The sequence below is a fragment of the Myotis daubentonii genome, chromosome 11, assembly GCF_963259705.1.
Source record: "Myotis daubentonii chromosome 11, mMyoDau2.1, whole genome shotgun sequence".
NCBI classification, from domain to species: Eukaryota; Metazoa; Chordata; class Mammalia; order Chiroptera; family Vespertilionidae; genus Myotis; species Myotis daubentonii.
The window spans coordinates 76899480-76968109 of NC_081850.1; the positions used below are offsets into that span (position 1 = coordinate 76899480).

At 52.2% G+C, this 68630-nt stretch overlaps 3 protein-coding genes across 13 annotated transcripts in view; all 3 read left to right on the top strand.

The window, feature by feature from the left end:
- Positions 1–5906: 5906 nt before the first annotated feature.
- Positions 5907–15779, top strand: CERCAM (cerebral endothelial cell adhesion molecule). 2 transcript variants are annotated; one of them, XM_059658214.1, is made up of 13 exons: positions 5907–6575; positions 7896–8006; positions 8160–8277; positions 9145–9279; positions 9421–9625; positions 10942–11061; positions 11382–11458; positions 11568–11674; positions 12441–12573; positions 13831–13958; positions 14126–14329; positions 14676–14924; positions 15311–15779. In XM_059658214.1, exons 1-13 carry the CDS (start codon positions 6382–6384, stop codon positions 15324–15326), a joined length of 1797 nt encoding a protein of 598 aa, XP_059514197.1. In that variant the 5' UTR covers positions 5907–6381; the 3' UTR covers positions 15327–15779. The 2 variants fall into 2 exon arrangements, with proteins under 2 accessions (XP_059514197.1, XP_059514198.1); XM_059658215.1 differs by having other exon boundaries at positions 5909–6575; positions 14676–14928; positions 15314–15779.
- An 8392-nt stretch (positions 15780–24171) lies between these two features.
- On the top strand, positions 24172–60477 carry ODF2 (outer dense fiber of sperm tails 2). Of its 10 annotated transcripts, XM_059658206.1 has the most exons (22): positions 24211–24350; positions 25332–25568; positions 27162–27252; positions 28128–28244; positions 28508–28633; positions 34390–34560; positions 35386–35546; positions 36128–36257; positions 36814–36945; positions 42731–42802; positions 45301–45372; positions 45491–45607; positions 46486–46671; positions 47168–47277; positions 49844–49979; positions 53541–53651; positions 53811–53915; positions 55248–55406; positions 56694–56794; positions 58164–58326; positions 58759–58884; positions 59330–60477. In XM_059658206.1, exons 2-22 carry the CDS (start codon positions 25537–25539, stop codon positions 59516–59518), a joined length of 2607 nt encoding a protein of 868 aa, XP_059514189.1. In that variant the 5' UTR covers positions 24211–24350; positions 25332–25536; the 3' UTR covers positions 59519–60477. The 10 variants fall into 10 exon arrangements, with proteins under 10 accessions (XP_059514186.1, XP_059514187.1, XP_059514188.1 ...); XM_059658203.1 differs by lacking the exon at positions 25332–25568 and having other exon boundaries at positions 24172–24350; XM_059658204.1 differs by lacking the exon at positions 25332–25568 and having other exon boundaries at positions 24172–24350; positions 28508–28576.
- Positions 60478–62538: 2061 nt separating this feature from the next.
- Positions 62539–68630, top strand: part of GLE1 (GLE1 RNA export mediator) — a 19506-nt gene continuing 13414 nt past the window's right edge. The window contains exons 1-4 of the mRNA XM_059658213.1: positions 62539–62737; positions 63956–64186; positions 67578–67688; positions 68491–68630. The exon at positions 68491–68630 is cut by the window's right edge and continues 9 nt beyond it. Of these exons, the coding sequence (XP_059514196.1) occupies positions 62639–62737; positions 63956–64186; positions 67578–67688; positions 68491–68630 (581 nt within the window). The 5' untranslated portion in view covers positions 62539–62638. The remainder of the gene's footprint in view (positions 62738–63955; positions 64187–67577; positions 67689–68490) is intronic.

The window sequence follows — 68630 nt, forward strand, 5'->3', positions numbered from 1 at the left end:
GGAAGGCCCTGGGGGTGCAGGAGTTAGGAGCAGGGCGCCTTGGGATCCCCATTTGTCCACCTGGTAGCTATGCTCTTGGGCAAGCTGTGCCCCTCTCTCAGCCTGCTGTCCCATGTGGGTGCCATTGTGCCAGGATTCATTCACTCACAAGGTAACCACAGAGCCCTCCTGGACGCCAGCTCCGTGCTGGGCTCAGTGGTGGGTGGGCCACTCTGATCCTTGCCCGTTGTGGTTAACGGACGTAATAGTAAGGGGTTAACACCGTGCTGACAACCACTGGACCTGCGTTATCTCATTCTTTTCACAACAAAATTGAGGAGGCAGTAGGTACGGTTCTTGGTTCTTATATCTGTTTTCCAGCTTTGGACACGGAGAGGTGAAGTCTCTTGCCCAAAGTCAGGCTGCCAGGAAGCAGCAGAGCCGGGATCTGAGCCCAGGCTGACCGCCGCCACGAGAGGAATGATCTGCTAATAAATACTTGGAAGGTGTTGAAGGCAGAGCCTGGCAGAGCTGCAGGCTCAGCCTGTGCGAACTGCGGACGGTGTCCATGCCATCCCTCAGTGATCCCATTCCACAGATGGTGCTACTGAGACCCAGGCCGGGGAAAATAGTCTGGCGTGAGGAGCCTGGGGAAACTTAAATGGCAACACCTACAGTGATTCTGCCGCCGCCAGGGGCAGCCCGAGAGAGGCAGGCAGCCCGGTTTCAAACCCCAACTCTGTGTGGGCTTGGCTAACTGACGTAGAGTCCCACACTTCGGTGTCCTCATCCGCAAAATGAAAATATCCCCGACTCCACGGATGAAAATTCAATCAGATGATACATTTAAATGCTTAGCACCGTGCCTGGCACACAGCAGTCATTTAATGGTAGCTGTTCCTACTGTTGTTCCAAACGGGGTAACATTTATCCTTTTGAACCTTCCTCTCACCTGGGGTCACCTGAGGACAAGGCTCTGTTGGGGGGGGCGGGCGGGAGCTAGCGGTTGTTGATGGGGGTGGGGATAGCAATGCTTGGTTTTCTTGGGGTCTCTACAAGTCATGTGACTGGATACTCCTGCAGGTCGGGGTGGGGGGGCGGGCAGAGGGATGGGCCGGGAGGGGAAGGGGCTGCCTGGGCCCAGAGGAGTTAACAGCTCCAGGCCCTGGCCCAGCCAGGCTGCCACGCTGCAGCCCGGCCACAGCAACGGTTTTAGCAGGAGCCAGGGCTGCTTCCTGATGGGCAAAACAGCTGGCGGCCGGGGAAAACAGCTGGCCTGGCCCCAGCCCCCTGAGGACAGCTCCACATCTCGGGGCCTGGGAGAGGCAGGCCTGGCCAAGAGGGAGTCCTTTGGAGTGGGTGTGGGTGTTGGGTGGGACTAGGGGATGAGGGCGCGCAGGCAGATTCCTGGAGCAGAGGCCGAGGTATGCTAGGTCTAAGCCGGAGTGGACAGGGTGACTCCAGCAGGATTGGGGGCTCTGGTCTCCCCTCAAACAGGAAAGATGAGGGGCAGGGGAGCAGATGGGGGGCAAGCCTGTGCTCAGCCCTGGGTCCTCTGGGAACCGAGCTAGGAACCTGAGTGGGAGGGAGCCCACACGGGGCTCCGAGACTCCTATCTGCTGAGCTGCACCCAGAACCAGAAGTGGGGTGTGGGCTCCTCCTCTGGCCACAAAGCAGGACAGGGGCCCAGAGAGCCCCCAACCCAGGCGGCATGAAGCTGGCAGCTGGTAAGAGAGAGCTCCATCCCAGCATCCCTCAGCTGGGCCCTATTCCCAGCCTGCTTGGGACCCCCAGCCCTTGAGCTCTGGGCACTGGAGTACCTCCAGGCTGCCCCCACCCACGGGCAGGGGAGCGGCACCTGAGGCCTCACATGAGGTCGGGCAGGGTAGGCAGAGGGTTAATGGGAGTGTGGCCAGAGTCCACTGGACCGGAGTCGCCTGCCTGGGCTCTTGACCCCCGAGTCCCACAGGCTAGACACCCCTAATTTCTCTCTGACCAAGGGGTGTCCTCTAGCCCACCTTCCTAACCTCCAGGAAGAGGGGGTTGGTCCCCACTTGTGTGTGCCAACCTCTGCGCTCCTCTTCCTGTGAAGGCCAGCCTGCAGGGCCTGGGCCAGCGGGCAGGCCTGGGAGCTGAGGCGGCCAGCGGGAGAAGGCCCTGGGGAGGGGGCAGCCCTGGGGTCTCTAGTCCCTGATGCCACAGGGAAGCCTAAGGCTCTGGCGCCACCAGCTGGCCGTGGGCGGCACTGCAGTGGCTGAGGGATGGGAGAGAAGACGCTGTGGTGGGAGAAACACAGAGCTCAGCCAGGTGTTGGTCCAGGGGGCCTCTGTCCTATTCAGACAGATGGGCCCAGTCTTTCTCCAGGTGTGTATCCTGCCCGACCTGGAGAACGAGGCCTGAGGCCCCACAGAACAGCAGCCTCAAACGTTAGCCGGCTTCAAGTCACCAGGAAGCTCACTGGTTAAACCTCCAGTCCCGAGCTTGTGATCCAATAGGTATGGGGAGGGACTTAGGAATTTGCATTTCTAGCAGTTTCCAGGTGAGGCTGCTGCTGGCTGATCCGGGGACCATAGATTGAGAACCGCTGCTTTAGTAACGCCGTGAATTTGGCCCAATGCTACCTTTCTAGAGTGTGTCTTATTATTCTGTTCCGGAGGGCGGGGAGAAAAGATTGGGAGTGGGATTACAGGTGCTTGATCAGCTACCTATACAGTGTCCTCCTCCTCTTTCTATTGCCCAGCGGGCCTTGCTCTGGGGCTGGGGATAAAATGGTGCTGAAGGCGGACAGGTCCTGCCTCAGAACTCACAGCCAGGCAGGTCTGGTGTTGGATCTTTCCACCCGCAAGTCTAAAAGTCCGTTCAAAACAAGGCCTCAAACAGAACCTAATATATATTCCCCTTCTCGGGTCTTCCCCTTTCAGGAACTAGTCCAGCCCAGTCGCAAACCCTGCGGCTCATCCTGATTCCTCGCTCCATCTCCACATCTGATCCGGTTACACACCTCAGCCCCGCCCGCCCACCGCAGCTCTCCCTGTGCCAGGGTCTCCCGGCTTCCATCCCTGCCCCCATTGGCCACCCTCTGAGCTGCAGCCAGAGCAATCTTTTGTTTTTTTCTTCCTTAATCCTCACCCGAGGATACTTTTTCCATTGATTTTGTTAGAGAGAGTGAAGGGGAGGGAGGAGGGAGAAAGAGAGAAAGAGAAACACTGATGTGAGAGAGACACATCGATTGGTTGCCTCCCACATGCACCCCAGCCAGGATGGGATGAGCCTGCAACTGAGGTCCATGCCCTTGACAGGGAATTGACGCTCTGACCACTGAGCAGCTGGCCAGGGTGAGGACAATCTTTGAAAAGACAAGTCATCTCACTCCTCTGGTTTTCCCCTCCAATGTCTTTTCATTGCACTTTTTTTGTTGTTGTTGTGCTTTTTTAAAAAGGCCCTGGGTGGTCCACTCCTCTCACCACACTCCCCTGGCTCACTGCTCTCCAACCACCCCTGCCTCCTGGCTTGTTCCCACCACAGGACAATGACCCCACCTGCTCCCTCCACATGGAACACTGTCCCCCCAGAACCCCTAGCTCCCCTTATGCTCTGCGATGTCTTCACTGACACCTCGACTCAGCGTTACCTCCCAGCCCAGCTGCTCTCTGTTCTTAGCAACCTGTCTCACTTTGTTCACAGCGTCACTGTTTTTTGAAACGATCCACTAATCTATCAGCTGTTTCCTGTCTATCTCCTCTCAGCAGAATGTCTTGCGTGCCCCAGTACCTCTGCTTGCACCTAGCATGGGTTCCACAAATACTTGCTGAATGCATGGGGTTATATAGGATGCCATGTAGGCTATGTCCCTCAGACACTACCTGGGGGAAGACTTTCCGGAGGAGGGAAGTTTAAGCTGAGGCTGGAGGGCCTGTAGGAGTTGGCCAGAAAGACCAGTTCAAGCAGAGGAACAACCAAAAAGGATGTGGGAAGGTCCTAAAGCATGGAGTGTTCTGGAAACTGCACATGGGCCAGTGTGGCTGGAGCAGTTGGAGAAGTCAGGATGCCATGCAGGGCCTCGTTGCCCCTTGAGGGGTTTGAGCTCTTTGCGGAGGGCAATGGGCAGCCCCTCTTCTCCATCAAGCATGTTAATGTCAGGCATTTTAGAAAGGGCTGTTGGGTGCAGAGTATCTTCCAGGGAGAAAGCCAGGGGGTGGGGGGCGCTGGGAGGTGCAGGGGCCCAGGTGAGTGGTGCTGATGCCCTGCGCCCGGCAAGTGGCCACGTGCAGGAGACACTGAGGAGGTGGTCTTCCCAGGATGAATGGGGTGAGGGATTGGGCTGAGAGAGGGGGCTTGTGATCAGTGGCACCAGGGCTGCAGCTTGCGGGACTGGGAGGGTGGAGGTGCCATTCGCTAGCGTTGGGAGGCCACCAGAGAGGGAGCAGGTTTGGGGAAAACGGCTGAGGTTCTGTTTTGGACAGATGGGATTTGGGTCTAAGTGGGCAGTTTTCCAGCAACAGGGAGTGAGTAGCTGCTCCATGTGATCAGCTGCTGAAGAGCGCCCTCTTGGGTGAGGAAGAAGGGCCCATTGGGGGCAGTGGCCAGGAGGATGCTGGACTCAGGAGCCCTTTGGCTGGAGCAGCCTTGGCCTGTTCTGAATGGGGATGAGGAGGCAGGACAGGGAGCAAAGCAGCGATTCCCCTCCGAGAAGTTTGGGAGGAGAGAGAGGTAGGGCTGAGGCTGGGGCCAGCAGGCAGCTTGGTGTTTTGTATTTTACGTTGGGGAAGATTGAAGTCCTTTGGAAAGTCGGAGGAAGGATCCAGAAGAGAGGGAGGTTCTCGATCCAGGAAGGGCAAGGGGGTGGCATTGGGAGCCCAGGGGTGGTCTGTCATGAGGAAAGGGTGCCTATTCCATTGTACCAGGCGGTGAGAGCAGAGGCTGGCTTAGGGGCAGGAGGTGGAAGGTTTGGAGGCTGGAAATGAGAGTTCCCAGGTGATGGCTTCTCTTCTCTCCAAAAAGGAGGAGGAGGGAGAGGCCTTATGCCTTCCATTGCAGGGCCATGGGCTGGGAGTGGCCCCACCTGGAAGGAAGGTGAAGGCTTTGCAGCGAGGCTGAGACCTGGGCTCCAGGGTTCAGGGCCCCCACATCCTGCCCCATCACTAGGCAAGCCCATTCCTTGCCGGGCCCCCACCCCTTCGCCTCTGGGTGGACATAGTGTGCACAGGCTTAGCCCTCCTCCCTGACCCTGGGAAGCAGGCTTTCCTGGTGGGTGGGCGGGGTGGTGAATGGAAGGGAAACCTGGCTTCCTCCCCAATCCTGTCTTCCACCTCATCTTAAAAGAGCCTGGAGCCCTCGCTAGTTTGGCTCAGTGGATAGAGCCTCAGCCTGTGGACTGAAGAGTCCCAGGTTCAATTCCGGTCAAGGGCACATGCCCGGGTTGCAGGTTCAATCCCCAGTAGGAGGCGTGCAGGAGGCAGCCGATCAATGATTCTCTCTCATCATTGATGTTTCTATCTCTCTCCCCCTCCCCCTTCCTCTCTGAAACCAATAAAAATATTTTTAAAAGAGAGAGAGAGAACCTGGAGACCCCTTTCCATCTCAGCGGGGCCTGGACCCCAACTCTGCCCCCGGAAGGCTGTATCCCCAGGGGCTGTGCGGTGCCTCCTAGCTCTGCACTCAGCCTAAGAGTGGACTTTGCTCTCTTAAAGGATCGAAGCAGCGCCGGTGCCGCGACAGAGGCGAGGGCGATGACGCGCGGGAGACGCCAGGCTCCGACCGCCGCGGGACGGCGCGCCCAGGTCAGGAGGACCCTTGGCGCCGCGGGAGCGGGACGCGCCCCGGGCCCACGCGCCGCCTCGGGCTCCGCGGAGTTCCGCCTGCGCCCGCCAGAGGGCGCCCGGGCGCGCAGCGGGGCGGGGGCGGGGCCGGAGCCGGGGGGGGGGGGCCGCGAGGAGTTGGTCCTGTCCCGCGGGTGGGTGGCTGAGGTCCGTGGGTCGGACGTTGGGCCAAGGAATCCGGGTTCAGGGGCGTGGGGAACTCGGCGAAGCCGGATTCCGGGGTTGCATCTCAGGGATCCGGAGAGGAGCGTTCGCAGACGCCGGGAAGGCTCGGGTGCCGTCCCCTGACCCGCCCCCCCCCCCCCCCGGGCGCCCAGCCGGGAGGGGGCTGCTCCCCGGGCGCGTCTGCGGCGGCCCCCCGGCCCTGGCCCTTCGTCCCCCTGCGAGGAGAGGACACTTGAAAATCCCCGCATAGGGGTGGGGAGTGGGACCCCACTTTGGGGGGGTACGCCACCCCCATTCCCTTCTGGGCCGCCACGGCCCCTCCCCGGCCCCGGGCCCCGCCCCAGCCCAGCCGCGCCGCCCACTCCCCTCGGCCGGGCCCGGAGCCCTGGGGGCCGCCGCCGCCGCCGGAGCGCTCGCCATGCGCGCCGCCCGCGCCGCCCCGCTGCTCCCGCTGCTGCTCCTGCTGGGGCCGCGGCTCCCGGTCACGGGCCTCGCGGAGCCGCCGCCCGCCGTGGTCCTCGCCATCCTGGCCCGCAATGCCGAGCACTCGCTACCCCACTACCTGGGCGCGCTGGAGCGGCTGGACTACCCCCGGGCCCGGCTGACCCTCTGGTGAGAGACCCGGGCCTTGGCACCCACTGGCCATCGCCCCCCAGCTCCAGATGAGGCCATCTGCGCCCAGTCCGGACACCGCCCCGGCCGGCTCCTCCCCGGGCAGACAGGCCCTCTTCAGCCCCTAGCCCCAGGCGGGACCCCGACCCCCTGGCCCTGCCGACTGACCTCTGAGGCGTGGGTGGGCCCTAGGACACCCGCCCTGGCCCCTGCTCCCCCTCTCACCACCTCCTCCGGGTGTAAGTTGGGCCGGGCCCCTCTTGCTGTCAGTGCCCACACTCAACCCCAGGGGACCTGTGGCTGCTTGACGTGGGGCGAGCAGCAGGAATAGCAGACATCCCCTGGGGCCTGTGTGTCCGGCATCAGCAGGACTGGGGGTTCCTGGGGAGCAGTGGGGGTGCAGTCAGCCCTGGGCTCCAGACTGCCTGCAGGGGAGTCAGACCTGCTCCCCCGCCCGCCGGGCTGGTCCTGCCGGCGGATGGCAGAGCCGCCTCTGCTATGCCACCCCCAGGTATCCCCACAAGGCACCGGACTCAGAGGCCACGGCCTGTGGCAGCCAGAACAGGGAGGAGTCCCAAGCTGAGGTTGGGGATAAATGGAGGGAAAGGACAAACTCCCCCTCACAACACACCACACTTGGGCTGGGGTGGAGCCGTGGCCTGGGGAGGCCGCCCACAATTACCACATTTTGGGAGCTCAGAGTTCCCACCCCCTACGGGACTTGACACGTAGTTAGTCTTCATTTCTGGGGAATTGGCTTAAAGGGACAGTGTCACCTAAAACCTGGCTTTTCTCTGAGCCCCCTCCCCCCACTCGGTCATGGGGGCCCCTTCCACAGGAGAGGGGGAGCGTGTTCTGGGTCAGCCGAGCTCGGGCCCGTCCGCCCTTCTCAGGACACTCGGTGTGGTGGGAGCCTTATCCCAACTTCCCAGCAGAGAGAAGCAGCGGCCCTCCGTCCAGCCCCGACTCGGGGAGGCGGACTGTGGTCACACAGCAAGGGAGGTACTGTCCATCTTCCGAAATGCACTCCAGCTCTGCCCCTCGGCCTGCTGGGTCCTCGGCTGCTGGGTCCTCGTAGAGTCAGAGAAGCCCTGAGAGGGCGGGACTTGCCCGAGGTCCCACCGTGGGTCACAGACCTGTGATGGGCACCTGGCTGCCTGCTTGCAGCCCCTCCTCTGCAGCATACCCACCGCCAGGCTCCTAGGAGAAGCCCGCCTCGCAGGTGTTGTTGCTGGGGGGGGAGGGGGGGGGAAGGCTGCCTCGGGGTTTGGTTCTTCTGTGGCTGCACCCCCCTCACCCTCCTTCCTCCTGTGTCCCCAGGTGTGCCACGGACCACAACGTGGACAACACCACGGAGATGCTGCAGGAGTGGCTGGCCGCTGTGGGCAATGACTATGCAGCCGTGGTCTGGAGGCCTGAGGGGGAGCCCAGGTGGTGAACTAGGGCGGGGGGGATAGGCAAGAGCTGCAGCCCAGAGAGAAAAAGGGACAGCCCACGCCACAGGCTCCCGGCCAGGGCTCTGTCCACTGCCCTGCAGAGAGAAGGCACCTACCCCACAGGACATCTCATCTCTTTACCCCTCAGGCCCTACCCAGACGAAGAGGGTCCCAAGCACTGGACCAAAGAAAGGCACCAGTTTCTGATGGAGCTGAAGCAGGAAGCCCTGACCTTTGCCAGGGACTTGAGGGCAGACTATATCCTGGTAAGAAAGCCTGGCCTACGATTGGGATCTGTTTCTGACAGAAGTTCTGGTGTGACAACTCCTGTAGGCTAGCGACCTGGGTCAGACCAGATATTGAGCTGGGATCCCTATGCTTGAACTCAGACTAGATATTAAGCCTGGATTCCTGAGACAGATTCAGGTATATACTGAGTCTAGTTCCCCGAACTAGGGCTCAGAATAGGTCTTTGGATCTACTCCCAAGTCAGATCTCTGATAAAGTTCTTAGATCAGCAACTCAATTCTTTCTTTCTTTATTTTATACTAGAGGCCCAATGCACGAAATTTGTGCAAGCGTAGGCCCTCACAGCCCCAGCTGCCTTGCAGCCCTGCCCCCTGCCCACTGATCATTCTGGAAGGTCATTCAGAAGGTCATTCTGCTTTCTGTTCTAATTAGCATATTATCTCTTCATTATATAGGATTTGTATTATTTTCAGAGAGAGAAGGGAGGGAGGGATAGAAACATCAATGAGAGAGAATCATCAATCGGCTGCCTCCTGCACGCCCCCTACTGGGGAATCTAGCAGGCAACCCAGGTGTGTGCCCTGACCTGAAATGAAACTGTGACCTCTTGGTTCATGGTGGACACTCAACCCACTGAGCCACACTGGCTGGGCGAGCAGCTCAGTTCTTACCTCTGGACCCAGACTCTGAGCCAGTGCTCCAGGCTAGATCCTTGGTCCCGAAAGAGATCTACTAGTCTGTGGGGCAGACCTCTCTAAGGGAACCCCACTGGATTCTGAGAGCCACTTCTGGGAGTCTGGCCATCGGGAGGGAACCCACTCAGTGAATCGCTGGGGGCTGCAGCCCAGGCAAGGCTGGGGTCTGAGACATCCCCCTCCTCACAGTTTGCAGATACAGACAACATTCTGACCAACAGCCAGACGCTGCGGCTTCTGATTGAGCAGGGGCTGCCCGTGGCGGCCCCAATGCTGGACTCGCAGACCTACTACTCCAATTTCTGGTGCGGGATTACGCCGCAGGTGAGGCAGGGGATGGACCTCGGGAAGCTGGAGGTTCTGGGAGGAGGGGCCCCGAGAGCAGAGGGCCTGAGGCCTCGGGGTCTGCGCGCCGTGGCGGGGAGCGAGGGTCCCTCTCACTGCCCAGAGCACCCCCTTCCCCAGGGCTACTACCGCCGCACAGCCGAGTACTTCCCCACAAAGAACCGCCAGCGCCGGGGCTGCTTCCGGGTCCCCATGGTCCACTCCACCTTCCTGGTGTCCCTGCGGGCGGCGGGGGCAGCCCAGCTCGCCTTCTACCCCCCCCACCCCAACTACACCTGGCCCTTTGACGACATCATCGTCTTCGCCTACTCCTGCCAGGCTGCGGGTGAGGACAGCTCTCCTTGATCCTTCCTCGGAAGCCTCTGGGCCTTCGCACATGCTGTTCCCTCTGCTTTGCATGCCCTTCCCGCTCCGCCATTCAGAGAGGGGGGCGTGGTCACGGGTTTTCATGTGCAGGAGATATTGGCTGCGTCTGTGGTGCAGACACGCAGGAAGAAAAATAGTCACATGTAAAAAGTGAGAGACAGCCCTAACCAGTTTGGCTCAGTGGATAGAGCGTCAGCCTGAGGACTCAAGGGTCCCAGGTTTGATTCCGGTCAAGGGCATGTACCTTGGTTTTGGGCACATCCCCAGTAGGGGGTATGCAGGAGGCAGCTGATCGATGTTTCTCTCTCGCTGATGTTTCTAACTCTCTATTTCTCCCCCTTCCTCTCTGTAAAAAATCAATAAAATATAGTAAAAAAAAAAAGTGAGAGACAACTGTATGGAGAAACAATGAGAAGCAGCAAATGTCTTTTTTTCATTGCTGCTACTACTTTGATTATGAGCCACGGTTCATTGGCCAGCAGTTTGAAGGAGTTTAGTGAACAGTGGTTTTGTTTGTTTATTTATTTTTATATATATTTTTTGACTTCAGAGAGGAAGGGAGAGGGAGAAAGAGATAGAAACATCAGTGATGAGAGAGAATCATTGATTGGCTGTCTCTTGCCCGCCCCACGCTGGGGATCGAGCCTGCAACCTAGGCATGTGCCCTTGACCAGGAATCGAACCGTGACCACCTGGTTCATGGGTTGATGCTCAACCACCGAGCCACAGGATACCGCGCACCTGCCCCTGACGGGTTCACGTCTGTAGAGGATAAAGAGTAAATAGTAATTGTAATAAAGGTGACAAATCTTGAAGAAATGAAAAGGTGCCAGTGGAGGACAGCTTGAAGGGAGCAAGAGAGGGTGTGGGTTTAAGTGCAGGGACCTGGGTCAAAGGCGATGGGTGGTGCTGGATCAGGGCTGGATCTGGGCAGGGGCAGAGGCAGAGTTAGGGCACGAAGCCGTGGCTCCCCCACGTGTATTACTGGACGTGGGCACGGAGTGGGCCTGCTCCTGGCCCCTGAAGGTACAGACGCTGTCTTGCTCACCACCATTGCCCTGGGAACCAGCAGGTGGTCCAGAAACATCATTTAAATGCATAAACCACCTCAGCAGAAACCTCCCTCAGATTTTTTATTTTTTTATTTTTTGAGCCAAGCCCTTTCCAATCCCACAGGTGGGGACACAGAGTCCCAGGGAGGACGCACACTGGGACTCTGGCAGGACTGGGTTCTGAGAGCCCGGCCCCTGGCACTCACCCGGCCTCTCTCTGCAGGGGTCTCGGTCCACGTGTGCAACGAGCACCGCTATGGCTACATGAACGTCCCTGTGAAATCCCACCAGGAGCTGGAGGACGAGAGGGTCAACTTCGTCCACCTGATCCTGGAAGCGCTCGGTGAGGCTGGGAGCCGGGGGCCCGCCTGCTGCCACCACTCCCGGCCTCCCCTGTGCCCCTTCTCCTAGGCCCCAGACCTGACTGGGCACCGGGCTCGGCGTCCCAGCCTCACCCCTAACTTATTCCCTGACTCTGGGCAAGTCCCTTTCTCACTGGGCCTCAGTCTCCCCATCTGTGCAGTGGAGGCAGGTGGGTTCTGTGATCCCTGAGGGCCCTTTCTGCTGGGCGTTCTGCCGAAGGGCAGGAATGGGGCGGGGGGGGGGCTAGGACTCCAGGGTCACCGCCAAAGGGGCTCATGATTGGGGTGCTTCCCTCTGCAGTGGACGGGCCCCCTATGTGGGCCTCGGCTCATGTGTCCCGGCCCCCAAAGAGTCCCACCAAGATGGGATTTGATGAGGTAAGTTCCCTCAGCTTGCAGGCCTGGGGTCAGGAGATGGGTGGGCCCCTCCCCTGGGTGGGCCCTTCCCCTGTCCTGCACCCACTCCCCACTCCCCTGCCTCCTCCAGGTCTTTGTCATCAGCCTGGCCCGCAGGCCCGACAGGCGTGAGCGCATGCTGAGCTCGCTCTGGGAAATGGAGATCTCTGGGCGGGTGGTGGACGCTGTGGATGGCCGGTGAGGCTCCTGGGTGGGGCCCTGGGCAGCTGGGGGGCGGTGTGGGCCTCTGGAGCTCCCTGGGGTGGGAAAAGCAGATGAATGAATTGAGTGAGTTTCCTGTTCCAGGCTTTCAGTAGGGCCTGAGGAACTCTGTCTCAGGGGGTCTCGGGCAGACAGAACCAGGAGGGGGAGGTTCAGTGGTTAAGGCCCAGGAGCTCCTGGGCTTGGGTTTGAGCTCTGCTACTTAGCAGCTGTGTGACTTGGCCCAGTCACCCCATCTCTCAGCCCTGGGGTATAAATGGGGAGCATGGTGCCTTTCTCTCAGGGGCTTGCGAGGGTCTGGGGCCCGACACCGACAGTGGTATCTTCATGGTTATTCCCAGCCCTGTTCTTCTCCAGCCTGGACTCGGACGTGTGGGTGCGAGCAGGGACCCGGGGTTACCCAACCCCACGTGCCCGCTGCTGTTTGTGCAGGCGCCCCAGCCCTTCTGGTCACCCGATGTCCATCCTGTGCTTGGGCCTCTGCCATGTTCCCCCACATTCACCCTGGGGTGCACCCCCTCACGCCACCGCCCACCTCCCGTGCTGCCACCCCTCCCCTGTGGGTCACTTGGCCCGGGTGGCTAGTTTCCCCTCCAATCCCTGATGGCTTCAGGCCACACGGAGCAGGAACAAGGCTGGGGCCTCCTTGGAGCCAGACGCCAGGGTGACCGACCCAGCCTGCACCAGGCGCCCGGACGAGTCCCTGGCGGCCACCCTCAGCCCTCACACCCGTCTTCCTCAGGACCCTCAACAGCAGCGTCATGAGGCGCCTCGGAGTGGACCTGCTCCCTGGCTACCAGGACCCCTACTCCGGCCGCACGCTGACCAAGGGCGAGGTGGGCTGCTTCCTGAGCCACTACGCCATCTGGGAGGAGGTGAGGACCCGCCGCTCTGCCCAACCTCAGGGACAGCAGGGCCTGCCATCCCTGCCCTCTGCCCAGCCTGGAGTGAGTGGTGGGTGATTGAATACATTAGCAAAGACGCCCAGCAGCTTTCACCCTGGGTCCAACCCTACACCGTGGTCATTCTACAGTCTCTGCTGAGCACCTACTGTGTGCCAGGAGATACCCTCTCTGAGAATACGGAGAATGTGCAGCCCTGGCCCTCCTGGGGCTCCGGGACCAGAGGGGGCACTGAAATCAAGGGAAAATCCTCTAGCCTCTGAAGGGAGGGACACAGGCTGCCCTACTGTGCGGACTGCCTGGGCTTCTGGCTCAGTATGGGGCCCGCCTGCGCCTCACCATTGACAGGCGAAGAGAAGAGCCTCCTTAGCAAAAAGCACACAGTAGGAGCAAAGGCCTAGGGCAGGAAGGAGTTGGTTGTGTCCAGGGGTGGGAAGAAGAAGGGCCTCAATCCAGGGCCAGGGGTGCGAGTGACACCGAGGCCACTGCTGGGACTCTGGCCCAAGGGACGCCCCTCCTGGGGGCAGTGCAGACTCACTCCTTGTTTTGATTCTTTGCTGTAGCCACAATGTGTGTGAGCTTCGATGTCGTTGTTTCCCACTGTCTCTGAACGGATGGACACCTCATGTACATTTCACCATCTGCGAGCTGATTCCATGTTCTTTTCACATTTCCAAAAGTTTCGGAAAGTGCTTTTTCTTAGAGCTGTTGGGGGCTAGGGTCTCCCCCACCCCAGCCCAGCCTCCTTTAGGAGAGAAAGCTCAGGAGGCCCAAGTGAGCACCTGGGCCCTGCGGTCCAGCAGGTGCAGGTTCAGATCCTGGCTCTGCCATGCGGTCTGCGCGTCCTTGGGCGCGTGGCTTCACCTCCCTGTCTGTCTCCTGGCCGCAGTCCGGGGCCGTCGTGCCGCTGCCGCTGTGGGTCCCTGGAGGCGGGCGGTGGCACCATGGCCCCTGGGATGTGGCGGCACTCAGCGAATGCAGCACGGGTTCCGATCGCCAGCACGAGCCTACTTGGAGCGCTAGGAGGGGTGGGGGGGGCTTGCAAGCCAGAGCGAGGCGCGGATTTCAGGCCCCTGGCAGTGCGAGCCTAGCGGGCTCTGGAGCAGCGGAGTCACGTGGCCAGGACTGAGTAGCTGGCATGTACATGAGGCCAGGGAGGGGGTGGGTGTTAGCCAGGCGGAAGGGGACAGCCCGAATCTAAAGACACCCCCCCCCCCCCGCTTACCGCAGGTGGTTGCCAGGGGCCTGGCCCGGGTCGTGGTGTTCGAGGATGACGTGCGCTTTGAGAGCAACTTCAAGGGGCGTTTGGAGAGGCTGATGGAGGAGGTGGAGGCAGAGAAACTTCCCTGGGACCTGATGTAGGCAGTCTGCACCCCCAGGGCAAGGGAGAGGGGCGGGCCTGGGGGGTGGGGTCTGCCTCCTGCTTGGAGCCTTCCTTCCCCCAACCTGGTCCCGGAGGACGGAGGTGGGTCCTATGACACACCAGGTCCTACAATGACTCCTGGGACCCTAATGTCGCCTGCAGCTACCTCGGCCGGAAGCAGGTGAACCCTGAGGAGGAGGTGGCCGTGGAGGGGCTGCCGCGCCTGGTGGTGGCCGGGTACTCCTACTGGACGCTGGCGTACGTCCTGAGCCTGGCCGGCGCCCGCAAGCTGCTGGCCTCCCAGCCGCTGCGCCGGATGCTGCCGGTGGACGAGTTCTTGCCCATCATGTTTGATCGGCACCCCAAGTGAGTCTCGGGTGGGGGCAGGGCAGGCCCACCTCCGCAAGCTGTACACCCCCCCGCTGGGCAGGTGGGGAGACTGAGGCTGGCAAGGCTGAGGCACCAAGGAGTAGCAGGGGAGCCCGCCTCCCCCTGGAGGCAGGCTAACGAGGTGTGGACTCTCTGCTGGCCACGTGGCTTTTAGTGAAGCGACTTCCCAGTTCTGGGCCTCAGTTTCCTCATCTGGAAAGTGGTGCTAAGGGAAAGCATGCCTCTCGTGTTTGCGGTGAGGTCTCGCTGGGGAGGGAGGGAGGTGCGTGAGGCCTGCACGCAGGGGCTACCTCAGCCGTCCGACGCCATCTCCCACCCGCAGTGAGCAGTACAAGGCACACTTCTGGCCTCGGGACCTGCAGGCCTTCTCCGCCCGACCCCTGCTCGCGGAGCCCACTCACTACGCGGGGGATGCGGAGTGGCTCAGCGACACGGAGACATCCTCACTCTGGGACGACGACAGCGGCCGCCTCATCAGCTGGAGCGGCTCTCACAAGACCCTTCGTGACCCCCGCCTGGACCTGGCTGGCAGCAGTGGGCACAGCCTCCGTCCCCACCCGAGGGACGAGCTCTAGGTGAGGGCTGGGCCTGGAGCGTCCTCTCCCCTTCCACGGCCAACTCTGCGTCTCGGTCTGTCTCCCCCCTTCTCAGCCTGTCTCTCTCCCTCTCTCTCTCTCTCCCTCTCTCTCTCTCTCTCTCTCTCGCTCACTCTCGCTCTCGCTCTCTCTCTCTCTCCCTCTTTCTCTCTGGCTGCATTTCTGTCTCTGTGTCTTGGGCTGTCTCTGCATTTCTCCGTCCACCTCTAGCTCTCTCTCTCTGTATCTGTCTCTGGCTCTCTTTGTTTCTCTGTATCCTGGTGTCTCTCTCTGCTCACCTCTGATTGTCTGTGTCTCTCTCTGATTCTGTCTGCCTCTCACTGTCTGACTCCAGTTCTGTTTCTCTCCTCTTGCCTCCCACCAGGTCCTGGTGGTGACTCCAGGGGGTGCCCAGGAGAGGCCAGAGCTGTCCAGGGATCAGAGTTGGAGATTGCTGGCAGGAGCCGCCACCGGCAACCACAGACCCAGTGGAAACCAGCAGCCATGGCCACTCTGCCCTCTGGCCCCGTCTGACATCGGGAGAAATCAGAGATGCCCTTGCCCGAGGTCATAGCCTGGAAGGGCAGGGCTCACAGGCCCTCTTACCCGCCTGCCTGCCTCACGGCCTGGGGTGGAGGGAAGTAGGGAGGCTCAAGCTGGGCAGACGCAGGGGCCCTGCCCTCCCTGAGGACCCAGCTGCTGGGGCCCCTCCACCCCTTCTACCTCCACCTCAGCTACCCCCACCCCCCAGCTCAAAGCCTGGGTCCCTAGCCAGTGGGAAGAGCAAGGTGGTGGGAGGAGGACCCAGCGACCAGTAGGCCCTCAATAAAACTCAGCTGGTGTTTGCACTTTACATTTTTTAACTCATGGCTGAGCCTCTGTGCTTGTCAGGAGGTCTAAAATCGATGGGTGAGCAGTTGGAGGGACAGAGGGGAGTGCAGCCTGGAGGTGGAGTCAGGCCCCCCTGGCTTGTCTACTGGCTGGTAAAGTGGGGGTGGGAGGAGAAGCAGCCCAGCCCACAGTGAGCGCTCACCCAGTGGGACTGTCAAGGGCATCACAGGCCTCACCTTGCAGGTCAAGGTGGGACTAGGCCAGACCCAGGGCTGTTGATGCCTCCTGCCTTTGGATCTTCAGTTGTGCGGCTGGGACCCTCTGGTGGAAGTGGCTCCAGTGTGGCCGCCAGAGGGTGCTAGGTGACCGAGCCTGGACCTCGTGGGCCAGGGCGCCCTCTGCTGGTAGGGGAAGGGAGCCTGGAGCATTTGAAATCTCCCTGTGCTGTGGGTTAGCAGCAGCAGCTGTGTTCTGCTCTTCTGCTTGGGAGCTGCAGGCCTTCCACCCGCCCCACCCGTCACCCTCAGAGTCAGGCATCTGGGCCCAGCAACTGTCTCCAGTGCCTGCACTCAGGCAGCGGGAGTGGGTGCGGAGGTGGCTGTCTCGGCCTCCACCAGCCCAGGACTGAGGCACAGGCAGCTCTAAGTTTCTTTCTTCAGAGGAGCCCCTCTCCCATGGCAGCCCTTGCCTTGGTCTTGTAAGCACCTGGGTCCTGGCAGAGTCAGACAGGCACCCCCAGAGGCTGGGCTGTCCTTCCTTTTGTCCTGGCGATGAGGCCCCGCTGGTCCAGCTTTGGATCCAGGACCTGGCATGGCTGTGAGAAGGACTTTGGGCCAAAGCTGTGGGATTGATGATTTGTTTGTTCTAAGAGTGAAAGCCATTGATTCTGCATGGCTATGACCTTGAGCTAGTCACTTCTCTCCAGGCTTCTTTTAAATATATATATATATAATTTGATTTCAGAGAGGAAGGGAGAGGGAGAGAGAGAGAGAAACATCAATGATGAGAGAGAACCATTGATTGGCTGCCTCCTGCACAGCCCACACTGGGGATCAAGCCCACAACTCAGGTATGTGCCCCAACTGGGAATCGAACCATGACCTCCTGAGCCACACCAGCCAGGCTCCCCTTCATTCTTAAAAATAAACATTTATTGAGCACCTCCCATGGGCCAGGTTTAGGCAGTAGAGATACAGCAGTAAATAAAACACACTAATGTCAGCTCCATGAGGTTGGGAACTGACAGTCTAGTGAGGGAGACAGACAAAACAAGTAAATATTAGAGGGTAAGGTCTATAGGAAAAAATGAGGAAGGAGATGTCAAGATGATCAGAGAAGTTAACATCTGAACAAAGACTTGAAGGAGGTGAGGGGGCCAGTGATGGGGAAATCTGAAGGAAGACCATTCCAGGCTGAGGGAGCAGCATGTGCAAAGGTCCTGAGGCAGGAGGGGCAGGGCTGGCAGGTTCAAAAGACAGCAAGGCAGCCAGTGTGGCTGGAGCAGAGGGAGCAAGGAGGAGCCAAGGTCTGGAGATGATGGATCTAAGGTCAGGGCCATGGAGGCCACTTTAGCTTTTACTCTGAGATAAGGAGCCCCCAGAGGGTTTCAGACAGAGAAATGACTTATAACATCATCACTCTGGCTACTGTACTGAGAATGAACTGTAGGGCAGTGCAGGGCAGAAATAGGGACACAGGTTAGGAACCCATTCAAGTAATCTAGGCTGGACACAATGATGGTGCCTAACACCACACTGTTGCCAGGGTGGGGGCGGGGAGGTGATGAGAAGGTAAAGCCTACAGAATTTCAAGAGAAGACACTGCCCCAGGAGCCGCCCTAGCCCAGGCCAAGCCCATGGCGTTCTTCAACATTGCCAGCAAGCCCTTGGGCCTCATCTCCTTCAAGCTCTTTGCAGACAAAGTTCCAAAGACAGCAGAAAGCTTTCCTGCTCTGAGCACCGGGAGAAAGAATGTGACTATGAAGATTCCTGCTTTCACAGAATTATTCTGGGATTTGTGTGCCAGGGCGGTGACTTCACACAACATAACGGCACAGGCGGCAAGTCCCTCACCGGGAGAAATGATGAGAACGTCACCCCGAGTACATGCGTCCTGGCATCCTCTCCATGGCAAAAGCTGGACCAACACAAACGGTTCCAGTTTTCCATGGGCGCTGCCCGGCCTGAGTGCGCGCTGGCAAGCAGGTGGCCTTGGGCGAGGTGAGAAAGGGCACGAGGACTGTGGGAGCCGTGGGGCACCCTGGGTCCAGGAATGACAAGACCAGGTCCCCGCTGCTGGCTGAGGACAGTGCCAACATGGCCTCGTGTTTCATCTTAACCAGGGGGCCATCCCTTCCGCAGCTCAGGAGCGCACCCCGCGCCCACTGCTCGCGACGCCTGCCACCTTCCTGCTCTCGCTGCAGTTGTTGGGTTCCACGTGGTCCTTGTCCCCTTCCGAGTCCTGCAGGATGAAGAGTTACGTTTATAATCGTGATATTAAAATTGAACATCATCATCAACAAAAGGGAGGGAGAAAGAGAAGGAGTTGAGGATGATGCCAGTCGAGGGTTTGGCAGAATTGCTGGGAGATGGAAGTGCCATGCGCTGCAATGGAGAAAACTCCGGTGGGGCTGGTTGGGGCAGGTCGGGGGGTCACGGTTAGACGTGCTAAATTCGAGAGCCAGGTACAGATGCCAGGTGGGGGCTGGACACCTGAGCCTGGAGTTGAGGGTCCAAGTCTGGGCTAGAGCTGGAGCTTGAAATCCTGTCCTGAGCCAGAGGTCCTGGCCCCGAAACGTACACTCCAGCACCGCTGACCCGGGGAGCTTGTTAAAATGCAGGCTCCTGCCCCCCTGCCCCCTGCAGGTTCTGATCCAGTAGCTTCTGGGTGAGGTCTGACTACTTATTTTTTTGTTTTTGTTTTTAAAGATCACTCCCCCCCCCCCGCCCATTTATTTGAGAGTGGGAGGGAGGGAAGAAGGGGGAGAGAAAGAGACAGAGAAACATAGATGTGAGACACACATCGATTGGTTGCCTCCCACACGAGCCCCGACCAGGGCCAGGGATCGAACCTGCAACCCATATACGTGCCCTTGACTGGGAATGGAATCCGAAACCCTTCCATCCACGGGCCGATGCTCTAACCACTGACCCACACTGGCCAGGGCACCTGACTGGTTTTGAACTGACCACTCCAGGTCATTCGGAGGAGCTGGCAGATTTGGGAACCACTGCTCAATCTACATACAGCTCAGCTTTGTATAATAATGTCTTTGATGATCTTTGACAATATAAACAGTCATGTCACTGCCACTATAGCGCAGACACGGGATCTATATCATTACCAGATGCAGCTTCCCCCAGCTCCCCTGTGCCCTTCTGCAGTCAGCTCTCCCCTCCGCTCCTGCCCCCAGAGACCGCTCAGCCGTTTTCCGTCCCCATGGTTTTGCCCTTTCCGAACTGTCGTGTGGATGGAGTCACACAGCAGGTGGCTTTGGTGCTGTCTTCCTTTTTACCCAGCATCATGTTTTATGTGGCTGTTTTATTATTACTTATTTATTTATTTAAGCCTCACCTGAGGATATTTTTCCATTGATTTTTCAGAGAGAGTGGGAGAGGGGAAGACAGAGAGAAATATCGATGTGAGAGAAACACATCGATTGGTTGCCTCCTGCACGCGCCCTGACCAGGGCCAGGGCTGGGGAGGAGCCTGTAACCGAGGTACGTGTGCCCTTGACCGGAATTGAACCCAGGACTTTCGGCCCACAGGCCGATGCTCTATCCACTGAGCCGAACCAACTAGGGCTTATGTGGAAGTTTTATACAAAACTGAGCTTTAATATCTTCCCTGATACTGATACTATAGCTTCTAATCTGCCTGAGCCAGAACAGAGAGTGGGGGTCCTGGAAACCGATGGCCTAGCTTCCAGTGCCACCATAATGCCACTTAACCGTCTGTGCCACTCGAGTCAGGCCCTGTCCTCTCTGTAAAATGAAGGGGCACAAGATTTGCCCCCCAGGATGCCCCCCGATGGTCAGGGAAGTGGTTCTCAAACTGGAGAACTTATTAAAACACAGATTGCTGGGCCCCACCCCCAGAGTTGGACTCAGTAGGTGGTGGTGGCAGGGGCACGGGGGGGGGGGGGGGGTTGGGGGGGGTCGTGTCCAAGAATTCCCATTTCTAACAAGTTCCTTGGTGCTGCTGCTGCTGGTGGTGCAAGGACCACAGCTGAGAAAACCCTGCCTTGGGTAATGGGAGAACCAGGACTCTCAGCTGAGCCCAGCACCCTCCCAACCTCAGAGGCAGGGCCAGGGCTCGGCAAGTCAGAGTCCAAGAGGAGCCAACCTCAGTGGGGCCCACGAGAATGTTCCCTTCCAGCTGCACCTGGGACCTGAGACTCTCAAGTCACTGGGAGAAAAGCCAGACCGCCCGAGAGCAGATCCCTCTCCCAGGGCGGGGCTTGGTAGTTGCATCAGGTCCCTGGAGGAGGAGCTCCTGGATGGAAGGAACTGGTAATCAGGCCCCTGGGCGAATGGAAAGGCTGGAGTGGGAGGGAGGGCTCAGGGGCTGTGAGCTGCACAAGGGCTGGGCTCAGAGCTGGAGGTGAGCTCCTCCTTTGCTTCTCATTCATTGTTGAAGTTTAAAAAAACACAATGAGGCCCGGCTGGTGTGGCTCAGTGGCTGAGCACCAACCTAGGAACCAGGAGGTCAGGGCACAGGCCCAGGTTGCACACTCGGTCCCCAGTGGGGGGCATGCAGGAGGCAGCAGATCAGATCAGTGATTCTCATCACTGATGTTTCTCTCTCTCTCTTCCTCTCTGAAACCAATAAAAAAAATATTTATTTTTATTTAAGAATAAGTAAAAATAAATAAACAGAATGAGAAAAAGAAAATTGCCAGTGTTAGCATTTTGAGATAGTGTCTTTTGGTTTTAAAAACGTTCATCTCTTTATTTCCCCTCCTGCCTGCCCCTCCTGGGGGTGGAGCCAGAAACCCCCAGCATGTGCCCTGACTGGGAACCGACCAGCCACCTGCTGGTGCGTGGGTCAGTGCTCAACCACGGAACAGCACTGGCCAGGCTGTTTATTACACATCATCAAACTGAGTACCTGCACGGCGCTATGGGCTGAATTGTGTCCCCACAGTTACAATGTTCAAGTCCCAACCCCCAGAACCTCAGAATGTGACCTTATTTGGAAACAGGGTCATTATACATGCAAGTAGGTAAGATGAGGTCATATTGGAATATCGGGGGTCCCTAATCCAGGATAACCGCTGTCCTTATAAAAGGGGAAATTTGGTGCTGGCCGGGTAGCTCAGTTGGTTAGAGCATTGTCTCGATACACTCAGGCCGTGGTCGGCAAACTGTGGCTCGTGAGCCACATGCGGCTCTTTAGCCCCTTGAGTGTGGCTCTTCCACAAAATACCACATGCGGGCACGCATGTACAGTGCGACTAAAACTTTGTGGCCCATGCGCAGAAGTCGGTATTTTGTGGAAGAGCCACACTCAAGGGGCCAAAAAGCCGCATGTGGCTCACAAGCCGCAGTTTGCCGACCACTGCACTAAGGTAGTGGGTGCCATCTCCGATCAGGGCACATACAAGAATCAACTAATGATTCTATAAATAAGTGGAACAATAAATCGATTTTTCTCTCTCTCTCTCAAAATCAATAAATAAAAAAAGAAAAAGGAGATTTGCACTCAGACATGCACACAGGGACAATACAATGTGTAAACGGAAAGTTCTGCTACCACGAAGCTGCTAGAAGCCAGGAGAGAGCCTGGCACAGATGCTTCCCCTGCGCCTACAGCGGGAGCAGAGGCCTGCTGGCACCTTGATCTCAGACTTTTAGCTTCCAGACCTGGAAGACAGTACATTCCTGTTGTTTAGGTCACTCAGTTTGTGGTACAGTGCTCTGTTATGGCAGCCCTAGCAAACTAAAACACATAACCTCTTCTGAATATATGGTTTACAGTAAAAACATTTGTAAGTACCAAAATATAATATATAAGAATAACAGAAGAAATGCTCATGTATCCTCTACCAAAATTCAGTCTTTTTCTCCATGAATTTATATTTGCATGTCCTCCTGCCCCCAAGCTCCTACATAGGCCTACTGACCACCCCATTCTGCAACCTGTTTTCCAACCAATATGTCATGATTATTGCCCGGCCAGCATGGCTCAGTGGTTGAGCATCGACCCATGAACCAGGAGGTAACAGTTCGATTCCCGGTCAGGCACATGCCTGGGTTGTGGGCTCAGTCCCCAGTAGGGGGCATGCAGGAGGCAGATCAATGATTCTCATCATTGATGTTTCTGTCTCTCTCTCCCTCTCCCTTCCTCTCTCTGAAAGCAATAAAAATATATTTAAAAAAAGAAAGAAAGGAGCCGTTGCTGGCCAGACTTAGAGTGGTTTGCATTCAGAACACACGGTCTAGCAATCCAGAGTAATAGCAGAATAACTCAAGTACGTACAATTCTCAAACTCCACAAAAGGGCCGATACCCAGACCACACCTGTACTTTTAAAATTCCTCTTTTCTTCCCCATCCCGCATCCTTTACACATTACAGGTGTCCCTGTGCCCTCTTTTCAGCACCCCTATCCCAATACCTCCTTGTTCCTGGTCTTTCCCTTCTCCTCCTCCTTCCTACCCAGCTCTAATGTGTGTGTGTGTGTGTGTGTGTGTGTGTGTGTGTGTGTGTGTTTCTCTCAATCCTTCCTGTCTCAGATTCTCCATGACAAAAGCCCCAAAGAACTGAATTGGCATGGAAGGATGCTTCTCAGATGGTGGGGAGGGGAAAACCACGTAGGCAAAATCCTTCAGTGGGTGGGCAGGGAAAAGCTGTAATCATATCTAGTCCAGTGGTTCTCAACCTTCCTAATGCTGCGACCCTTTAATACAGTTCCTCATGTTGTGGTGACCCCCAATTTCATTGTTACAAATTGAACATAATTAAAGCATAGTGATTCATCACAAAAACAATATGTAATTATACATGTGTTTTCCGATGGTCTTAGGCGACCCCTGTGAAAGGGTCGTTCAACCCCAAAGGGGTCGCGACCCACAGGTTGAGAACCGCTGATCTAGTCCCATTATAGTGGTCAGCTGTGGGCCCCTTGCAGACTGGTGGGCTGTGTTGGTCTAGTGTCCCTCACATTGGGTTTAGCACATAGTAGGGACTTATTGCTTCAATGAAGGTGGCAGCATTGACAAACAAGTCTATCTTGAGGATAACAAGTGATATTTTGCAAAGGTGTTTGACCCGGGCCCGGAAGCAGGAAGCTTATCTTGGGCAGCAAGGAGGACCTCTCTTCCTCTGAAGAGGGGGGACTTAAGAGTGAGCGGGGAAGACAAAGATGAGGGAGGGAGGGAGAAGGTGGAGGGCCTCCCACTTGATGGCTGTATCTTTCTCCATGAAAAAGAAGAGCGGGAGTATGAGATGGGGAAGAGGCAAAGGTTTGGAAAAGCCACCGTGGGGAAGGGCAAGGGTTGGGGAACATACAGAACAATTGCTGGCCAGTGGTTTGTGGGTTTGATCTTTGCAGAGCCTCAGATGGTTGGGGTCCAGGGATTGGGGACCCACCATGTATTCACCAGGGAGAAAATGAACCGGTCAAAGGGACTGGAACGCTCCCTAACGCTGAAAAATGACGGTGAGAGCAAGGCAGAAAAGCGGGTCTGTTTGGAGAGGGGAGAGTTGGGATTTAAAATTTCGGGTGGATAAGTTGTGTGACCCTGAAGGTGCCTGGCTGAGGTGCGGGGCAGGCCTTGGAGAAGAGCACGTCAAGGAACTGGAAGCCAGGCTGGCCCTGAGGATGGTAAAGTCTCCCAGAATCCAGGGCGGAACCGTGAGCCACGTGACAGCCCCTCAGGATTGGCTGACAGTGAAACATAGTTGAGAAGATGGCGGCTCAGCGAAAAGCTCATCACAGAAGGTCTGTACACACAGTGGCAGTCAGTGTACAGGACAGCCGTGAGGAGCAAGAGGGACTCGGACCCTCCCTCCTGTCTGGACACAGACCGAGGCGATGTGGAGGGGGAGAGTGGGCGGTGTGCAGGGGCCGACTCCATCTCTGGACGGACAGCCGGGTAGAGACAGGGCTGGACTCCCGGGAGCAGGGCGCCGCTCCGGCCACTAACGTATCAAATGGAGCAGGTTGGCGTTCTGGCGCCCCTCTGAGTTCGGGGACTCGAGGAGGACCGCCGGCAGGGTCAAAAAGGCGGCGGAGGGGGACGGCGGGCCAGAATCCTGGGGCCGGCCCGGCAGGGCCCGCCGGTGGCGTCGCGCGTCTCCATGGCGACGGGCAGCGTGGCCCGGAAGTAGGCGGCGCCTAAGACGGGCGGGGCATCTCTGTGACGCCAGGGTCCGGGCGTAAATGGCGAAACCCGAGAGGCCCACCGGGGGGTTTGAACTGGCCAATGGGCGAGCTCCCGACCGGGTGTCGGAAAAGGAGGCGGAAGCGGGGAGGAGCCGCCGTTGCAGCTGGACTACATCCGCCGCGGCGTCTCCATGGCACGACCCTGGCCTCCAACTTCAACGACTTCTTAAGGAGGCGTTTCTGGGCGCAGCCGTGTCGCTCCTGGTGAGAGGCCGCCGGCAGGTGGGACCCAGGGCGCTCAGGGGCGTCCCGCGGCCGCCGCCGGGGCCGGTCCCCACGGACCCGATGGTCCCGGCCGGGGTGGCCGCGTCCCGCTGCCCCCCGCCCCCGCGTCGCCCCCGCCGGCAGCCCGCTGGCGCGCTGGGCCCGCTCCCGTCGGAACCCGGCCCCGCCCCGCCCCCCGGCGCGGGCCTTCTCCTCCCGCTAACTGGCCGGCCGGCCGCCCTCCGCACCTGGCGACCGGCGGGGCTCGGCGCGCTCCTCTGCTGCCCGGCAGGGCGTCGCCTTCTCTCTATGGGCAGAAACTGGTCCCCTTCTGCCCGCTGGTGGGTGGTCACCCCTCCGCTGGCGGAGCCCGGCCCCCGCCCCCTGGCCCGCCGATGGGCGTCGCCGGGTTCGCCCTTCGCACCCGGGGGCCGCGCACGGCAGTTATCGCCCAGTCTTCGGCCGCAGCGCCGTCCCCCCGGCCCCCCACCCGCTCGGGGTCCCGCTCCGCTTCCCTGCACAGCCCGGCGTCTAACCGGCCCTCGCTCGGACCCTCGATCCCCGCGGCCGCTGCTGCGACCGAGGGGGTTCCCCCTCCCGCGCCGGCGGTACCCACTCGCGGCCGAGCGCCCCGTCCCGCCGCCCCGTTCTTCCCTCGTGGAAGACTATTGGTCCCTCCGGCGGCGATTCAGCCGGGAACGCCCCTTCTCCTAGGAGACTGTTGCCCCGGCCCCGCCGCGGACCTCCCCACACACCCCAGCTCGCTGCGCTGGTTGCGGCCCTTTCGGGCCCACTTGGGGCCTAGCGGTTCTCTCCCGCCAGCACCTCAGGTTTTCTTCCTGATGCCCCCCGCCCCCCCTCCTGGGTGGGGCCTGGGCGCGGTGGGCCTTTCCCCCGAGGGTCCGCCCCCCGCACTCCCCGGCGCCCGCCCGCCGCCCCGCAGGTCGCTCAGCCTCTCCTCTCTCCCCCCCACTTTGGCAGGACAGTTGCTGTGCGACTTGGACAGTAGAGAGGAGCGCCTCCCAAGTTTTCATCCAACTGCCACCCCCAAAGCTTCCACCCTCCTCCCCTCAGAGAGGACGTTTGATGCCCGGCCCCTGAGATTCTCATTGACAAGCCCCTCTGAGTCCCCTTGAGCAGAGCCTGCTGACCCCATTGCCCACCTTTGCGGCTTTGATGCCTAGTCATGTCTGCCTCATCCTCAGGCGGCTCCCCCAGGTACTGCCAACGTGGGGGGCGCCTCCGCCCAAGGGCAGGGAAAGGTGGTCAGGGCCCCGCCCCTCCCCGGGCCAGGCTTGCAGGAAGGCGGCTTCTCTTTTCAGCTTCTCTGTGCGGTGTGTTGGAAGTCTGGACCAAACTATGTGGAAATCAGTTTTTTAAAGGGAAGGAGGGAAAACACATGCATGCACACATTCTCCGCTCTGCCCGGCTCCCTCCCTCTCTTCCCAGGTGTCCCAGTTCCTGGTAGCGGGATAGGGCCGCCATTGTTGTCTCAGTGGAGTGCAGGGCTCATCCTTTTTGAAAGAGGGCCAGGTGTAAATGCAGGACAGTGATGCAGGAGGTGGATGTGGCCGCTAGCAAGGTGCTGGTGGAGTCCGAGCGGTTTGATGGGAAGGCTGCTCAGGCGGGGAGATGACCCAAATCTACTGGCTTCAAGTAAAGAGAAATGTTCTCAGCGGGGAAGGAAAAAAACAACTGTCTATTAGATTTTGGTATTTCTTGGTTAAATGATTAGTACATACATTTTCAATCAAGGTATAATATACTACAGCAAAATGCATGTTAAAAGGCTCAAGATTTTTTTTAAAAAAAAATACTGATTTTTCACAGAGAAGAAGAGAGAGGGATAGAGAGAAACATCGATGAGAGAGAAACATTGATCAGCTGCCTCCTGCACACCTCCTACTGAGGATGTGCCCGCAACCAAGGTACATGCCCTTGGCCGGAATCGAACCTGGGACCTTTCAGTCTGCAGGCCGACGCTCTATCCACTGAGCCAAACCGGTCAGGGCTCAAGATTTTTTTATATTGCATTTTATGTTGCATTATTTTCCCAGGTATTTGTGGGGAGGGCAAAGTCATATTTTTGGGCTGTCGGAGGCTGTCAAATGAATGGATCAAATGAACTTTTCACGCCCCTTCCCATCCTGGAATTCTTGGATGTAGTACTGCCAAATTGGGGGGATTAAATGTTCGATACATTTGCAAATCTGGCGGTAGGGCTGTTTGTGTGTAAGCACGATGAATTACACATGGTATTTAAAAACAACAACCCAAAGCAAAAATAACGCTGCTTCTTAGGAGCTCAAAAGTATCAAGTGGGGTATTTTGGGAACTAGTAATTTTTCATTCCGTTGAATATTTGACTGTTAATTTTATGAATTTGAGTCACAGGGACTTTGTTCCTGAGCTTATTGCTCTGTCTTTTGATGTCAGCCCTTCCCTGATCCACCTCTGCCCCAGGCACTGTCCTGGGCCCTTTCACCTTACCCCAGCTGTTGCTCATGTGCTGCCTGTTCCTTGTCACCTGGCAGGATGACAGCTGGGCTTCCCAGCAAAAGGTCACAATACATGTGATGCGATGGCAGGTTAAAAGGCCAGCCTGCGAATGCCACCCCTGCTCTTTCCATCCCAATGCCAGGCACACCATGCACGTTTGGTGCTCATGTCAAGGGAGCCAAGTGATTCCAGACCAGCTCTCCTAGCCGCCAACTTGTTACCCGCCATATGTAGTATATAATTTTGGGAGATCTAAGCAATAGAAGAACCCTAATTTTCTGGTAATAACCTGGTTCTTATACCTGGATGCAGGTTTCCATCGTGTGGGAAGAACGGAGTAACAAGTCTCACGCAGAAAAAGGTCTTGAGGACAGCTTGTGGCGCACCCAGTGTGACCGTGACGGTAGGTGATGCGCACACGGAGCGGCCCTCCAGTCTGCAGCCCTGCCAGGAGCGCTTCTGCACATCTTTTCCAGGAGCTGCCTTACCGGCTGGCACCGCTCTAGCCGGGCACTTTGCTAGGGGCCTGCATGCATATTCTGCTGATCGCTTGGGGGTTGTTTTGCTTGTGGTAAGGCTGCCAGGTTGAGGAGGTTGTTTTATACCTGGACAAATTTCAGAAGTCTTTGGAACAGATTTAAATAATAATAATAATAATGAAGAAGAAGAAGAAAATAAGATTGGGGAGGGGATAGGAGCTGATGGTGAGTGAGGGGCATGTAGCTGGGGTTTTGCCTTGTTTATACTTTTTTAGAATCAATACAACCTTCTCACCTTGGCATTTCCTCCAGCTCTCTCTTTTCACCGTCTCTTACCTGCCTACTGCCTGGTTTATTGTGCCCCGTAATCATTTTGTGTGTTTGCTGTGCTAACACGCATGCCCAGTAGAGATCATGACGTAGAAGGATTCGTCTGCTTCCCAGCTGTGCTGCACTGAGTCCAAGGCAGAGCTCTGCATTCCAGCAGGCTGGGACGGAGATCCAGCTCAGAGCACCTGGGGTCTGGGTTTGGGCTCTTTTGTAGAACCTGCGGGTCTTGCAGACCCTCCTCTCAGTTGGACCTGGGTGTGTCTGGTGGCCTTCCGCTGGAATCTCTGCAGGAGCCTGCTGAACGGCACTGCGCCTTGGTCCCTGCCTGCATGCCAGTAGTTAGTAGCTGTCCTGCTCGCTTGGTGGCGAGGCTTTCAGCGGCCCTCAGAGGCTGCGAGTTCTGTGTTTTATGCCCAGTTTACTCATCCACAGATCAACCTTTTTTGTGTTGTCTCCCTCGGCCTGCCAGAAGCGAACTATGAAGGACCGCTCTTCAACTCCCCCCTTACACGTTCATGTGGATGAGAACACCCCTGTCCACGTCCACATAAAAAAACTCCCGAAACCAGCAGCGACCAGCGGCCAGGTAGGAGCATGCCAGTGGGGCGAGGTGAAGGCTGTGGAGCAGGTGACACGGCTCCGCTCAGCCTCCTCGCGCTCCTAACTCCAAAGGTTTGACAGACGAACGCACTTGCTTTCAGAGGTCAGTCGCCTGGTTAGAAGGTAGGCAGGACTGTCATCTAGAAGTGGCGGCGCTGGCAGAGTTGGAGATGGATGCCATCCATCAGAGTGACAGACACCACAGCCGGCTGTGTGAGAAAGTGACCTCGGGTTTGTCCTTCTCCACAGAAATCTCATAAGCGCGGAATGAAAGGGGACACCGTGAATGTGCGGCGGAGTGTCCGAGTGAAAACCAAGGTACCTTGGATGCCCCCCGGAAAATCATCTGCCCGGCATGTGGGATGCAAGTGGGAGGTAGGCTCACGCTTGTTCAGGCTTTTCTCCTCGGACTAGGCAGGGTCTATCTAGCAGGCCTCAAACTCGGTATGACTCAGGGTCAGCTGTAGCTGTTAGAGACATGCAGTAGGTCCTGTTTACTGAGAGCCTTGCTGAACCCTGAAAGTGAGTCTTCTTCAGTCCTCACAACAGTGAGATGTGGTGGGTCCTGCTCTGCTCATGTGCAGATGAGGAAACGAAGGCCCGGACCGGTGAGGGCTCACAGAGAAGGTAGCAGAGCTGGAGTGAGTACTCGAGGGGGTCTCATTCTAGGGCAGGGGTCCTCAAACTTTTTAAACAGGGGGCTAGTTCACTGTCCCTCAGACCGTTGGAGGGCCGGACTACAGTTTAAAAAAAACTATGAACAAATTGCTATGCACACTGCACATATCTTATTTTGAAGTAAAAAAACAAATGTTTTCGGTGGGCTGCATGTGGCCCGCGGGCCGTAGTTTGAGGACCCCTGTTCTAGGAGCCGTACTCTTTGACCTCTCTGATTTATATGTGAGGAGCCACATGTCTTTTCCCACGTGACTGATAGTTTTGGAGCATAACTGAATATACATTTATATACATATACCCCAGAATGTACATACCCAGAAAAGCATCGCCTCTTTTGAGGTAGTCATCGTTAAGACCAGGCACAGATTCCAGTGTCATCAAAGCCACTTTTGGAATGAACTGATGCATAAGTGCCTTCAGACTTAGTTGTCAAGATAACAAGAGAACTGTTGTCATTTTTTAGCCACACCCCAACATGCCTGTCCATCCGTCTCTGCAGTAGTTCATGCTGCGTATGTTTATTGAGACTTATGCCAGACTGCGGGGCGCTGGGTTACACCTGCAGCATACAGATGTGCCCATTCTTGTCAATTGCAGTGAAAAAACTCAAATGATAAGACAAGGCCTTTTGGTCATGTTTTAGACAGATATCTCATTATTGGGACAAATAAAAAACTCCAGGCTACTTTAAGATGATGATACCTGATCTATTTTGGAAGATTCAGTTTTCTGAAAGCTTATTCCTTCTATAATTAACAATAAATAAAAGTAATTATTCTAAAGTTTCTAATCATACTTATGGTTTTGACTCCCTGATTTACCTGTTTGTCCCTAAGAGATTACTGGAGTGTGGGGGCGGTTCTAGGGAATAAGTGAAAAGTGTTCTGACAGTTTTGAGAGGATCATGAAACTGATTCAGCTGTTCTGGAGATAGCTTGGCAGCATCTATTTAAACATTGCTTCTAGTTTTACATTTAGGAATTTATCTTTATTTCATATATTTTTATTAATTTCAGAGAGGAAGGGAGAGGGAGAGAGATATAGAAACAAAAATGATGAGAGAGAATCATTGATCGGCTGCCTCCTGCATGCCCCCCACTGGGGATGGAGCCCGCAACCCTGGCATGTGCCCTTGACCAGAATCAAACCCGGGACCCTTCAATCCACAGGCCGGCGCTCTGTCCACTGAACCAAACCAGCTAGGGCATAGGAATTTATCTTTTAAAAGTCACAGAAGAGCCCTAGCCGGTTTGGCTCAGTGGATAGAGCATCAGCTTGCAAACTAAAGGGTCCTGGGTTTGATTCTGGTCAAGGGCATGTACCTTGGTTGCAGGCTCCTCCCCGGCCCAGGTCCTGATCAGGGCTCATGCAGGAGGCAACCAATTGATGTGTTTCTCTCACATCGATGTTTCTCTCTGTCTTTTCTTCTCTTTACCACTCTCCCTAAAAATCAATGGAAAAATATCCCCAGGTGAGGATTAACAATAAAGAAAAAAGAATAAGATACGCGCTTACTTATCCATGCCAACCACATTTAAAAAAAAAGTCACAGAAGCATACAGGGACTGTGTACAAATGCTGTTTTTGCTACAGCATTGTTTGTAATAGAGAACAATCAGAAGCAACCTAAATGTCAGTCAGGAGGATATTGCTTAAATTATGATACATCCATACAATGGGATACCATGTAACCATTACCAGGATTGAGGTAGTAGTTATACATGATACTGTGTCACAGAGCCCATAGCATAGAGAGTGCGGCCCAGTTTGTCCAGAAAGGGGAGTCTGTGTGGACATGTTTGTATGCACATAGCATTTTCTGGGAGGGTATACAGAAGTATTAAGCAGTGCTCACTTACCCTGGGAGTATGGGAGGCTTTAATGGTTTATTTTTAATGGCATGCTTGAATTTCTTCATAAGCATACTATATTTTATTATCTAAAATGCTTTGCAAAACAATGGTAGTTTTCAGAGTCTACAACAAACATATGCCACTATGGAAATGGGCGTCCTTTTGACATGAGTTGCTAGAACTATGATCTCCTCCGGAAAGCTCACTGTCTGTTTCAGCCCTGGGCCCCAGAATCCAGAAATGGAGGGGCCCAGAGAGGTGACTTGTCATCTCTCAAACAGTAGTTGTCTTTCATGCTACTTGGGCTAGCCCTTTTCCCCTCCCAGGGGCCTTTGTGTGCCTGGGAGGCCCCCGCCTGGCCGTTTCTGTTCTGGACAAGAGAGAAAAGACTCTAGGAGGTGGAAGTTTGTGGTGGAGCGGAACATGGACCCAGAGCTGCTGTGTGCATGTAGGGATTCTAGTTTTTTAAAAACCCTTTTTGATACATAAGGTTAGCTTTGGGAAAACGAAGGTCTGGCTTTTTTCTCTATTATTAAATGAAGGGATCGATTTCTGTTATGGAAAACTGAAAATACAGAAGAATAGGAAGTTGCCTGTAATTCTTCTCTAATCTGGCTCCTATTAAACTTTAAAATATTAAGTGGTAATAGAGAAAAATCAGAAGCAATCTAAATGTCAGTCAGGAGGGTCTTGCTTAAATTATGATACAACCATACAATGGAATACCATGCAACCATTACCGAGATTGAGGTAGTGGTTATACTACCATGCACAGATCAGCCAGCTTCCCCAGAATCTCCCCTCTGGCCCTTTCCTGTCACTTCCTCCCCAAGGGTAATCACTGTCCCAAAACTAATATTTTGGTGCTTTTACCATACCCATGCAAGTATGTGGTTTTTTTAAATTGATTTTAGAGAGAAAGGAAGGGAGAGAGGGAGAAACATCGATGTGAAAGAAGCATTGATTTGTTGCCTTCCGTATGCACCCCAACCGGGGATCGACCCCACCATCCAGGTATGTGCCCTGACCGACCCCTTGGTATATGGGACGACACTCCAACCAACTGACTACCCCGTCAGGGTGCAGAGTTGTTGTTTTGGTTTTTTTTTACTTCAATTGTAATGATGCTATCTGTATATTTTCCGATTTTCTTTTAAATATTAAAAATTATTTTTTCCGCCGAAACCGGTTTGGCTCAGTGGATAGAGCATCGGCCTGCGGACTGAAAGGTCCTGGGTTTGATTCCGGTCAAGGGCATGTACCTGGGTTGCGGGCACTTCCCCAGTGGGGGATGTGCAGGAGGCAGCTGATCGATGTTTCTCTCTCATCGATGTTTCTAACTCTTTATCTCTCTCCCTTCCTCTCTGTAAAAAATCAATAAAATATATTTAAAAAAATTATTTTTTCTTATAAAAGCAATGCATAGTCATTGTTGATAAATTAGAAAACCCAAATTAAGGAGGAAACTAAAAATCACCTATGATCCCACCACCCTAAAATGACCTATGTCACTTGCAACTTCCTGATCTTGTCTTATGAACTGACTCATTTTTAATTTTTGTAACAATGGGATTATATTTTAATTATTGTACAACATCCTTTTTAAAACAATATGTTAATATTTATTTTAGAGAGAGAGGAGAAGGGAGAGGGGGAGAGAGAGAGAAACATCCATCGCTGCCCTCTGCACACCCCCTGCTGGGGATGGAGTCCCAACCCGGGCCTGTGCCCTGACCAGGAATCAAACCAGCAACCTCTTGGTGTATAGGGGTGACGCTCACTCCCTTGAGCCACACCTGCCGGGCACAGCATCCTTTTTTAAAAATGTACTTTAACTATGTTTCCATTACATGTTGTTATTATGTTAGTGGTTTTTATTTTTAATTGTTATGTTTTTATTGATTTGAGATAGAGAGGATGGGAGAAAGACAAAAACATTTATTGGCTGCCTCTAGCAATTGGGGACCAAACCTGCAACCTGGGTATGTGCCCTGACCAGGAATTGAATCAGTGACCTTTTGGTACATGGGGCAACGTTCAACCAACTGAGCCACGCCGGCCAGGGCGCATGTTAATTTTTTAAGGCAGTATTCTATTATTTGTATGTTTGTACTGTTACGTATTTAAACAATACTATATTGTCATATATTTATCTGTATCCTTGCCTTAAATTTAAATACTGATTCATTTTCTTGATAAATCCCTATAAATAGAATTGCTGGAACCAAAGGCACATACATTTTTTAAAAAATATATTTTATTGATTTTTTACAGAGAGGAAGGGAGAGGGATAGAGAGTTAGAAACATCGATGAGAGAGAAACATCGATCAGCTGCCTCCTGCACGCCCCCTACTGGGGATGTGCCGCCACCAAGGTACATGCCCTTGACCGGAATCGAACCCGGGACCCTTGAGTCTGCAGGCCGGCGCTCTATTCACTGAGCCAAACCAGTCAGGGCGGCACATACGTTTTTTAAATTGTACTCAATGAGTCCTACTTGTTTAATCTAACAGTTACACTCTTATTGTATACCACCTTTTACTCCTGATACCCATCCTCTTTTCCTGGAATTGGCACAGAAGGTCAGCCAACAGTGGTTTAAGAGGAGCAGAGAGCCCTAGCCAATTTGGCTCAGTGGATAGAGCGTCAGCCTGCGGACTGAAGAGTCCCAGGTTCAATTCCGGTCAAGGGCACATGCCTGGGTTACGGGCTCCATCCCCAGTTGGGGGTGTGCAGGAGGCAGCCGATCAATGATTCTCATCATTGATGTTTCTATCTCTCCCTCTCCCTTCCTCTCTGAATTTTTAAATAAAAATATATTTTAAAAAAAGAGGAGCAAAGAACTACATAAATAATGAGAAACAGCAGCTACTTAATGCATCAGAATAAATTTGTAGAATGAGTCAAGTTCAATTTATCAAAAACCCATGCAAATCCTGGACCCCCAGATTATAATATTCTTTTTTGAAGTCTTAATAGCAAAGCATTATACAGCTTTGCATAAACTCTTCTGAGGGGAATATGCATTTAAAATATTTTATGCTGATGTATTTAAGTATTTTCCAAACAGCATACCATATTAATTATTCCGTATGTATTTCTAGTAACATTTTTTCTATATAACCAAAATAACAATTATTACTCCTAAAAACTTTATGTCTTAATATCATGTATCATATCTGGTGAATATTCAAATTCCCTTACTTAAAATGTCTTTTATAAAAGATTTGTTACCTTTACAACTATCTACTATTAGGCATTCATATTCATTTAAAAAACTTTTGACATACTTCACTTCTACTCTAGGTATATGAAAACATTTCTTGCCCCAAACATTTGCCAACTGTAGAAATTACGGTTTTTGGCACTTTATATTCTTTGTTTTAAATACGATCTCTGTGTTATAAAATATTCAAAAACATTTATACAGGGATAGGTGGCATTCCATTAAGTAGGTATGGCAGATTTTGACTCCTGGGGCCCCTGTGGCTGGCCCGTTAGCATTTTGGTTCTTCCTGCCTGGGGACAACCAGGTGTGGTGGAGCTGATGGCTGTGGGTTTGCCTCATGAGTTCCTGTGTTCTCCCTCCTCTACATCAGAATCCACCTCACTGCCTGGAGATTACGCCGCCGTCTTCAGAAAAGCTGGTCTCGGTAATGCGATTAAGCGACCTCTCTACAGAGGATGACGACTCGGGTCACTGTAAAATGAACCATTATGATAAGAAGATTGACAGTCTAATGAACGCAGTCGGTTGTCTCAAATCTGAGGTGAGGGGTGTGGGAGGCTGGCACAGCTAGGACCCTGAGGTGGTGTGGGACATTTGGGCACTTTTGAGGTGTGTCCCTGGTGGGCACTTCCTTCCGGCTGCCTCTCTGCAGGCCACCCACGCAGCTCTGCCCAGAACTTCGGGTGACCCTGGCATTCGAATCGGGGACCTGGGATCCCTGTCCATCAAACACTTAGCCCACGTAGCCCGGCCGCCCTGACCGGCCTGGTGCTCTGTGTGGATGGCGGCCTCTGATGCCACCGAGGAACCTGGAGTAGACGTGTCCCTGTTTGGGAAATGAAGTGCAGGGAGATTGTCCTCAGCTGCTGGACGGTGTCTGGGTGGAATGCGGCAGTGGGAACGGAAACAGCCTGGAAGACCATGGCCCCTAGCCAGGAAGTTGGCGTTGCTGGTGTGAAATCCAGGCCTCCACTGCTACTGTGGCCTGTGCCTCTAACCCCCCCCCCCCCGGCCCCCCGCACTCGGGGCCCTGGGCCCTCCGGGAGAACCTGGGCGGGCGGCCTGGCAACAGTCCCTCCTTCCGCCGTAGCCACAGCACAGGGGCCTCTGTCACACCTCCCTCCAGCAGAACCACGGCTTATAGCCTGGCTCTTTCCCCACCCAGCAGACCACTCGGGCTGACTGTACTCGGTCTCCTCAGTAATGAGGGAATGAGAGGAATAGTGTCTTCCCTGAGTCTTTGTGACAACGAGCTAAGATTTCACCAGATGCACTGAGTACCTATGTAGCTGTCACTAGGTGGGCCTCACATGTGGCAGGAAGGAGGGGCCGCCCCTCAGTGGCCCCACCTGCTGCCCATGGACAGGTCAAGATGCAGAAGGGTGAGCGTCAGATGGCTAAGAGGTTCCTGGAGGAGCGGAAGGAGGAGCTGGAGGAGGTGGCCCACGAGCTGGCCGAGACCGAGCATGAGAACACAGTGCTGAGGCACAACATCGAGCGCATCAAGGAGGAGAAGGACTTCACCATGTAAGGCCCGCCCTGGACTCCAGCCTCCTCAGGGAGAGGGACCCTCTGGGAAAAGGGACATTGAAGGGGAGGCCTGTAGGCGGCGAGGAGTTAGGCAGGTGGATGCTGGGGAACATCTGTGACTGAGAGAGGGAAAGCAGGCCGGAGGGAGGAAGATGGGTGGGCAGAGGGCAAGGGTGCCATGGAGCTCCTCAGGGGCTGGCTCTTAGCAGCCACTTGGAGGAGTTTGCATTGAGGGCAATAGGGAGCCGTGGAAGGATTTTCAAAGCAGGAAATGCTGTAAGCAGATTTGACTCCAGTGTGGAGAGTGGATGGGAGGGCTCCACAGCTGATCTGAAGATGGTTACGAGGCCGGAGCAGTGACCAGGGGCAGGACAAGTAGGTGGCACATGTGACCTGATGTGGAAGCCCTGCTTTGGTGCCCAGGTGTCTTTCTAGGCCACTTGGACCAGAGGGCTACCCCTTCCCCCTCCCCCACCGTTCCTTGACTAGGAGGTGAGGCTCACAGGGCATTGTGAGGCGAGCCTCAGAGCTCCGGGGCTGGGGCTGGAGAGGCTCAGAGTCCTCCTTTCTGGCCCCAGGCTTCAGAAGAAACACCTCCAGCAGGAGAAGGAGTGCCTCATGTCCAAGCTGGTGGAGGCGGAAATGGATGGGGCTGCCGCAGCCAAGCAAGTCATGGCCCTGAAGGATACCATCGGGAAGCTGAAGACGGTGGGTGGTAGGCAGAGCCACCTAGCCCTGCGACTGGGCCCCGAGAGGGGGCAGCCACAAGTGAGGGTGGGGGCTTTACGCAGTCATCAGGCTGACTTTATGACATCTCCAGGCGGGGGAAGGGCACACTGAACTCCTCAGTTCCCATCCCCCACCCTCAGGTCCAGGGCCAGACCCTTAAGGATGACCTCTGGTGGCCAGGGCCTCTGAGGAGACCTCGTCATGGGTCTCTTGGCATCACCCCACCATCTGATTCCTGCAAATACAGTATCAACCACCAGGTGGTGTCGTCTGCTTCCTCTAAGAAGCTTGCCTTGACTGCACTCACCCACGCTGAGTTTCCCGCTATCGCTGTCGGCAGGCTCAGATCCTGCCCACCCTTCCAGGTCCAAGACCTCCAGGAATCCTGTCCTTGCCATCCTGACCCTGTACACAGCCCAGGTCTTTGCTGGGCTGCCGGGCACCAACCAGTACCTCTTAAGTCCTGGTGTGGCCTGCCTCTGCCAGCTCCTCCCTTCTCTCCCTGCACCATGTAAGGCTTCTTGCTGTCTTCCAGGAAAAACAAATGACCTGTACGGACATCAACACCCTGACGAGGCAGAAGGAACTTCTCCTGCAGAAGCTGAGCACATTTGAGGAGACCAACCGCACCCTCCGAGACCTACTGAAGGATCAGCACTGCAAAGAGGTGAGCTCCCGGCTCACATCCACCCCTAGCACCACATGCCCACCCTCTCTGAGCCTGTCTCATCTTCTGTGAACAAATAATACTCTTGGTGACTGACCTGAGAGGGCTGTCGAAAGATTTGACAAAATCATTCACATTGAGTGTTGGCCCCTGGTGGACGTGGAAGCTGGACTGGGCTGCACAGAAAGGACCTTGGGAGTCAAGAGAAGGGCAGTGGGGAGTCGGGGAGGAGTTCAGCCCGTTCCAGAGCTCGTGCAGCAATACAGGGAGAGTATTAGACCTGAGTTTGGGGGAGTAGAAGAAAGACGAACTGCCGGCGAACACAGATTGTGTGGTATCACTTCATCTTCTTAAAAGATGGTCAGTGAAATATGTTTTATGTTAGAAAATGATTCTGAAAAGACTGACAACGATAAACATCCATCTTCCTGCTTGGTTCAAAGCAAAGGGTTACCAAACATCTCAAAGTTCCTGTGCTGTTGAAATGATGACACTTTTCTTAGTTGAGTGTCTTTTTGTCCCAATATTGTCAACTTTTCTTGTTTTTACTTTTTAAAATTAATGTTTAAAATGAGTAATAATATGTGGTGTTCAGCATTCCAAACAAAACCTTGTCCACATCGTTAAATCTCTCTGTGTCTTCTTTGGCAATAACCCCTCACCTCCCTTCCTTCAGGGACCCTTATCTCAAATATGATAGTTTTATCATTTATGTATATATCTTTAAGCAACATTTGGTATTGTTGAGCATATTTTCAAACTTTACATAAATGGTATTATTCCACATATGTTCTATTGAGCTTGCTTTTTTTCACTCAATATTTTTATGAGATTGATCCTTTTTTTCCCTTGTGGCTTAAGGTAATTAATTTTCACTGCTATGTCCTATCTTATGACAATACCACAATTTGTGTGTCCATTCTTCTGTTGGTGAAGACCTACTTTCAGATCTTTGCTATCACAGGTGGTGTTATTTGAGCATCAGTGTACACTATCCCAGTGGGCTTGAGAGTTTCTAGACTATATTTCTATGAATTGTACTAGTTACAGAGAAATTATTTCCTTAAAATTGTAATAACTTATTTCTAGCTCAGTGTTCTCAGATGGGTGGTTTTTACCTCTCTGATTTGCGACAGCTGAAATGCCTTGCAGAAAGCCTCCTCTTGGTACATGCCCAGTGGTGTCTATTTTAGTTGCAAAACCTGGGACCAACCTTATTACCCAGAGGTTATGGGGAGAGTTTAAAAATAATGCAGTCGCACGTTAGAGACAGAAAGCAGAGGAGAGGTGGCCGGGGAGGGGAATGGAGGCTGGCTGCTTAACAGGTCCTGGTGAGGACTGCCTCCATGTTCTGTATGCCACAGAATTTTATATCAGTAGTTAAAATGGCACAGTTTATGTTTTAAGTATTTTACCGCATAAAAAAAATTTATAATGAAATGTACCAAAAACCATTGAATTGTACATTTTAAATGGGTGACTTGTATGGTATCTGAATTTATATCTTAATAAAACTATTTTAAAAAATCAAGGTGTAGCAAAAAAGCAGTATAATAACATTTTGGTAAAATTACACATGAATTAGAGTGGAAGGGGAGGTAAAGGTAGGGAGAGAGAAATGTCGATGTGTGAGAGACACATTGATTGATTAGCTTCCATAGGCACCCTGATTGGGGCCTGGGTTCAAACCTGTAACCCAGGTTCATGCCCTGGATGGGGAATTAAACCTGTGACCCTTCAGTGCACAGGCTGATGCTCTAACCACTGAGCAACCAGCCACGGCAAAAGAAAATTTTTTTAAATTGATTTTGAGAAAGAGGGAGGGGCAGGAAAGGAGAGAGAGAAACATCAATTTGTCCCACTTATTTATGCATTCATTGGTTGATGATTGCATTTACCCTGACCTGGGATAGAACCTACAACCTTGACGTATAGGGAATTGAAATTATAGCTAAACTAGTGGCCTGGTGCATGAAATTTGTGCACATTAAAAGGGAATTAATTAGAGGAAATCCTCCTATCTAATAAAAGAGTAATATGTAAATTGACCATCACACCAATACACAAGATGACCACCCCATGTGGTCAGAGATGGCTGCTCGGGAGAAATCAAGATGGTGGCATAGGTAAACACCGGAAATTGCTGCCTCCCACAACAACTTCAAAAATACAACTAAAAGACAAAATGGACATCATCCAGAACTACAGGAAGGCTGGCTGAGTGGAAATTCTACAACTAGAAGGAAAGAGAAAAGCGCACTGAGACTCAGAGGAGGTGCAGAAGTAAAGTGCAGAGGTACGGAGGCGCACGCGGCAAGGGCTGGCAACTGAGGACGCGGATGTCTTATCGAATCGGGAGGGAGTCACAAGCCCCCAGCTGCTCTGAACTCCAGTTCCCGGTGAGTCTCTGGGGACCCAGACTCATACGGGGAGAAACTGGACTGTCTGGCAGCGGGCAGAACTCGGAACTTGAGGGCGGCTTTCTCTCAGAGGTGCTTGCAATGATTACCAGAACACTGAGACGCGCGACTCCTTAGGGCAGGACTGAGGATCAGCCATAGCTGTTTGCTCCGCCCTGTTGATTCCCTGAGACCCTGCCCCACCCAAGCTGTGGCAGAGGCTTTTGCATATGAATGCCCTGGGCCTTTGCAATCTGAAAATTACCTAACAAACTGCAGCTGGGCCAGACAGACTCAGAACTTCCAAGAAAAGGCCCAAGGCCCCACAGCAGCTTGCAATGCTTCACTGCTGGGCCTCATCTGGGCACCTCCAAACCCCAAACAAGGAAGGGGAATCTGCAGATCTCTTCGTAGCTCCTGCTGGGTAGCCTCAGGCAGAGGCTAAATTAGCACCTCCTTAGATCCAAGAGCCAGTGTACCCAGAGGTCAGAGTGGGACCATCCAGATTACAACTCCTCAGATCCATAAGGGAAACACTCAGGGGGCAGACTCAGTGAGCACCAAAGCCCCACTGAAGCAAGTCTTGCCCCAGAAGGGTGTCTTCAGCACAGAAGTTCTCCCACAGTAGACACAGCTGATTCTCACAGCCAATTGGCCTGGAGGTCAATTCCTCCCAGTGATACCTACAACAATCAAGGCTTAACTACAACAAGACTGTGCACAAAGCCCACAAAGGGGTGCACCAAGAGTGTCCTCCTCAGGTAATTGGGGAGGCTGAGCCACTGGGCCCTATAGGACACCTAGCACACAAAGACACTCTGTCGACACAGGGAAGCATAAAAAATGCAGAGACAAAGAAACAGGACACAAATGACAGAAATGGAGGAAAGCAAACTACTGGATATAGAGTTCAAAACCACACTTTTAAGGTTTTTCAAGAATTTTCTAGAAACCGCAGATAAACTTAATGAGACCCTCAAGAAATCTAGTGAGACCCTCGAGGTTGTGATAAAGGACCAACTAGAATTTAAGCATACACTGACTGAAATAAAGAATATTATACAGACTCCCAACAGCAGACTAGAGGATCGCAAGAATCAAGTCAAACATTTGAAATACGAAGAAGCAAAAAACACCCAACCAGAAAAGCAAAATGAAAAAAGAATCCAAAAATACGAAGGTAGTGTAAGGAGCCTCTGGGACAGCTTCAAGCGCACCAACATCCGAATTATAGGGGTGCCAGAAGATGAGAGAGAGCAAGATATTGAAAACCTATTTGAAGAAATAATGACAGAAAACTTCCCCTACCTGGTGAAAGGAATAGACTTATAAGTCCAGGAAGCGCAGAGAACCCCAAACAAAAGGAATCCAAAGAGGATCACACCAAGACACATCATAATTAAAATGCCAAGGGCAAAAGACAAAGAGAATCTTAAAAGCAGCAACAGAAAAACAGTTACCTACAAGGGAGTACCCATACGACTGTCAGCTGATTTCTCAACAGAAACTATGCAGGCCAGAAGGGAGTGGCAAGAAATATTCAAAGTGATGAATACCAAGAACCTACAACCAAGATTACTTTATCCAGCAAAGCTATCATTCAGAATTCAAGGTCAGATAAAGAGCTTCACAGATAAGAAAAAGCTAAAGGAGTTCGTCACCACCAAACCAGTATTATATGAAATGCTAAAAGGTATTTTTTAAGAAGAGGAAGAAGAAAAAGGTAAAGATAAATATTATGAACAGCAAATACATATCTATCAACAAGTGAATCTAAAAATCAAGTGAATAAAAAATCTGATGAACAGAGTAAACTGGTGAATATAAAAGAACCAGGGACATAGAAAGGGAATGGACTGACAGTTCTTGGGGGGAAAGGGGTGTGGTGGTGCAGGAAGAGACTGGACAAAAATCGTACACCTATGGATACGGACAGTGGGAAGGGTAAGGGCAGAGGGTGGGGTGGGAACTGGGTGGAGGAGAGCTATGGGGGGAAAAAAGAGGAACAACTGTAATAATCCGAACAATAAAGATTTAATTTTAAAAAAAAATAAAAAAAATGGCTGCCCCCATGTGGACACAAGATGGCCAGCAGTGGGAGGCAGTTGGGGAAGATCAGACCTGCAGGGGAGGGCAGTTGGGGGGGACCAGGCCTGCAGGGGAGGGCAGTTGGGGGGGACCAGGCCTCCAGGGGAGGGCAGTTGGGGGGGAACCAGGCCTGCAGGGGAGAGCAGTTGGGGGGGACCAGGCCTGCAGGGGAGGGCAGTTGGGGGGGAACCAGGCCTGCAGGGGAGAGCAGTTGGGGGGGACCAGGCCTGCAGGGGAGGGCAGTTGGGGGGGACCAGGCCTGCAGGGGAGGGCAGTTGGGGGGGACCAGGCCTGCAGGGGAGGGCAGTTGGGGGGGACCAGGCCTGCAGGGGAGGGCAGTTGGTGGGGGACCAGGCCAGCAGGGGAGGGCAGTTGGGGGGGACCAGGCCTGCAGGGGAGGGCAGTTGGGGGCAATTGGGCTGGCAGGGGAGCAGTTAGGTGTCAATCAGGCTGGCAGGGGAGTGTTTAGGGCAGCTGTGGGCAAACTATGGTCCGCGGGCCGGATCCGGCCCGTTTGAAATGAATAAAACTAAAAAAAAAAAAAAGACCGTACTCTTTTATGTAATGATGTTTACTTTGAATTTATATTAGTTCACACAAACACTCCATCCATGCTTTTGTTCCGGCCCTCTGGTCCAGTTTAAGAATCCATTGTGGCCCTCAAGTCAAAAAGTTTGCCCACCCCTGGTTTAGGAGCTGATCAGGCTGACAGGCGGAAGCGGTTAGGGGCAGTCAGGCAGGCAGGCAGGCGAGAAATTGGAAGCCTGCAGTCCTGAATTGTGAGAGGGATGTCTGACTGCCTATTTAGGCCCGATCCCACACTGGGCAGTCAGACATCCCTTGAGGGGTCCCAGATTGGAGAGGGTGCAGGCTGGGCTGAGGGACAGACCCTCCCCGCCTCCCCTGTGCACAAATTTTGTGCACTGAGCTTCTAGTATTTTAATGTTGCTGTTTGCCCTTCATAATGGAAGTGTCAGAGATGAAAGAAAATTAGTAAAATGTATATGAAAATTAAAAAAAAATTACACATGAATCTCTTTCTATTCCCCAAAAGATAATATATCTCTACCTGTCCTTAAATAAATGCATAGAGGGAGGATGGGCGAGACACTCGTCAAACTAATAACAGAACGGGGGTGAGGGGGATGAGCTTTATCTGCTCACTAATATTTCATAGTGAGAATATAATTTATTACCTTAATAACTAGAAGTGTAATTTTGGAAAAGAGAACCAATAGAATGTAGCCATCTGGGTTTATTGCTTAATGACTCTGCTTTCCCTTTGCCTTCCCTGGAAGGATTCCGGAAGGTTGATGGAGCAACAAGGAACACTTCTGAAACGGCTGGCAGAGGCAGACTCTGAGAAAGCGGTACGTCAAGCGCCCCTGCCTGCTCTAGTGGTCGCCTCGACAAAGCTGCCAGTGCTGAGTGGAGGCAGGAAGACTGCAGCCCCGCTCTGAGCTTCCTCTGGGTCTTAGTTTCATGATCTGTATAATGGGCTGATGTCCCCTGTCCTACCTGCTCCACGGGGCTTATCTAGTTGATCAGTTGAGAGTTTGAGCCACCAAGCTGGACACCAACCTGAGAGCTGATGGTGATGATGGAATTACAAATCATGACCATCTGTCACCTAAATTTTCGTATTTGTGTTATGGATTAAAAGCCATCAAAGGGGATGGGCTCTGTCTGGATCACACCCACGCCTTTCTTCCCTCTCCGGTCTGCATCTTACTTTTCTCTCCTAAAACTCTTAAGAGCCACCAAAGGAGGAACCAAGGGAGCAACGAGCAGCAGCAGCTCATCCTGCGTTTCCCACCTGAACCTGCCTCCGAGACCCCTTTTCTCTGCCTTCATGAGCTACCAGCAGCCCCACCGTAGCTCACTTCTTTCACTGTGACTTTCCCTGCTCAGTGATTCCACACTCCCACGTGGCCCACTTCTTCCCCAGAGGGCCAGAGCCGCACCGCGTCGTCTCTCTCGTTTTGCTGCTCTGTCCTAGATCTTCAGGGAGCTCTCGCAGTCCCACCGTGGCTCGCGTCTCTCCTGTAACATTTCTAGGGAGCCTAGGCTTCTGCTCCTTCCACCCTAAGCCCTGCCTTTGTTTCACTGGGGAAAAAGCCATCAAAAGGTATAGACCTTTTTTTTTCCAAACATGTCTTTAATGATTTTTAGAGAGAGGGGCAGGGAGAGGGAAAAGGGAGAAATAGAAACATAGATGACAGAAAAACATTGATCAGCTGCCTCCTGCACGCCCACTACTGGGGATGGAGCCCACAAACTGGGCATGTGCCCTGACCGGGAATTGAACCGTGACCCCCTGGTTCATAGGTAGACGCTCGACCACTGAGCCACTCTGGCTGGGCAGGTATAGACCTTTTGACTCAAAAATTCCAATTCTAGGAATGCCTCCCAAGGCAGCATGTTCCAGAATTCAGTCCATGGAACCCTCAGTTCCTCAGGATGTTAAATGGGTGAATTTTACTAGTGACAGTGAAATTATTCTCTGTGGAATTACTGAAATAACTTTTATTTACAAAACAAAGTGGGAAGTGACTCATCACCAAGTTTATTTGAGAAACTGCCAACTGGCCTAAACAAAAGGTACGTGCAGCAGGTTTCTTAACTCGAGGACCTTTTGGAGCTTTGATATGTTAGTGCCCAACATGCTTCCCAAGGCGTGGCCCTTGGCCCTCAGTGCCTCACTGAGCATCTCTGAGTTCAGCAGTGATGTGGAGGCCTAAACCTGCATTCCCAGCCTGAGAAACCGGGTCAAATTGTGATACATTAGTGACTTGAAACATTAAGCTGCTGTTTCAGAAGCTGTGGAAGATTTAATCACATTATGGCAAATGTGGGCGTGTAATTTACTGAACAGAAGAAGCATATGGCTTTTTTGTTGTTGTTAATCCTCATCTGACGATATTTATTCCACTGATTTTTAGAGTGTAGAAGGGAGAAAGGTGGGGGTGGGGAGAGAAACATTGATGTAAGAGAGACACATCAATGGTTGTGTTACCTCCCGCATGCACCCCACTGGGAGCCAGGGATTGAACCTGCAACCCAGGTATGCGCCCTTGACGGGGAATCGAACCTGGGATCTTTCAGTATGTGGGGTAATGCTCTACCACTGACTTACACCAGCCAGGGCAAAGCATATAACTTCTTTTTTGTTATTGTTTTGTTTTGTTTTTTGGTGGCGAAATACAGGACCATATAACTTTTTCTTCCTCTTCCTCCTCCTCCTCCTCCTCCTCCTCCTCCTCTTCTTTTTCTTTTTCTTCTCCTTTGAGAGAGAGAGAGAGAGAGAAAGAGAAACATCAATGATGAGAGAGAATCACTGGTTGGCTGCCTCCTGCACGCTCTCTGCTGGGGGAGATCGAGCCTGCAACCCGGGCATATGCCCTTGGCCGGAATTGAACCTGGAACCCTATAGTCCAGCCGTCTCCAAACTTTCGGACCTCATGAACCATCAGTGGTCCACGAACCACCAGTTGGCGACTGCTGCTTTAGTCCGCAGGCTGATGCCCTATCCACTGAACCAAACTGGCTCGGGCGCATATAACTTCTTTAATGTCTGTTAACAGTGTTCTCTGGGTTGGGGAGTATGGGGGTTCTTTAGCATTTTTGTGTGTTTTTTAGTGTTTTCCACAATTACTGTTACTTAATTTTAAATTACAAAATAAATACATGTTTATTGTCCTAAATATTTAATACAGATGTTAGGTGCTTCCCACCAGGGTCTCTGACATGGGCCAATATATTTGGGACCTTGGGCCCTGGTGGCCAGGCACACCATGGAGTGTCTCCTCTCGGGGCTGGGCCTCCTTGCCCTTTCCAGGGAGCTCATGACTGTGTGTGTTCTCTCCAGCGGCTGCTGCTATTGCTGCAAGACAAGGACAAGGAGGTGGAAGAGCTCCTCCAGGAAATACAATGTGAGAAGGTACCGTCCCAACAGCTGCTCCCTCTGACTGGCTAGTAGAGCTCAGTGGATACAGTGCGCCCTAGAATTGGAGACCTGGGTTCAAATTCTGGCTCTATCTTTCTCCATCTGTCCAAAGGCTCAAGCAAAGACAGCATCCGAACTCTCCAAGTCCATGGAGTCCATGCGTGGGCATTTGCAGGCACAGCTTCGGAGCAAAGAGGCAGAGAACAGTCGCCTGTGTATGCAGATCAAGGTACCTGCTAGCCCCACCAGGGGTGGGGAGGGAAGTGGGGGCAGGTTCCTGGCAGTCCAAGGGCGGTTGCCTGGCCAAGCCTATCACACTCAGGAAGGTTTTGCCCCAAAGGATTATGGGGCAGCTGCTACCAAAGCACTTGTGCTTCAGGGAGACTCTGGGACAGTGGCAAGAGCAATGGACCTGGAGGTCTTTTTTTTTTTTTTTTGAAATATATATTTTATTGATTTTTTACAGAGAGAAAGGGAGAGAGATAGAGAGTGAGAAACATCGATCAGCTGCCTCCTGCACATCTCGTACTGGGGATGTGCCCGCAACCCAGGCACATGCCCCTGACCGGAATCGAACCTGGGACCTTTCAGTCCGCAGGCCGACGCTCTATCCACTGAGCCAAACCGGTTTCGGCGGACCTGGAGGTCTTGAGTGCCCTTCACAGCAGTGACTGGGTTGATTTTCAGGCCCCCATGCCAATCACTTCATCCCTTAGGTCCTCAGTCCTCCTAACTGCCCATGGGGAGGAAGGATGGCCTCAGTGCTGATTGCATCTGTGAACTGGGGACTCGCTAAAGTCACAGACCCGCTGAGTGTCAGGGAGAACCCCGACTGCTGTGCTGGGAGTTCAGGGAAAGACTCCAGAGGCGTTCTAACCTAAGACCTGAGGGCTCAGTGACCCAGGGAGGTGCTGTGGCGAGCCTGCGATGGGCCCTTGTCTCCGGGCTGTGTTAGGGGAGCCCTAACCCCCTGCAGTTTGTGACTCATTCTTACTCCCTCTCCCCCATTCCCTCTTTTCACCGGTCCCCTTTTCTCCCTCTCTCCCTTTGACTCTTGCTTACCTCGTCCCTCTCCTTTCCATCTGCTCCCTGGCCCTCCCCTCCCAGAACCTGGAACGCAGTGGGAACCAGCACAAGGCGGAAGTAGAGGCCATCATGGAGCAGTTGAAGGAATTGAAGCAAAAGGGAGATCGAGACAAAGAGTCTTTAAAGAAGGCCATCCGAGCCCAGAAGGAACGAGCTGAGAAGAGCGAGGAGTATGCCGAGCAGCTGCACGTGCAACTTGCTGACAAGGTACAGGCCTTCGCTGTGGAGGGCTGCCGGAGATGGCGGGGGGTGGTTAGACAGGTGGGTACTGGGTGGTGGCTGAATGCAGGTGGTCTGGGTGGATGGAGGAGGAAGAGCTGGAGAGAGGAGGCTGGGTGGGTGAATGGAGGGAAAATGGCACTGAGTGGGTGAATGAGCTGATAGGATGGATAGCTGGGTGGAGAGGGAGGTAGAGGGAGGATTAAATGGGTAAAAGGGTAATAAAGAGGTTGGAAGGATGACTGGACAGTTTAGCCACTTGGATGTTGTGGGTAGGAATGATGACTAAAGAAGGATTAGCAGACAGGGTGCATGTGATGGTTGGAAATCTAAAAGCAACAGCTGGCCTCCCGTCACTCTCGGTGCTCTCTAGAGAGGGATTGCAGGAGGGAGGGTTCGGGGTCGGCCAGGGTGACCCAGCCCCCAGCTCCCTCGGCCTGAGCACTCACCCCAGGCTGATGGGCCCTGCTGTCCCGCGTTCCAGGATCTTTACGTTGCCGAAGCTTTATCCACTCTGGAGTCATGGAGGACCCGCTACAACCAAGTTGTGAAAGACAAGGGGGACCTCGAGCTGGAAATTATCGTCCTGAATGAGTACGTCCGTGTTGGGAGAGGGAGCGCAGGCCGACTGAGGGAGGTGGGTGTGCGGGTGGGAGGAGCCTGGCGACCCGAGGCGGTCACATCGCTCACGTGGCTGACACTTGGGCTCCTCCGGTCAAGGGCTGCATTGGACTGAGATGTGGGCAGCCCTGAGGTGGGCTTTCTGGTTGGACCCCAGGTCCTGGTTCCAGCCCCAGACCCGCGGTCCTGCCCCCGAAGCAGTCCTGGGGCCAGGCTTCTCTGCTGACAGAGGCTTGGGCCTGACTGCAGCCCCTGGGCCTGGGGTGGGTCCTGATCTGCACACCACAGCAAGTGGGCACGGGCCCACTGGTCACCTCATTCCTGTTCTTGGGGATGGGATGGCCGGTAATCCCTACGTCTCTGCTATTTTGCCAGCCAGTCAGTATGTCAGAATTATGGCCTCACTGTGTACTCGCCAATGACTATTCAATCATTCTCAGTCTCAGCTATATTCATGTGTTCACTCAGTTAAAAATATTGAGCATCTCCTATATCCCAGGCTATGTGCTGGCCTTTAGGATTACAGCAGTAGAAACAACAGATGCATTCTCTGCTCTCATGGAGGTTCCACTCAGATGAAGGCGATGGGGCTGCAGAGACCTGGACTATAGGCTGAGAACAGGTCACAGGGAACTGACTGAGTCTCCAGGTCAGGAAAGTCTTCCCTGAGGAAGTGTCTTTTGTTGTATTCAACTCAAGTTAGCAAACATTTCTTGAGAACCTGCTATGTGCCAGGCCCTATGCCAAGTGCTACCCTCAGAAAGTTCTCCTTTTTTTTTTTTTTTTAAAATATATTTTATTGATTTTTTACAGAGAGGAAGGGAGAGAGATAGAGAGTTAGAAACATCGATGAGAGAGAAACATCGATCAGCTGCCTCCTGCACATCTCCTACTGGGGATATGCCCGCAACCCAGGTACATGCCCTTGACCGGAATCGAACCTGGGACCCTTCAGTCCGCAGGCCGACGCTCTATCCACTGAGCCAAACCGGTTTCGGCAGAAAGTTCTCCTTCTAATGGGAGGAAACAGATCATTAAGATAGAAGGATGTGCCGTAACCGGTTTGGCTCAGTGGATAGAGCGTCGGCCTGCGGACTGAAGGGTCCCAGGTTCAATTCCAGTCAAGGGCATCTACCTTGGTTGCGGGTACATCCGCAGTAGGGGGTGTGCAGGAGGCAGAAGATCGATGTTTCTCTCTCATTGATGTTTCTAATTCTCTATCCCTATCCCTTCCTCTCTGTAAAAAATCAATTAAAAAAGAAAAAAGATAGAAGGGTGTATGGTATAGGGGCAAGATGCCCTGAGGAAGGAGATCTGAACTGGGTTTTTAAGGGTGAGTAGCAGTTTGCCAGGGAGAACAACCTCCGAGGTCTGCCTAGCACCTTCTAGCACACTAAGCCCAAAGCAGCTAAGCGGCTGAAAGTCTCAGGTCCTACGAAGAGGACAGAGTTGGAACCAAGTGCCTCTAACCTCTCCAGTTCTAACTCTCTATCCCTATCCCTTCCTCTCTGTAAAAAATCAATTAAAATTGATATATTTTGGGGCTATATTATCTTTTGGGGTATAGAAAGAGATTCATGTGTAATTTTTTTAAATTTTCATATACATTTTACTAATTTTCCTTCATCTCTGACACTTCCATTATGAAGGGCAAACTAGAGGCCCAGTGCACAACTCTGTCCCTCACCCAGTCTGCACCCTCTCCAACGCAGTTTGCCATTGATCAATGGCAGTTTGCCATTCACATCGTGTATGAATGATGTGTTTCCTTGGGCCTAGTCAGTGCTGACTGAACCATAATTGATCGATATTGAGAACATACAGCATAGAAAGGTTCTGTATTGGGTCTGTGGTCAGGATGGACGAGGAACATCTGTGAGCGCCAGTGCTGCTCTGAGGCTTGGATGATTGCCCTGCTCAGTGACTGAGGGGAAGGCGAAGGGCTCGAGCGCAGGTGGGCAGCTGCCTGCCGAGTGGACTGCTTTCCCTCTTCCATATCCATTCATTGCCATTCTTGCCTGAGCTGGGTGAGTGCTCACACATGTGAATAAGCCAATCATGACACCTGTCCTTGCCCGGGAGCCTGAACCCCAGTGTGATGTGTGCCTGAGGGACAGGCATGCCTAGGGTGTGGTATCCCTGACCACCCAGCCAGGAGTTCTGTCCTAACTTTAAGGCCCGATTGCCTGAGAGATGCAGGGGAGGCTGTGGAAACTGGGGAGGGATCAAGTCTCTGGTCCTTGTCTTCAGGAAGTGGCCTCATGGGAAGTCAGAATGGAGGAGGCTTTTAGAGGGGTTGGTATGGGAGACAAATCTCAAAGGTGGTTATCAGAAGTGGGATCCAGGGGAATGCCACAGGCAGCAATGCCAGGGCAGGACATACAGCTGCTTCTCAGAGTGGAGACTGGGGGAGCAGGCAGGGGGCCAAAAGGGGGGACATGGCCTGAGTAGGAACACTTGACCCCTCTCCTCACAGACTGGGCTCCTCAGAACCTGTGTCATTGATTCTCCCGTCTGCTTTCACTTTGTGACCTTCCAGCCGAGTGACAGATCTCGTGAACCAACAGCAAACCTTGGAGGAGAAGATGCGGGAAGACCGGGACAGCCTGGTGGAGAGACTACACCGGCAGACTGCCGAGTATTCTGCATTTAAACTAGAGAACGAGAGGCTGAAGGTCTGTATTGGGGCTGGGGCTGGGACAGATAGGGAACAGCAGAGAGACTGATGGCTGGGCATTCCTGGTCGGTCCCCAGAGAGGACCCGGAGGGAGCAGAGGGACTAAGGCGCTCTGGAGTCGGAGCGTATATGAATGGCCACACGCGGGTTTTACTGTCTATTACTTTTATTTATTTATTTTTAAAAATAGATTTTATTGATTTTTTTACAGAAAAGGGAGAGGGATAGAGAGTTAGAAACCAGTTAGGGCAGAAATAAATTATTTTTAACTGAGTTAGTAATTTAGGTTGGGGTGACCTCGGAATATAAAACAACTTTCTGCCCTAACCAGTTTGGCTCAGTGGATAGAGCGTCGGCCTGCAGACTAAAGGCTGCCCCATTCGATTCCAGTCGAGGGCACATGTCTGTGTTAGGGCTTGATCCCCAGTAGGGGGTGTGCAGGAGGCAGCCAACCAATGATTCTCTCTCATCATTGATGTTTATCTCTCTCTCTCTTCCTCTCTGAAATCAATTTTTTTAAAAATTAAAAAAGTAAAAGCAATGTCCGAGAGATTTAAATTAAGACCTACTACCCAGATTCAAGTCCTGCCTCTGCCTCTTACCAGCTATGGGACCTGGGTGAGAGATCTCATCCTCAGTTGCTGCAAGAAATGAGGTGCTAGCCCTGACTGGTTTGGCTCAGTGGATAGAGCGTCGGCCTGCGGACTGAAGGGTCCCAGGTTCAATTCCAGTCAAGGGCATGTACGTTGGTTTCGGGCACATCCCCAGTAGGGACTGTGCTGGAAGCAGCTGAATCGATGTTTCTCTCTCATCGATGTTTCTAACTCTCTATCCCTCTCCCTTCTTCTCTGTGAAAAATCAATAAAATATATTAAAAAAAAAAAAAAAAAAAAGAAAGAAACGAGGTGCTTGTGAGAATGCGGTGCTGCATGTAAAAAGCCTAACATGACACGTTCAGCCGATCACGTGCAGTAGACTTGACTTTGAGGTTAATTAACGCTGACTCTCCTAGGGGACTCTTCCACATGAATTCATTTGCACTTTAATCTTCCAATAATGTGATTACTGTCTCTATAGAATAAGGAAATTGAGGCTTAGAGAAAGGTCAAGTTTCTTGCCAAGATTTTACCCTTGGGGGTAAAAAAAAAGATTTTACCCTTGGAAGTGTTGGAGTTGGGATTTGAACCTGAGTCTGGGTCTGGAGCTCTCGCTCATAACAACTTGCCATATATCCTCCTCTCATGCCAGGGGCAAGAGGCACCTGAATAGAGGTTGACATTTCAGAGCCAGGTTTGGTTTCCATTGATCTGGACAGTAGTATCTAGGTTTATTTATTTTAAAATATTTTTCTTGATTTCAGAGAGAGAGATAGAAACATCAATGATGAGAGATAGCATTGATCAGTTGCCTCCTGCACGCCTATTACTGGGGATCGAACCCACAACCGGGCATATGCCCTGACTGGGAATTGAACCTCCTGGTTCATAGGTCAATGCTCAACCACTGAGCCACACCAGTTGGGCTAGGTTTATTTTTTTAGTCATGTTTTCTGTTTGTTAAGAATGATTTTAAGTAAGTACACCATACCAAAATGAACACACTATGTCCATCAATCACCCTGATTGGACCTTATTAGCACCCCTATGACATTGTCTGGTTACAAACTCCCCCTCAAAAGGTGACCATTATCCTGATTTCTGTCATCACAAATTAGTTTGCCTGTTTTCGAACTTGGTGCCTAGCTTTGTGAAAGTTATCCATGTTGTGTGTGGCATTTTATTCATTCTCAATGCTATACAGTATGGCTGCACCGTAATTTATTCATCCTACTGGGGATGGACATTTGTGTTATAGAACATCTTTTTATGTGCATATTTCATGTATTTTTACAGGTTGTCTTTTTAAAGTATATTTTTATTGATTTCAGAGAGGAAGGAAAAGGGAGAGACAGATAGAAACATCAATGATAAGAGAGAACCATTGTGCCAAAACCGGTTTGGCTCAGTGGATAGAGCGTCGGCCTGCGGACTGAAAGGTCCCAGGTTCTATGCTGGTCAAGGGCATGTACCTGGGTTGCGGGCACATCCCCAGTGGGAAATGTGCAGGAGGCAGCTGATCAATGTTTCTGACTATCTCTCTCCCTTCCTCTTTGTAAAAAATCAATAAAATATATTTAAAAAAAAAAAAGAGAGAGAGAACCATTGCAAGCCCCCTACTGGGGATCAAGCCCACATCCTGGGCATGTGCCCCTGACCAGAATCAAACCCGGGACCCTTCAGTCCGCAGGCCGACGCTCTATCCACTGAGCCAAATCAGCCAGGGCTATTTTTACAGGTTTTATACCTTGGAATAAAATTGCCAGGTCATCTGGTGGTGTGCATAAGTTTGGCTTTGGTAGGTATTACTATACAACACATCACACTTTGTTGGAGTGCAGGTATTGCAATGCAAATTACAGACAGCCTCGCCCTACCTGGTTTGGCTCAGTGGATAGAGTGTCAGCCTGAGGACCAAAGGGTCCCAGGTTCGATTCCATTCAGTGGCTCGTACCTTGGTTGCAGGATCCTCCCCGGCCCAGGCCGTGGTTCATGCAGGAGGTAACTAATTGATGTGTTTCTCTCTCATCAATGTTTCTGTCTTTCCCTCTCTTTTCCACTCTCCCTAAAAATCAATGGAAAAATATCTCGGGTGAGGATTAACAACAACAAAAAAAAGACAGCCGCCAAGTCTAACAATTAGTTGAGTTACTTACAGGATGATATATCTGTGTAAGGTAATGTAGTGTGGCCATTCAGTGATATTTGTAGAAGTGTATTTTCTTAGATATTATAATTACAAAGGTAAAATCTGCTCATAGTAAAAATGTAAAACATTACAGAAGTGTGATATAGAAGTAAAGGTCTCTGTTAACTGTGGATTGTATTTTTCCAGGGCCCCTCCCCCACATACTAACATACATATTCAAACACATACACACGCATTCATCCATTCTTCTGCAGCTTGCTTTCCTCATTCAACAATATCTCATGGAGGTCTTTTTTTTAAAGCTTTATCTCTTCTAATGACTGCTTGTTATTTTATCATATCGAGATACATGATTTGTTTTGTCCCATCTGCCAAGGTGAGTATTTGGGTGCAGGAGGACATGTATTGACCTCAGAAGTAGTTCATAACATAATTGTTGAAAAAACATGTTGCAAAGCGTAAGTATGGTATAGCTCCATTCTTGTTGAAAATTCAAACTGCTACCCAACCGTTAACATATAGCCATAAACCAAGGTATCATGCATCCTGATTCATTTTTTCTTGGCCTTATCTCCATTTTCTTTACTGCTTATTACTGCTTTTGTAATGAGAACAAGAAAACACGTGTCCCTTATTTGTATCTATATTCACTCGAGCACCGTAGGACTCTTGCCCTGGTGCCTGAGGAGAACCCCTGGTGTGGGTTTGAACAGAGGGGCTTCCCTTTGCTGGCCCGTGGGAGTAGGAACTGAGGGTGGGATCATCACCGGCTCAGAACCTTCTTGTTGGTGACTTACGGGGCCGCCTCTTCTAGGCTAGCTTCGCTCCGATGGAGGACAAACTCAATCAGGCGCACCTCGAGGTCCAGCAGCTGAAGGCATCGGCTAAGAATTATGAGGGGATGATTGACAACTATAAGAGTCAGGTAGGTCTCTCTCAAGTGCCCCTGCCCTGTAAGGGCAGCACCTCTCAGCTGCTGGAAGATTGACCAGGAGGCCTTTCCTGGGAGGGGTTTGGTGTGGGAGGTTTTTTTCACCAAAACTTGGCTCTGCCCAAGACCACCTGATGCTTTGTTGGTCCCTAGGTCTTGAAGACCAGATTAGAGGCCGATGAAGTAGCTGCCCAGCTGGAACGCTGCGACAAAGAGAACAAGATCCTTAAAGATGAGATGAACAAAGAGATTGAAGCGGTACTGCTCCCCTTCCTTGCTTTCTTCCTCCACCCAATTCTGTGTCCATCAGTCTGTCTCTCATTTGCCTTTGATCTTCCCTGGTGTGGACGACAAAGATGAACAAATTTTCTTTTTTTTTTTTTTTAATATATTTTATTGATTTTTTACAGAGAGGAAGGGAGAGGGATAGAGTTAGAAACATCAATGAGAGAGAAACATCGATCAGCTGCCTCCTGCACACCTCCTACTGGGGATGTGCCCGCAACCAAGGTACATGCCCTTGACCGGAATTGAACCTGGGACCCTTCAGTCCGCAGGCCAACGCTCTATCCACTGAGCCAAACTGGTCAGGGCTGAACAAATTTTCTTTTTTTTTTTTTTAAATATATTTTATTGATTTTTTAAGGGAGAGGGATAGAGTTAGAAACATCAATGAGAGAGAAACATCAATCAGCTGCCTCCTGCACACCTCCTACTGGGGATGTGCCCGCAACCAAGGTACATGCCCTTGACCGGAATCGAACCTGGGACCCTTCAGTCCACAGGCTGATGCTCTATCCACCGAGCCAAACCGGTTAAGGCTGAACAAATTTTCTTATTGCTGGGCTGGTCTTCTCTACATTCTCTCTTCTCGCTTATACTTCTTTTTCTCCTTTTCCCTCCTGATTTTTTCGTTCTTCCAACTTCCTTAAAAAAATCTCTCCTGCTTGGAGCATCCAAGTGGATTCAAATCCAAAGATATGCCATGTGTTAGGCATGCCTATTTCATTCTGCGTGTTGTCTTTACTTTGTGCCATCCAAAAATTGTGCTTCCTATCCTGTTCCCCAAAGAGCCTTATTCGTCTAGAGTTGGCTTGGCTGTCTAGAAGCAAACAATCATTTTAGTAATAACCTCGGAGATGGGCTGAGTCCAGGCTCAGCCACTGACTTGTTGCATAACCGTGGGCAAGTCACTGCCCTTCTCTAGTCCTCAGTCTCCTTGTTAATTTGTACAAGGGGGGATTGAGATCAGGTAGTTCTTACCCTTCCCTCTGACCTACAGCTTTGTGGTTGCCTTTCTAGGGGCTTGGGAGTTAAACTAGGCTCTGATCTTGGCTCTAGCTCAATGGCCATTGGCAAATGAGCCTTTGATCCTTAAGGTCCATGTATGGGGAAAACAACACCTACTTTGCAGGTTGTACGAATTAAACGAGTTAATTCATAGAGCCTTTGGGACAATGCCTGGGTGCTGGTGGTGGTATGTGATGACGACTGGACACGCCCAGTGGCCTGCAGGAGGGCAGGCTGCACTTCTGGACCCTTCAGCAGCTGGGCCCTTCCCTACAGTGGGCTTTTCCTCCCCCACCCCAGGCACGTAGGCAATTCCAGTCCCAGCTGGCTGACCTGCAGCAGCTGCCTGACATCCTCAAGATCACCGAGTCTAAGCTTGCAGAGTGCCAAGACCAGCTGCAGGGCTACGAGAGGAAGAACATCGACCTCTCAGCCATCATATCAGATCTGCGCAGCCGGGTAAGGGACTGGCAGAAAGGGTCCCACGAACTGGCCCGAGCAGGGTCCCGCTTACCAAGATGAGCTGCACGCCCCCCAAGGGAGGACCACTTCTTTTTTCTTGGCTGCCGTTTCTGAAAGGAGTGAGCTATCATCAGTGCTGTGAAATAAAAGTCTGGTGTGCCAAACGCCTCGTGTTCGCACCAAGTGATTATAGTTATAGGAGCCGTCACTCACTGGAGTCGCTGGGCCCTCCTGGTGTTACCCCTCCCCCAGGGCTGCAAGTCTCCGCCTGCCTCTGCCCTTCCTGCTCCGCTGCTGTCCTCAGCCTCGCACCCACAGGCAGCAAGCCACGGCGTTCTTTTTTCCATTTTCTTGCTTTAGCTGCCTCCCCTACTCAGCAGAGCCATTGCCTGAGATTCTGTCCTGAAAGAGGGCTCCCTTCTTCCCAGAAGCAGCCTGCCTCTGGGTAACGGGCGCCATGCCATTGTAGCCTCAGAAATTACATGCCTCTCATCTGCAGGGTGACCTTGGGCAGGGCCCTTTCCCTCTCTGGACCTGCTTCACTAATAATAATAAAAGTAGCTACCATCTCTAGAGCACATGCCCGGTGCTCCACCATCCTCCATTCTTCTAGGAACTTTGTAAGGTTTATTGCCCATTTTATAGCAAGCAGCCCAGGGCATAGAGGGAGAAGGAATTCCTGAGGTCACCGAGCTGATACTTAATCAACAGGGATTGGGACCCAGCCAGCTCTGTCTGGTTCCCAAGCCCGTGTCCCCGGTATCTTCAATTACCTCGTGCTCTTGAACCTGAGCATCTCAGGGCCTTGCAAGCCCAGATACCTGAGGTCTCTGTAGAGCATCCCTCTGGATAACTTCTCGCACTTGCCAGCCTGAACGAACTGAACTGATAGCTTTCCTCTTGCCTTGCCCGCACTTGTCCCCAATTAAGGGGAGAAGGAAATCAGCATGACGACAAAGTGATTGGTAAAGAGCTCCCCGGTGTGTCCTGTGGGCCTGCCATCTGCTTCTGCTTCTCCTGTCGGCCCCGGATCCCACTGAGTGGCCTCTCCTGAAAGAAAGCGTCGGCGTGGTTCTGCGGATCCAACCTGGCTCTGGGTGTGGGCAAGCCCAGCCGGGGAGCCGGCCCTAACCTGTCCCTGCTCTCTCTCCTGCAGGTTGTGTGTGGGGACTTGGATGCCTGCTGAGGGCAGCATGCCTCTCCTGGGTGTGGATTACAGGTCAGGGAGAAGGGAGGGCCGCACCGGAAGTTCTTTCGTAAACCAGTCTGTTCCTGTCATTTTAGATCGAGCATCAGGGGGACAAGCTGGAGATGGCGAGAGAGAAACACCAGGCTTCCCAGAAGGAAAATAAACAGCTGAGTCTGAAGGTGGATGAACTGGAGAGGTTAGAGGCACTTGGTTCCAACTCTGTCCTCTTCCTAGGACCTGAGACTTTCAGCCGCTTAGCTGCTTTGGGCTTAGTGTGCTAGAAGGTGCTCTCAGCGCAGTGGTAAGCATTGTGGGCGAGGAAGGTGGTCTCCTGCCAGGGTGATGCTCCAGAAGAGAGAGGTCAACATCAGACCACCCATAGGACCACCCGTCAGGCACACTTTGGCCAAGCAAACCCGCAGGGCCTGCAGGCTGCTGTGGGGGCATTTCCTCCCCACTCTGCTCTGTGTTCCCCGTCATCCTTCCCAAAAGCATTCTGATTCTTCTCCCATGGACACAGGAGGCAGTCAGGGGTGAATACTACGCCTTTAGGAATCAGAAGCCCTGGCCTGGGGTCCGGTTATGTAATCCTTTTGGATCTCTGATTACTAATCTTGAGAAAGGGACCAAGGCAGGGAAAACAGTGTAACACGTGGGGTTATTGTGAGTCTTCAATGAGATGAGCTTCGAAGGGCTCAGCACATTACCTGGCAGACAAAAATGTACAGTATAGGTGGTGTGTATTGGTATTATCCCCGTTTAAATGAGGACACTGAGCTCCGGGAGAGTTCAGTGACTTGCCCAAGGTCACTCAGCTGGTACCTGGCAAAGCTGCAGTTTAGCCTCCTGTCTTCCTCCAGAGCTTCCAGCATCTGGGAAATGAGGGCTTGAGGTCCTGGGAGGCTGTACCTGCTCATGCAGCCTACAGGGAGAAACTTGAACCAGTTGGTCTCTTGGGCCCCCCCCCGCCTCTACTCTGCGTTGCTGGCCTCAAACATGCAGCTGGACGCGGCAGGACTTGCAGAGCTCCTTAACGTGGAGCATGTTCCACAAGTGCAGTGGCGACTGCGCTGGCACGGGATGGTCACTGCTGCCCATGGCTGGTCACGCGAGGTACTGAGTGGTCCGGCTGAAGTCCCTTTGCTGAAGGAGGCAGCAGTGAACAGAAGTGAGGGCATGAGTTTTGGTGACAGGCCTGTCAGCTGTGTGACACTGGGCCAGTGACTTCACATCTCTGAGGCTGAGTTTCTTCATCTGAAAGGGGGGGAATAAGGGGACCCACCTTCCCGAGCTGCCCGTGGCTGTGTTACGTGAAGATGTGCACACTTAGCACAACCGCACTCGGTCTGCTTCCTTTTCCTGCCTTCACACCGTTCTCCAACCAGCTGCTCCAGTTGCAGTTCCTTGCCGCCTGGCTGATCAGCAGGTTCCTTTGGTTTATTCTGTGGCTCCTTGGAGGTTCCCTGCGTGACGAGAGCCCTGGTCCAGGGTGGCTGCAGCCCCCTGGCAGGGCGAACAGGGCAGGTATGGAAATGAACAGGATCTCACTGAGTGCTTTCACCTAGGAAACTGGAGGCGACCAGTGCCCAGAATATCGAGTTCCTACAGGTGATTGCCAAGAGGGAGGAGGCAATCCACCAGTCCCAGCTGCGGCTGGAGGAGAAAACACGGGAATGTGGGTCCCTGGCAAGGCAGCTGGAGAGCGCCATTGAAGATGCTAGGAGGCAGGTCAGTGTCAATTCCATTACTAATTCTGTGACCTTGGCCCAATCACATAACCTCTCTGAGCGTATTTTCCCACCTAAAACATGGGCCTAGAGTAGTACCTGCCTCGTGAATTCACCATAAGGATCAAATGAGCAATTACTGTGAAGGACCTGACCCCTGACTCATGATTGCTCATTTAATTGTTGCCTGCATGGGATCAGACAGGCTTGTCACATCTTAGGTGGTGATGACTCATGGGGTGTTGGGAAAGGGACGGTAAAGATGGTTGCTGAGGTAGTCCCCATAGTCAGCTCCCACCCCGAGGCCCCAAACAACTCGCCATGGTGATGTGCACGTGTGGTCCTTGAGACCAGACAGCGGAGTGGCCCAGAACTCTCCTGCCTAGGTGTTCACCGTCAGGTGGGCACCTCCAGCTCTGTTCCTTCCGGGCAGGTGGAGCAGACCAAGGAGCACGCGGTCTCCAAGGAACGAGCAGCCCAGAACAAAATCCTGGATCTTGAGACCCAGCTGAGCAGGACCAAAATGGAACTCACCCAGCTGCGGCGGAGCCGTGACGATGTGAGTCGGGCTGGAGGGCAGAGGGCGGAAGAGATGGGAGTGGATTGAACTTTGGGCTTCCTGGGGCCTGAGGGGAAAGGTGTTTTGTTGTTTTATGAAAAGGACATGGTTTCATTTTTCTCTATCCCCAAAGGATACCCCTGGCAGATCCTTTGTATTTTTTTATTAACGGCTTTAAGATAACATGTTATATACCATGAAAATCACGTTTATACAAATTTAAACTGCATCATTCAGTGGTTTTTAGTATATTCAGAGTTGTACAAGTATCATCACAATATGAGTTTAAGATATTTTTAAAAAGAGACTCTATACCCATTAGCAGTCACTTCCCAATCCTCTCCCCGTCAGCCCCTGGGAACCCTAATAAAGTCTCTGTGTTGCTGTGGCCTTGTCTGTGCTGGGCATCTCACACACACTTGACCCAACTCTGCTCCTCTCGTAGGCTGACCGCCGCTACCAGAGCCGGCTGCAAGACCTGAAAGATCGCCTGGAGCAGTCGGAGAGCACCAACCGCAGCATGCAGAACTACGTCCAGTTCCTCAAGTCCTCCTATGCCAACGTGTTTGGCGATAGCCCTTACACGACCTACCTGACCAGCTCTCCCATCCGCTCCAGGTCTCCTCCTGTCTGAGGCCCGCCTGTCTTGGGCCAGGAGCCCAGACTGATGCCATGGGAACTGACAAGTTGCCAAGCCATACCTGGAAAGCCTGTTGCTTTTCCTCTCTTCCGGTGACGAAGTGTGTGTTTAGGATCTTGTGCTTAGCTACTGGCTCCATGACAGTCCCTGCAGCAGCAGGGCATGAAGCAGCAGGAGCCACTCAGTTCTCTCCTCTCTGCTGGAGTTGCCTGAAGGAAGTTTTTAAGTACCTTGCCAGGCCTTAAATCTACTACTATGAGGGAACCAGGTTTTAACTCACTGTGACCTAGCGCATTCCTTTCCTGAGAGAATGTGTGGACTGGACTTTTTCCTCCAGTCCCCTACAGCCCTCTTTCTAGAAATATATTTAATTCTTGGACCTGAGCCAGCAGAGGTCCTCACCACCCCTCCTGGGTTGTGAGCACATTTACTTCCGCTTTTCCTTATGTCCTGGGTGCGGTGTTTTCCCATGCCCGATGGAAACCTCTGGAATCCGAGTTTCCTTAAGGCCACTTGCCCCACGCACTTCACAACAGACACTCAAGGGCTCGTGTCCAGTTGGCCTTTTAAAAGTGTGATCCCAAGATAATTAATTTTTGTTTCTCTTTGCCAGGTTTGTATCTGGAATGCATTTATCCTTGAAATATTTGTGTTGCTTTACAAAAAGCTTTTATAATCAATATTTAAGACTCCGTGGATGATTTCCTTTACCCACCCCCATCCCTCTTCTAAAAATGATTAAGTATAAGGCTTAATGGGAGTCAGTAACTATTTTTAAAGTACTTGGTGCATGGAACATTAGATCTTTCAGCTAGATTCTCCTGTGGGCGCTTTTTGTGCGATGACTGGAGGCATTGTTCATGGTTGGGGTGCAGCCCACGTTAGCTGTTGGGAGAAAGAAAATGAGATGTATATATATATGACTGTTTTTAAAATGTTAATTGGTTTCTGAATGATGTCTTGCCTATTTTTGTTCTCTTCACGTTTTTCCTGTATTTAAAAGAAAGAACAACAGCCCTAGCCAGTTTGGTTCAGTGGTTAGAGTATCGGCCCTCGGACTGAAGGGTCTCGGGTTCGATTCCAGTCAAGGGCACGTACTGTGGTTGCAGGCTCATCCCGGACCCCAGTCAGGGCATGTGCAGGAGGCAAACAATTGATGTGTCTCTCTCACATTGATGTTTTTCTCGTCTCTCCCCCTCCCTTCAACTCTTTCTAAATATCAATGGAAAAATACCCTCCTCGGGTGAGGATTAACAACAACAACAAAAAGATTTTTAAATTGATTTGAGAGAGAGACAGCAAACATTGGTCAGTTGCCTCCCACACCACCCTGACCCAGGATTGAACCCATAACCCAGGTATGTGTTCCCTGAAGATGCTCCAACCGACTGAGCCACACCAGCCAGGGCAACAGATTCTTTAGAGAGAACACATTCGGTGCGGTGCTGAAACTTAACCTTTCCACTTAGCTGGTATTAAGCCTTCTGGCTGACCCAGTCTTGTTCTCTCTCAGCCACTATAACCCAAGCCCAAAACTCCAGAGAATTCCCCTATGTCCTCAAAGGCAGTGGCCACACCCAGGCATCAGGATTTCATGACCAGAAAACTCCCTCCCCCCACCCCCAAATTTTGGTGACATCTGTTGTTTCCAGCTGTTAATTTTGCCAAGGAAATTCTGACAAAACAACTACTAGCCACCATTGCCACAAAGCCAAGCCTGTTTTCACACCCTTAACAAGCGGACTTGAACTTACATGGACAATATATGAAAGACCTTCCCTAGAAAGGGCAGTTGGCACTCACACCAATGTACATACCTATTTATATAATTCATTCTTATTTTCATCAAACCAATGAACACCTCAGTGCAGGGCGCGGGTATTTATAATGCTGGTGTGGGAAACACCTCTCCCAGTAATGTTCTGTTTGGGTTTGCTTCCCGGCCAACGCACCAAAATAATAATAATGTTCTGTTTTTCTTTGTCCAGAGTTTGTAAAAAACCAGCAAAAAAAAAATGTTTATATTGCTTCAAACTCCAGAGAGAAGCCTTCTATCTCAAACTAATCCCATAAGACAGAAAAAAGAAGAGTCTAAACTTTAGACTCTAAAGTGAACGGATCGGGTCTGGCCAGTGCTGTTCAGTGGTTGAGGGTCAATCCGAGTCAGGAGGTCACGGAAGCCAGTCAGGGCATATACCCCATCCCACCTTGCGATCTCAGTGGGGGGGTGCAGGAGGCAGACAATGATTCTCATCATTGATGTTTCTATCTCTCCCTCTCCCTTCCTCTCTCTGAAATCAAAACATTTTTAAAAAGTTAAAGGGTCCGAATCAAAGCTGGCTCTGGGTAATAAAGTGTATAATTTAGTGGTTTTTAAGTGTATTCACAAAGTCGTGCAATCATCACAATGATCTAATTTTACATTTTCATCTCCCCCAAAAGAAAGCTTCATGCATTAGTAGCCACTCCCCTCCCCATTGCCCTACAGCCCCAGCCTCTGGCAGCCACTAATAAGTCTTCATGTCTCGTTGGGTTTGTCATTCTGGACATTTCACATAAATGGAATTATGTAATATGTAACTTTGTCACCTGGTATAATGTATTCAAGGTTCATCCCTGTTGTGTAGCACATACCTGTTCATGTACATCTGGGTTTAGACTTTTTGGCTATTCTGGGTAACGCTATTATGAACATTCGACAAGTCTTCGTATGGACGCACATTTAATTTCTCTTGGGTGTATAGTAACTCTAACCTTTCTGAAGAAATGCCTGACTTCCACAGCAGCGGCCACCGTTTAGTGTCCCGCCAGCAGTGTGGGGGCGAATCCAATTTCTTCACATCCTCATCAATACTACGTATTCCACTTTCTACCACAAGGAGGCTCCAGGCTTCTGAAGTTCCCCGCAGGGCCCGGCCCTCCGGGTACGCAGGCGCGCTGGAGATCCGGCCCGGCACCGGAAGTGGGGCGTACTGCCTTCCGGAGGCGGTGTTGCTGTGTACAACTGAGTGCACGCCCCGGAAGCGGAAGCGAGCGCTCGTTAACCGGGCGGCTGATTCGAGGGGTTTGTTTTTCCACCCGCGGCATCTCGGAAGAGCGGGTGCAGCACGGGCCATGCCGTCCGAGAGTCGCTGCTGGGAGACCCTGCAGGCGCTGCGCAGCTCCGACAAAGGTCGCCTCTGCTACCACCGCGACTGGCTCCTGCGGGGCGAGGTGAGCAATGGATGCAGAGGCGGCCGTAGCCCTTCTGGCCGCTACGCCGCACCCCGTGCGTCCTTTCTAACCACCGCATTTGTTTCTCGACTCCTGTACGTGCACCACGCTGCCCTAGGGTTTCTGCTCTCCCCAGCCTATTCCAGCCGCTGGGGACACCCCTTCAGAGGCGCTCTTCTTTCTGAAGGCTCCGTGCTCCCCGCAGCCAGACTAGGCGCCTCCGTCTATGTTGTCAAAGCAGCCCTGGCCTCAGGGTCTGTGAAGTTACTGCATGTGCTAGGAGGGGCAGATTTGGCAGTGAACGATTAATAGGACGTATTGCTGCAAGTGAAGAATCACACACAAACTTTTAAAAAAATTTTATTTTTTAATATATTTTTATTGATTTCAGAGAGGAAGGAAGAGGGAGAGAGAGAAACATCAATGATGAGAGAGAATCATGGATCCGCTGCCTCCTCCACGCCCTCCACTGGGGATCGAGGCCGCAACCCCGGCATGTGCCCCTGATCAGAATCGAACCTGGGACCCTTAAGTCCTCAAGCCGGCGCTCTATGCACCGGAACAAAAGTTTGATCACACAGAGTTTTAGATGACATTGGACGGACCTGTGAAGTTTAATGGGGGCGTGATCACTCTATTTGCATTGTTCTGTACTAGACCGCCAGGTGGAGGGGGCAGGTAGGAACAGTTAAGGCATACCTCCTGTTCTGGAGTGTCTGGTAATCTAACTACTGCCCTGTCTCTTTAGACTTTTACGTAAAACAATTCTAAAGCGTTCCCCTGTCTTTTATATCTTTGACAATTTTAAAAAATACATACCTTACATTCTAGAGCAGGGGTGGGCAAACTTTTTGACTCGAGGGCCGCAATGGGTTCTTAAACTGGACCGGGGGGCCGGAACAAAAACATGGATGGAGTGTTTGTGTGAAATAATATAAATTCAAAGTAAACATCATTACATAAAAGGGTACGGTCTTTTTTTTTTTTTTTTTTTTTTTTTTAGTTTTATTCATTGCAAACAGGCCGGATCCGGCCCACGGGCCGTAGTTTGCCCACGGCTGTTCTAGAGGCTGAGTCCCAGGATTGGTCTGTCTGGTGTATACTCAGGTTATATATCCTTAACAGGAATACCGCAGAAATGAGGCTGCGTTCTCAGGACGTGCTTCAGTCCATCTCAGTTGACATGCAAGTTGAGCTTCACATCTTCTTCTTCTCTAGGATGTTTTAGAAGAATGTGTATCCACTCCCCAGCTATCTTCTTATGCTGGATGGGTGGTAGATCATGTCCTACCCCACACACAAGAGAACCTGTCTCCCTCTGAGACTTCAACATCCTCTAGATCCACTTCAGGCCTGGACCAACCTTCATTTGTTCCCAAGTCTCCCATCAGAAGCCTCGCCTTCTCACCAGCACCCCCAAGAACACCAGCAACACCAGGTGGGACCAAGGTAAGGTTTTCCCTCAGCTGAGGACAGACGACAGGGGTGGTTGCAAAGTTGAGTTGTGTAATGTCATCATGTGACAATGCCTTTGCCCTGCATAAAGTCGTGGTTGTTTCTTGGTAGCTGTTTGTAGGGACAGTGTTGCCCGCATCACCCTGTGTTCGCCTTATGGAGACCTAGAGAGAGAGATTCCCCTCTGTTCTAAGTACCGAGAGCAGTAGCTAATGTCATGAGCAATTGGATTGTTTTCCACATGAACCTTGCATCTGTTTAACTGGTAAAGTTTCCCCTTTTGTGCTGGCTGCTGGGGGCATAGAATAAAATTTAACCTGTGCTTAGAATTTACATATCTTTTTTTTTAATATATTTTACTGATTTTTTAAAAAAATATATTTTATTGAGTTTTTACAGAGAGGAAAGGAGAGAGATAGAGAGTTAGAAACATCGATGAGAGAGAAACATCGACCAGCCGCCTCCTGCACATCTCCCACTGGGGATGTGCCCGCAACCCAGGCACATGCCCCTGACCGGAATCGAACCTGGGACCCCTCAGTCCGCAGGCCGACGCTCTATCCACTGAGCCAAACCGGTTTTGGCAGGATTTACATATCTTATCGTTAGTTCTGTCTGAGTTTTTACCTATTTTTCGCTCTATTTTGTCACTGCCTTTGTTTGTTTCTCTCACTTACAAAGTAAATTGTTACTTACCAGCCAGTTTGCCTCAGTGGCTAGAGCGTCGTCGGCCTATGGACTGAAGGGTCCCAGGTTCCATTCCAGTCAAGGGCACATCCCCAGTAGAGGGCATGCAGAAGGCAACCCATGAATAATTCTTGCCCATCATTGTTGTTTCTATCTCTCCCTCCCTCTCTGAAATCAATAAAAATACTTTAAGAAAACCCAGTAAATTGTTATTGGTAGTGGGGTTTTTTTGTGTTTTTGTTTTGTTTTGGTTTGGTTTTTTTAGTGGTATATTTTCAGAGTAGTTTGCCTGTATACAGTAGTTCTCCCTTATCTGAGGTTTCGCTTTCCATGGTTTCAGTTACTGCGGTCAACTACAGTCCGAAAATATAAAATGGAAAAGTCCTGAAATAAACAATTCATACGATTTTAAAAATATATATATTTTATTGATTTTTTACAGAGAGGAAGGGAGAGAGATAGAGAGTTAGAAACATCGATGAGAGCTGCCTCCTGCATATCTCCCACCAGGGATGCGCCCGCAACCCAGGTACATGCCCTTGACCGGCTTCGAACCTGGGACTTTTCAGTCCGCAGGCCGACGCTCTATCCACTGAGCCAAACCAGTTTCGGCAATTCATGCGATTTTAAATTGTGCACCATTCTGAGTTACGTGATGAATGCTGTGCCTCCCGATCTGTCCTGCCTGGGACAGGAATCGTCCCTTTGTCCAGCATCTCCATGCTGTGTCCACTACCCGCCCATTAGTCACTTAGGAGCCGTCTTGGGTCAGATCTACTGTTGCAGTATTGTAGTGCCTATGTTCAAGTAACTCTTGTAATTGTAATGTTCAAGTAACTCAATAATGTCCCCAAAGTGCAGGAGTAGGGATGTTGGCAATCTGGATGCACCAATGAGAAGCCATAAAGTGCCTCCTTTAAGTCAGAAGGTGAAAGTTCTCAGCTTAATAAGGAGAAGGGGAAAAAAATTGTATGTTGACATTTCTAAGATCTATGATCACAATGAATCTTCCATCTGTTAAATTGTGAAGAAGGAAAAAGAAATTTGTGCAAGATTGGCCTGTTGCATCTGAAACGGCAAAAGTTAATGACCACAGTGCATGACAAGCGTTCAGCTAATTGGAAAAGGCATATAATTTGTGGGTGGATAACATGACCAGAAAGCTTGTTTAACTGATGGCAATGTGTTTTTATGCCAGAAGGTATTGTCTGTATGAAGACAACAGATAGTAAGCAAGGGATCCCCTAAAATGAGTGACAGCGGGCTATTTACTGCGTGTGAGGGATGGTTACACAAACTTAGGAATAGGTTTGGACCGAATAAGGGGGACTATAGGTATACATGATTTATTTATCTGTCTTTTTTTTTTTAATGTTTTATTGATTTGAGAAGGAGAGAAACATTGATTTCTTGTTCTACTTACTTATGCATTCATTGGTTGATTCCTGTATGTGCCCTGACCAGGGATCAGACCTTCAACCTTGGTGTATCAGGATGTCGCTCCAAACAACTGAGCTACGCAGCCAGGGCTACCATTTGACCGTTTTTTGTTTGTTTGTTTGTTTTGTGTATTTTTTTTAATTGATTTTTAGAGAGCAAGGAAGGGAGAGGGGACAGGAGCCACACTGGCCAGGGCAATGATGGTCTGTTTTCTGTATGTCTCTGCTTGACATTATTTCCGACTTGATCCAGCTCTCAAACACGCAGGGCTTTGCCTTTCCATCTCTCGATTCTGCCCAACGCTTTTGGGTTCGCTTTTCAGGAAGACTCAGTGTGGCAAGGTGGCTGTTGGTAGCACTGGACACACCTTCTTAGGTTAGAGAAGGCCTCCAAGTTTGCTTCATCAGAGAAGTTCAGAGGTGACCTCTGGCCTCGCTTGGCTCTGAGCCTCGTTGCTGAAGTGGATACTGGCCACAGGAGGCTAGAGGACTTTGCTGGCTGGTCCCCTGCTTGCCCCTGAGGCCAGGAAGGTGAAAGAATTGAGGATGTGGATTGGGGTTGCTCCATCCATACCCTCCTGGCACGAATGGACACTATCAGAAAAAAGGGGGGAAGTTTGCTGGGCAGATCAGAGCAAGCAGAAAGGAAGTAGTTGTTCCTGTGTGGGGTGTGTGTGTGTGTGTGGGTGTGTGTGGGTGTGTGTGTGGGGGGAGTGTGGGGGGGTGTGTGTGTGGGGTGGGGGGTGGGGGTGTGTGTGTGTGTGGGTGTGTGTGTGTGGGGGGGGTGTGTGTGTGGGGGGAGTGTGGGGGGGTGTGTGTGGGGGGTGGGGGGTGGGGGTGTGTGTGTGGGGGTGTGTGTGTGTGGGGGGGATGTGTGTGGGGGTGTGTGTGGGGGTGTGTGTGTGTGGGGGGGTGTGGGTGTGTGTGGTATGTGTGTGGGGGGGTGAGGGGGGGTGTGTGGGGGGTGGGGGTGTGTGTGGTGTGTGTGTGTGTGGGGGGTGTGTGTGGGGGGTGGGGGTGTGTGTGGGGGGTGTGGTGTGTGTGGGGGGTGTGGTGTGTGGGGGGGGGGGTGGGAGGGGGTGGTGTGTGTGTGTAAGGAAAACAAAGAGAACAAGGTCAGTATCACGGAAAGCTCACTAGTTCTAACCTCCTTTGTTTTGTTGTCATTGTTTATAAGTAGGAATGTGGGTTTTGTCTTGAAGGGATAACAGCAACTATACCATCTTAAAAGCTTAATTTTCCCATTTTCTGTCTGTCAGGGCAAACGTGAGTCCCAGCACACGGAACCCATGTTACTTCAGTCCTCCCGGGGCGTCGAGGTGGAAGGCTGCATCCGGATGTACGAGCTGGTGCACAGAATGAAAGGAGCGGTAAGTGAACCGCAGTTAGGTGCAGTCCTCGGGGGGTGTGAACGGCCACTGTACGCTGATCATCGTGCCCTGCTGAGTGCTAGCAGCTGCTGACCCGTTCGTGGAGGAAGTGTAAGGTAGCAGTCAAGAGTAAGCTCTCAAGTCAAATCCAGTTTCAAATCCGCTTCTGTTTTCATGTGACTTCAGGAAAACTGCGTAGGCTTTCCTGGATTCCATTTACTTCTCCAAGATTGGAAGATGACCTGGGGTTTTAAGATAAGGGTATACTGAGAAGATGGACCTTAGGCATAAGTGGATGTGGGGGGAAATTTAGGCAGAGATAAGGACCCGAGGAAAGGATTGAGGTAGAAATGTACCTAGCAAGTTTAGGATATTGGGATACGGATTTTTTTTTTATTATTGATTTTTTACAGAGAGGAAGGGAGAGAGATAGAGAGTTAGAAACATCCATGAGAGAGAAACATCGATCAGCTGCCTCCTGCACATCTCCTATTGGGGATGTGCCCACAACCCAGGTACATGCCCTTGACCGGAATCGAACCTGGGACCTTTCAGTCCACAGGCCGATGCTCTATCCACTGAGCCAAACCGGTTTCGGCTGGGATAAGGATTTTGATAGATGGCTGCTGAGTTTAAAGATCGGCCCAAGGAGAGAGGTGACTGAGCAGAGGTTCGGAGACGTACGCAGATGATTGCATGTCCTGGGACATCTGCTAGAGTGAAGGGCTGATGGGAGGGTATCCTCAGGGTAAGGGAGCGAGGTGGTAGTGCAGCTCCGGCGAGCAGGGCTGATCTTTTGCAGGAGGGCCTGAGGCTGTGGCAGGAGGAGCAGGAGAGGAAGGTGCGAGCGCTCTCTGAGATGGCATCCGAACAGCTGAAGCGTTTTGATGAACGGAAGGAACTGAAGCATCATAAAGAATTCCAGGACTTGAGGGAAATGAT

Bases quoted from the DNA above. Each gene is read 5' to 3' on its own strand.
- CERCAM (XM_059658214.1), top strand. From the start codon at position 6,382: ATGCGCGCCGCCCGCGCCGCCCCGCTGCTCCCGCTGCTGCTCCTGCTG. The intron at 11,675-12,440 runs GTGAGGCTCCTG...CGTCTTCCTCAG, and splicing joins GTGGACGCTGTGGATGGCCG to GACCCTCAACAGCAGCGTCA. The intron at 13,959-14,125 runs GTAGGCAGTCTG...TGTCGCCTGCAG, and splicing joins AAACTTCCCTGGGACCTGAT to CTACCTCGGCCGGAAGCAGG.
- ODF2 (XM_059658203.1), top strand. From the start codon at position 24,187: ATGGGCGAGCTCCCGACCGGGTGTCGGAAAAGGAGGCGGAAGCGGGGA. The intron at 28,245-28,507 runs GTAGGAGCATGC...CCTTCTCCACAG, and splicing joins CAGCAGCGACCAGCGGCCAG to AAATCTCATAAGCGCGGAAT. The intron at 42,803-45,300 runs GTACGTCAAGCG...TGTTCTCTCCAG, and splicing joins AGGCAGACTCTGAGAAAGCG to CGGCTGCTGCTATTGCTGCA.